This window comes from Phocoena phocoena, chromosome 14, assembly GCF_963924675.1.
Source record: "Phocoena phocoena chromosome 14, mPhoPho1.1, whole genome shotgun sequence".
Lineage (NCBI taxonomy): Eukaryota > Metazoa > Chordata > Mammalia > Artiodactyla > Phocoenidae > Phocoena > Phocoena phocoena.
In genome coordinates, this window is record NC_089232.1 from 69,271,618 (window position 1) to 69,330,833 (window position 59,216).

The 59,216-nt window shown below is 49.7% G+C and overlaps 2 protein-coding genes across 3 annotated transcripts; both read right to left on the minus strand.

Moving 5' to 3' along the window:
* Positions 1 to 27,135: 27,135 nt before the first annotated feature.
* Positions 27,136 to 33,039, minus strand: CENPA (centromere protein A). Of its 2 annotated transcripts, XM_065891652.1 has the most exons (4): positions 32,946 to 33,039; positions 28,146 to 28,255; positions 27,554 to 27,631; positions 27,136 to 27,270 (listed from the first exon to the last, which is right to left on the minus strand). In XM_065891652.1, exons 1-4 carry the CDS (start codon positions 33,037 to 33,039, stop codon positions 27,136 to 27,138), a joined length of 417 nt encoding a protein of 138 aa, XP_065747724.1. The 2 variants fall into 2 exon arrangements, with proteins under 2 accessions (XP_065747724.1, XP_065747725.1); XM_065891653.1 differs by lacking the exon at positions 27,554 to 27,631.
* Positions 33,040 to 39,817: 6,778 nt separating this feature from the next.
* Positions 39,818 to 52,464, minus strand: SLC35F6 (solute carrier family 35 member F6). Its single transcript, XM_065891485.1, has 6 exons — positions 52,388 to 52,464; positions 43,955 to 44,027; positions 42,886 to 43,057; positions 42,425 to 42,637; positions 41,597 to 41,707; positions 39,818 to 40,287 (listed from the first exon to the last, which is right to left on the minus strand). Exons 1-6 carry the CDS (start codon positions 52,462 to 52,464, stop codon positions 39,818 to 39,820), a joined length of 1,116 nt encoding a protein of 371 aa, XP_065747557.1.
* Between the last annotated feature and the right edge of the window lie 6,752 nt (positions 52,465 to 59,216).

The following is a 59,216-nucleotide window of genomic DNA, read 5'->3' on the forward strand; positions in this document are numbered from 1 at the left end:
CCAAATAAGAAATATGAACTTTGCAATTACAAGCTGACACTTTTTTTTTTTTGGGTGGGGGGTACGCGGGCCGCTCACTGCTGTGGACTCTCCCGTTGTGGAGCACAGGCTCTGGACGCGCAGGCTCAGTGGCCATGGCTCATGGGCCCAGCCGCTCCGCGGCATGTGGGATCTTCCCGGACCGGGGCACGAACCTGTGTCCCCTGCATCGGCAGGCAGACTCTCAACCACTGCGCCACCAGGGAAACCCTACAAGCTGACACTTTTGAGGCGTTTTTTAAGCCACAGATTCACAACTGCTATCTGACTCAATACAAGAAATCCAAAATAGTTAACCGAAAAAATCTCACTTGTTAATCTTGTTCAAGGCTGACAGGACATCTCTGGAATGATCTCTGGACCCATGTTGCAATTATAATCTGATTCTCAGCTTTTCCTTAAGAAACAGGAGTAAGGAAATTGCTGTAGCAAGACCAAGGCTGAAGCACATCCTTGGTCTTTAGTTTAGAAATGTTCACCTCAGCTACTGTAGAGTCAGACACAGCTAAAGTTCTATTTTGCTGAAGAATAAGAGTTGAAAACCAACCTCTGATCAAGCTGCTAAATTATGCCAGCATTTAGGGCTTCTAAAAACAGTTTAATCACAGCATTGCATGCCTTGGGATTGACTTTTTTCAAACAAATTTCACCATTCATCTTACTATTTGGTGTGGTCTACTAAAACACAACATATGCATATCCTTGACCTGAATTCTACTCCTAACTATATACCCAAGAGAAACACACATTTGTTCACAAGAGACAGGTACTAGAATGGTCACAACAGCACTATTCATGATAGCACCAAACTAGAAACTAGCCAAATACCCATTAACAACATAATGGATAAATAAACTGTGGTACATTTACACAATGGAATGCTATATAGCAATGAAAATGAGCATATAAAATGCAACAAACGTAACATTGAGCAAAAGAAGCCCCTTTTTGAAAGAGTACCCACTATATGATTCCATCTATAAAAAGTTCAAAAATAGGCAAAGCTGATCCATGCTGATAGGGCTTAGAGAACTTGGAGGAAGAGTAGTGACTGGGAGGGGGCTTAAGGGGGGTTTTGGGATACGCACTTATAATCTGTTTCTTCATCAGGTGCTGATTTACATGGCCATGTTTAGTTTGTGAAAATTCAGTAAGCTATACACTTACGATTTGTATACTTTTCCGTATATCTGTTATACTTTACTAAAAAGTTTAAAAAATAAAAATATTTTTAAAATACACTCTCAATCCCCAATGTTACTGTTTTATGTATGTGTGGCCCAAATATTTGGCAATATGCCAAACTTAAAACATTCCGAGTAACTTTCTTAAAATTGAGTTTCATGTCTGTTGGAAACAGGAGCAAAAAGGCATTAGATGAAAAAATTGGGGGCTACATTTGAATTTTTTTTTTTTTTTTTTCACTATGCGGGCCTCTCACTGTTGTGGCCTCTCCCCTTGCGGAGCATAGGCTCCGGACGCGCAGGCTCAGCGGCCATGGCTCACGGGCCCAGCCGCTCCTTGGCATGTGGGATCTTCCCGGACCGGGGCACGATCCTGTGTCCCCTGCATTGGCAGGCGGACTCTCAACCATTGCGCCATCAGGGAAGCCCTACACTTGAATTTTATAACAGAATGAATATATTGATCTACAAAGATGAAAATCTGGTTGAAGCACTAAAAATGGGAAAGGAGGCGACTTCTCCATAAATAGTGGTCATGCTCTGGGGAAGGACAAAGGGAAGGACAGGACCAGACAAAAGCAGGGAGAATAAAGACCGAAGGCCTGAGAAATTAGAGGGAGCCCATGGCGGATTTGAAATCAACAAAGGGAATGCTTGTCAGTGGACAACAAAGGGACACAAATATGGTGTGACTGAGTCCTGGGCACTGCTACTGGGTACAGGACACATTCACAAGGAGTTGAGGCAGTGACAGATCCAAAGATCTTTGCTAAAGCCAATGAAAATGGGTAGATGTTGGCAGGTGGGGAGGTCAATTCAGAATGCAGATATTCTCCTGTCTTATTTTTTTTTTTGGCTGCACTGAATGGCACACAAGACCAGGGATTGAACATGTGCCCCCTGCCGTGGAGGCGTGGAGTCTTATCCACTGGGCCACCAGGGAAGTACCTCTCTTGTTTTGATTCAAGAGAGTCTAGTCATTCATAAAACCTCAACCTCACTTGGGCCAAATGATTTTAAATTTAAGTGGGGAGTTAGAGGTCTCAATGGCTGGAAAATCCTGCAAAGTATCATCTCAATCTTTCGGTTGGTCATTCTTTCAATATTATCTATTGAATGCTTGCTCTGAGCATTATTTTGTGCTAGAAGCTACATGGATGAAAAAAGAGGTCCAAATTCTATTTTCAACAAGGTAAGGCGCACCATTTTGTAGTGGGATAAATAGCCCATTGCTAAATTCTTTAGTTTATTGTAAATCTTATACCCAACAAGTAAGCTTCTGATCCTGGGGTAGTGTTTAAAAGCACGGACCTGGGGCTTCCCTGGTGGCGCAGTGGTTGAGAGTCTGCCTGCCAATGCAGCGGACACGGGTTCGAGCCCTAGTCCGGGAAGATCCCACATGCCGCGCAGCAACTGGGCCCATGAGCCACAACTACTGAGCCTGCGCGTCTGGAGCCTGTGCTCCGCAGCAAGAGAGGCCGCGACAGTGAGAGGCCTGCGCACCGTGATGAAGAGTGGCCCCCACTTGCCACAACTAGAGAAAGCCCTCGCACAGAAATGAAGACCCAACACAGCCAAAAATAAATAAATAAATAAATAATAATAAAAAAAAAAGCACGGACCCTGTGATAGTTTTTTGTGTCAAATTGGCTAGGTTTTAGTAGCCAGTTATTCAATCAAACACACATCTATATGTGTTGCTGGGAAGGTATTTTATAGATGTGGTTAACATCCACAGTCAGTTGACTAAGATTTTCCCCAATAATGTGGGTGGGTCTCATACAATCAGTTGAAAGACCTTAAGAGAAAAACTAAGGTTTCCCAGAGGAAGAAGAAATTCTGCCGTAAGACTAACCATTATGGGGCCCACGCAACCTCAGCTCCCACATGAAAGCTTCCAGCCCGCTGGCCTGCCCTACACACATCAGACTCGCCAGCCCCCACAACCACATAAGCCAATCCTTATTGGTTCTGTTTCTCTGGAGAACCTCGACTTATACAGACTCTGAGCAGGCCTTTTGGGTTCGAAGCTTGGCTCTACCATTTCTCTAGCTGGCTGGTTTCTGTACCTCCGTTGCTTCATCTGTAAAGTGGGAATAATGACAGTACCGTACTTAACTCACAGGAACTAGAACAACCCCTAACACAGAGTTAAGTGTTTTGAAAATGTTTGTTAAATAAGTAATTCTGTGCTGCCAAATTTATTTCTTAGCTGGAAAACTTGAGCTAAGAAATAAAGTCAACAATTTTTATTCCCAACAACTTGCCACCAACCAAACATGATCGCTCTTTCCCACACCAAGAACAGAACATCCCCGGAACAACAGCATCTCACCAGTTATGGATGCCTGATTGTTCTTTAGATGGTGTAGGAGCAGGGTGAGTTGCCAGGCCAAATCTATACACAGGGACAATTTGGCAAAGCTGGGGTCAGAGCACTTCTGGAACATTCTTAACTCTGCAAGTTCTCAGCTGCTCAAAACAGCTGTGTTTAAAGAGGCTCAGACTCAGCACAGAGCTATTCCTACTATTTATAAGGGTGGGAGCTTCAGAAAGGTGTCCTAATCGTTCTTTCTGTTCCCACTATCGATACCCTACAGCAGCTTGCCCCAGACCCTGGTGATATCCACACCAGCTTGCCCCGGATGAAAGATTAAATGGGGAATCAAAATGTTTTTATGGGCACACATTCTGGGGTAAGGGTATGACGATGGTGCTGATGGTGATAGCTAACATGTATTGAGCACTTACTAGGTGCCAGACTCTGGTCTCAGTGCTATACATATATTAACTCATACAAACCTCATTGTACAGAAGAAGAAACTGAGTCCCTGAGAGAAAAATAACTCATCTAAGGAGAGACGGACAGAAAGTGGCAGGGCTCGGATTTGACCCCAGGCTTCCTGGCTCAGACCAAGGCTCTCCCTCCTGTGTACATTGTCTCTGAGTCTGGATTGTGAGGAGGGAGTCGAGGTGGGAGGAGACAAGGGAACGAGCACAAAACTGGGCTGTGATTGATGGGAGGGTATGAGACGGTCAGGGATGCTATGGTTAAGTCCATTTATTTTAAATGGAAGGAATTTCGAAGACTGAAACAGAACAAATCATATACGATATTCTTTCACAAATTTTTTTGTTAAAGTATATAATGTGTCTGCTTTTATACATATATATCAAAGTTCATTAAAGATTCATACCACAGAATTTGAACCTTTCATCTTCATATAAAAAATTTAAGACAAAGTGATTTTGAAATTATGTCTTATTTATTCACTAGCAGTGCAAGAAAATCAAACACCTTCTTGTTATTCTCATTTGACTTTATTTTATACCAACTTCTCCCTACAGGTTCTCACACTGACAAAGATTTCCTATATTATTATTCTTCTATAAGCTCCTGTCAACTAAGTCTTAGAAGACTTTTCTGAAAAAATTTTCTTATAGCTCAGAAAACAAAAATATATGAACAGGGTCAGATTCTATCAGAATTTGTTTAGTTTTGACACCAGAAGGATATCTTACATACTCTTTTCTAATAATACCAACTTCTCTGGCTCTCAATATTTATCTAAATCCTAATTTACCCCAGAGATTTATCCACAGTTGTGATGGCCTTTGGCCTACAGTTCCCTGGAGCTGAATTCTGTGTCAGAGGAGCTATTATTATTAAGGAGGGAGAATTCTTAGATATCCATGGCAGGACAAGGAGAGGTGGAGGTACCACAGATGAAGCCAAACCAAGTCCTCAAACCAAATTTTGGCCAGTTGTGCAGACTTGCCTTGCTGAGTAACTGCTTCCAGAGGTGGAAACGTGCAGTGCATTGAGAATACTGAAACTACTCTGGCTTACATCTACATCTTGGAGAGGCTATGCTGAAAACAGCCGGTTGTTCATGTCCCATGAAAATCTTTTCTATACCTAGCTGAACTCCCCAAGGGCACCCTGGAATTCTGGGTACATAAAGTCCTTCTCTGGAGCCACTTGTCTCTCCCCTCCGTCTCCCAGGCATTTTCACAGGAGGTGGGAGGGGGGCGTGCTGATTTCTCTCTATCTTCCCCATAGAAATGGGCTGGTCATACCGGCATCCCTCATCTATGAACTGACTCCCCATGGGGAAAAAATTGGGTTGGATATTCACACAGTGCTTTCACAGGATTACACCCTTAAACAAATCCATAAGTTCCTTCAAGAAGAATAAACCAACAAAACATTCCCTCCTGAAACTTTTCCTTTGGGAAATGACATGAAAACACACTTCCCATTTGAGCTTTTTCATAAGAAAAAACTTTCAGCATCAGATTTTGGGTGTTCTAATACTGAGATTCCTGGTTTTCACTCACTCTGGAGATAGATAGGTCTATTAATTTAATTAAACACATCCAGTGAACAACATTCCAGCTAGTCCTTTGTAAATTCTGAGAGGCACCTCCTCAAAGTACCATCCTTTAAAAGCAGCAGGACACTGGGTACAGCCCAGATAGGAGGACCTCACGTTGGCAGCAACCATACGTTTTGGGCAAGAGCCAACAGTCACATCACAGTCCCTCACCTTCTGCATCAACCTGAGTAAAACCTAGAGGTTTCAAGGCTAGGCTAAGAGAGCTGAAAGGCTCATCGGTCAACTTCATGCCAAATATGTCACACCGATTTGTCCTATGATGCTCTGTCATTTAGCCAAGCTTCCTCCACTCCTGGAACAAAAATGTTTCTGCCTTGCTTTTTTTGTTGTTGTTGTTTTCTTTTTTTTAAATGAATGACCATTTAAAAGTATAAATCTATGCTAAAGAGTCACCTTTAATATCAGCTAAACAATCATCAAAGAAAACCTATCAAACAGAATGCTACTTTCTGGCTGTCATTTCACATGTCAAGACGCTGCGCGCGGTGTGAAAGATGCTTAGACAGCAAGCAAGACTGTGAGTGCATGGAAAGCTCTGTTGAACCCCTTTTTGTGTTTGCATTTCTGTCCATCTGCTTTCCCATGGGTAAGGAGATGCCTCTTATCACAGAGCCATCCCTGTCTTAGGTCATCAGACAATACCAGTGAAAACTGCAGGATGGATAAGCTGGCTTGGGTGTGGTCACTGGCAAAGGGAAGCACTGGTCCCCTGGCTGCCGGCTCTAAGGCCAGGAGTGGCACCCGTGGCGGGTAATCTCCACGACAGCTTCTCCCCATTTTACCACAGTCCGCACCGGCCCTAACTACTCCCTCTAGGAACACACAGTAGACCTTCGAGGTGGGCCGCCTCGCCAGACAAAGCCGGCTACTCCGGGAGCCTTGCTCAATACCGAGGCAACCTCCACAGGTCGCCACAGATCGTCTTGGTGGTTGGTCAACAGCAAGGGGCAGGGGGCGGTGCCGCAGCCAGAAGGTACCAAACCCTGGGGCGGCGTCTGTCTGCCGGTGCCACAGTCTAGGGGGACGCGCGACTCACACCAGGGAATTAACGGCGGGGCTCGGTTCCCCAACACAAACCCCAAGAGACGAGCACGTGCCCTGTGATTTCTCCGGGAGCATTTTCTGCACCAGAAAACTGCGCACTTCATTTCTGGGGTCGGGGGGGCCCTAGTTCGCTGTCGGGCGGATACCAGTGTCGGCTATTGTTCTCCGGGTCTCCCGGGCGGGAGGCGTCCCTCATTCCGCCTCCCTGGCAGCATCTGCCACTGGACCAAGCCTTTCAGCTCTGCGAAGAAAAGGGTGTGCCTGCGGCGCCGCGGATTATCACAAAACCCTAAACGAGTCCCTACGGGCTGCTGTCAAGCCGGGAGACAAAGCTCCTCGCGGGGACAGCCAGTTCGGTCCCGGATCCGCCATCCTGGGTCCGTCGCCCGGTGCAAGAGCCACGCCCAGCCAGCCACAGGACAGCCAGGCCCATCGCCAGAGCTGAGGGTCTTCAGGCCCGAGACCCGCGACCCCAGCTGCCTGCCCCTCCCTTCCCCGGAGACCTCCCTCCCCAGGGAGACCCCTCCTCCTCACCGCGCTGGTCTCCTCCTCCCCAGTGTCTACCCGCCTCAAACCCAGGCAGTCTCCACCCTCCAGCATCCCTCCTCCCCTCCACATTCTTCGTCAGCCCCAGCCTCGCCTCGCGCCACCTGCTCCAAGCTCCGTCCCTCCCTCCTCAGACCCTTCTCTTTCCTCCTCAAACCCTAGTCTCCAGTTTACCCCTCTTCCCAGATCCAGTCACCTGTCCTCACCCAGCTTCCCTATCTCGCATTTCCCCCATCTATGCTCAAACGCAGGCCTCTCCTCCGCCTCTCTCCATCCCAGCTTCTCTCCAGCTCGGACACTCCTGCCTCCTCCCCGGGCCTGGGGCGTCGACGTCTCTCGCTCGCCAAGATCGATGCAGCCAGAAGGGCTCCCGCGCTGGGCTCAAGCGAAGGGACCCAGCTTGGCGCCCGCCGAGAGGGCCGGGCCGCAAAAAAGCGGCCTTTGTCGTTCAGACAGGTGCCTCGGAGGCGGCTGGCGAATCGTCCTCAGGCGTCCGCTCCGTTAGCCGGACGGGTGGACTGGCCGCCGGGTCCGGTTCAGGCTGGGCAAACCCCAGCTCGGAGGGGAGAGGGACAGAGGGTGTCTGCGGATGGGGGTGGGGGCAGAGGACGGCGCCGATCTAAGACTGGGGCCGGACGGGCCCACGGCCAGCAAGCCCCCACCCAGCCTTCCAGCTATTCACTGCGCCTCGACGAGTGAGGCTGGGCGTCTACTGTGTGCTAGGAGTGAACCCCCTTCAACCAAGCTGCCTCCTCACCCCAGTTCTTTGCAATCCCACGAGCACCTATTAAACGCCTACTATGAGCAAGGCACCGCTCGGCGCTCTGGGAGCTCTGTGGGCTTACAAAGAGGAACCGATTCGGGCCCCAGTTTAGCCCGGGGAGGCTGCCGCCATTCCCAAACCACACTTCCCGCCGCGTCCCCCGCAGCCGGGCCCCTAGGTGCACCCGGACCCCGGCCCTATTGTGCGCCTCCCAGAGAAACAGGGACTGTGTGAGATGGATGTCCCAGCCCGGGGAAAATAAGCCCACCGCCCACCCCGCCATCACCCACTCCTCCGGGATGCCGCGGCTGCGAGGGTCCGTCGGTCGGTGGGTTCTCCTCCGGTCTCGCCGCGGCGCCGGAGCTGCGGGTGCTCGGGGCGGCGGCGGCTGCACGCTCGCTCGCTCGCTCGATCGCCGCCTTGGCGCGCCGGGCGCTGGAGTCAGAAGCCGCGAGCAGGGGAGGGGTCTTGGGTGGAGGCTGGAGGCGCCCTCGGCCAATCACTGAAGCGACGGCTCCTCCCCAGAGCTCCCCACCTCTCGCTAGCAGGTTAGGGAGAGGCGGGGACCGGCGGCGCCTGGCATCCTCGGCGCCTCTCGCGGCTGCCGCTTTGGGACTACAACTCCCGACAGGCCCTGCCGCAGGGCCAGGGTCCGAGAGGGGACGGAGGACGCAGTCCGAGAACCCGCCGACCTCCTGGCGCCCTTCTCCGCGTTCCTTTGGATTTCCATGGTGACTCAAGACACTTCACAAAGACCGGGCGCTTGGACGCGCTGATGCAAGGGTCCCCTGGGACGGCTACCGCCTCCCCTCCCCCTGCAGGACCCCACCCGAGGGACTGAAACAATGCCCCAGTCGCCTTTCCCGGGCTGCTGCCGGGCTTCCCCTTCCCTGCAGGCCGGGCTAAGGCCGCCTGGTTCCCGCCAAGACCCAGTCCGACGCCTTCGAAATGGGCGCCCGGCTGAATTGCAGGATGGAGGGGGCGGGGGTGTAGTTGTAAGAAAATGTTCTCACGTACAACGTGGACGGCCACTCGGGGCCGCCTAAGTTCGCATCTGCACCCTCTGGGGCCTGGAACCCGGAGTTCATAATCTCGGCCAGCGCTTCTCCATCCAGAGCTCTCAGGTCTAGCTGCCTGTCCTATTTCTGACACCTCCTTTCAGGGCGTGGTGAAGACTCTGTAAGTGTTTTATAATTCAATTTACATTAGCGTCACCTTTTTTCTTCACGTTTTGAATACACACAGAATTTAACAAAATCAACAAGTCTAAAAAAGAGAGAGGATCACCATGCCTTTACAACCTTCCTGATTCCCTCTCAGTCCTTCACCGTTTATCTGTTATTTCAGTAGTTGTAATAATAGCTTAGATATGGTTTAGTAATTTGCCTCTTTTCACTTATTGTCACTCCAAAAGCGTTGCTATTGATACGGTGTTAAAATGCAGCATTGAGTCCTCACTCCAACCCCATACCGGGGTCCCTGGGGAACCCCAAGGGGCTGCTGTAGAAGCCCCTCCCCTGCCGGGCTTCTGGGAAGGGGTGAAGAGGAGGGAGTTCCCTGGCTGTAGCCGCACAACCATGGCCCTGAGAGATGTTTCTCTCTGCAGGATATATTCAAACAAAACGATGCTTCACTACTCTGGAGGGTCCCTCCTCCCCATCTCAGCAAAATCGACCCGGGCCCCGGGCCCCCGCAGAGCCCACCGAAGTGAGGTCGCCTTAGGCCACTTGCTCAGTACTCCTCTGCGGTGGGCTCAGGGCCTGGAGCAGGCCAGGCTGGCATTTGGGCCTCACTTCTGGATTACCACCATAGAATCTCCACTTCTCCTGGGAGGAAGGTTTACTTCTTTGCCCCCTCTCACATCCTAAGCTTATGCAGGGAGCCCCCAGATGAGCCTAGGGACTACCTCAAAGCATCCCCAACCCAGAGGAGCATGGGCTTTTGCCTGTGAAAACCAGGGGGGCGTGGCTTCTCCTTCCCCCACTGCTCCAGCTTGGGGCACTGCCGTAAGGATTCCCCCAGGCTGGCCAACTTCTGCGCTGACCCAGGGATTTAGGTAAAATGGGTTGAGCTGGAGGGAGGTGGAATGGAGCCCAGAGGCGGCTCACCGCAGCTGGGTCTGCTGGAAAGTTCCAGGCCGCACATTTTGCCTAAAGGGAGAGGAAGCCCTCTAGTGGCAGTAAGCTTTTTCTGCAGCATTTAGTGAACTTCATGTTTGGATTCCTGCTTCCTTGCTTTACTGGGCCTACCTCCCTTGGTCAGAAAAGAAATGCCTGGAGGTTATTTTCAGGCTTGGGACATTGCTGAAAGTCGCACCCAGACCTGAGGTTGTAAATAGCCCCGGTAGTTGATTTTAGTTGTATTTATTTATTTTTAATTTAGGCTCTCTTTTGGGAAGTAGAAGGAACGCAGGGCTTGAGGGGTCACACATCCCTAGGTTGGAATCCTTGCTCTTCTTTCTGGACATTTGACCTTGGGAAAGTTACTTAGTCCATCTGAACCTTAGCTCTCCACAGAGCGTGGGGACCATAACATATTCTTTTAACCTTGCTGAGATAATTACATAAGGAAATGCGTATAAAAAGGCATAGCACTCTACCTGACATATAGCATGTACTCAACAAATGTGGCTATTATTGTTCATTTATTCAGCAATAGTTGTTGAGCAGTGTGAGGGATATAAGAATATGACACTCCCATTATAACAGCCGCAAAAGGCAGTATGCTGTCACTTTTATTGTAAAGCTCCTATGACCAACTGAGGTGAAGTGGAATGTCAATTCAGACAAAAGAAAAATCAGTTCTGAACAGCTCATCAGAGAATGGAGGCACTGAATTTGGATTTCACCTGGATATTGATTTCCTGAAGGGTTCTAAGCAGAGGTCTGAGATTCCAGGATGAAGGAGTGAAAGTTTGTGGACAGAGAAGCTGAGGGGTGTTTGGAAGACAGCTGAAGATCCCACCATGGCTTGAAAGTCCAGACCATGAATGGGAGTGGTGGGAAGAGAAGGAGGACGGCAAGGTAGACTGGAGTCGGGGCCAGGCTTCACACAGCTCAGGGCTACTGGTTTTTATGAGAAAATGTGTTTGAGGTTCCAAATTGCCTTAACAGCAAGCTTCTGAATAATGGGCAAGTGAAGGGCTACCATAAAAGGGGTAGGAGGAAAGAGTAGTAGGTGTTTTTAGAACACATTTACCCTTCCCCCTGCACATGGCAGGTAGCACTGCTCATCTCTTGCAGATGAGGAGATCCAGGTCCGGAGAGTCACGCCCTCTAAGTAGCGGAACTATGGTTCCCAGCCCCATCTGCCCGATGCAAAGCTGAACCCTTCCTGCTCCAGCACGCCCTCCCCTAAAACCCACCAGAAGGTGACAGGCTGTGGTGACCATGAATGACCAGCTCTCAAGGGGAGGCAAGCCAAGTCATCGGCACCCAGATATTCCTCCTGCAGTTTCAACCTGTTCCTCCTCGAGGTGCTCTCTGAGAAGGGGTGTTCTCCAACATTCCTGAGGACCTTTGTGTTAAATTTCTTCCTTGGCCTTCTCTTTTCACCTCTTTTCCCCCTCACCTCTATGTTCAGGTCAGGGCCACAGGGCAGGGGCCAAAAAGGAGTCAGGAAGATAGACAAGTGGACACTGAGAGGGAGAGAGAGAGAGCGAACAGAGGAAGCATGAAGATGATTAGATACACAAACAGGAGCAAAGGGGAATGAGACTGGGAGAGTTTCAGACCCCAGAGCTGTGGCCACCCAGCCTGACACGGAGACACAGGAGAGGAGAACTGGGGAGGCTGGGGGTGGCGGTGCTTGAGCTGAAAACAGCAAAGTAAATTCCAGTGGCTTATCACTACCCTTGAAATGCTGATGAGCTCTTCAAAACTTTAAATCTTTCCTTCTGGCCTTGGAAACCTTTTATTTTCCTCTTTTATTTTTCAGTTTCAAAGTTTAGTTTTGAAATCAAAGTTTATCTTCTCTTGGAACCAGAAGGAATCACTGGATGATTCCAGCTGCCCTGGCCCCATTGTGGAAACCTACAATTTTAAACTTGCATTTTTTTCACACACATGTAGAGATTCTTCAAGCCTAAAGGAACCTAGAAATTGCATAGTCTCACAATGTCAACATTATACAGATAAGGATAAGGAGACTTTGTTTTAAGCCACTTTCTCCCTTAACAAATAAAATTCATCTGGGTATTAGCAAGAATAATAGGACAAGAAACACAACTCAGATATACACAATCACCTTCAGAGAACAAAAGAGTTACTCTAAGAGCCAGATCTTTAATCATCTTTTTGTTTCCCACCCATCACCCTCTACAACACAATGCTTGAACCCTTGACCAGGGCTGAGAAGCTGAGACTATTGGAAAGAATCCCCTCACTCAGGCCACCAAGTTGGGTTTTCATTTATAAAACGAGTCCAAAGAAATACAACAATAAAAAAATATACCCATTACTGCCTTTATCTGATTTTTTTCTGCAACTCTTTTATGAAGCCAGCCCTTCTGTTGAGCTGTTTTTTTCCTCTGTAGTTGCATTAATCAGAACCTATCTCAATAGGAATTAAAGCAAATATTTATCTAGCATTTCCTGCATATTTTATGTATGTTATTCCCTTAATCCCCACAGCAGACCTGTGAGAAAGGTATCATGACACCCACTTTACGAAAGAGGGAAACAGGATCTCAAAGACAAGTAACTAGCCCAAGGTCAAACAACTCAAAAGGGTAGAGCCGAGATCAAGAGCCAGGTCTGACTGCAGAATCCCTATTTGTCCCTTTAGACCCCACTGCCTGTTATTGAACATTATTCTGTTCACATTTGCCCTTTTATCAAACCTATAATGGTCATTTGGAATTCACATTGTAATTTTCAGGGTGGCAGCCATCCCATCCAGCTTGGAGGTTTTATTGAATTCGATTCGTTTCTTCTCCCCACTTTCAGGATAAGACTCCCCGGATAGGAGGATTAGAACGACAGCCATCAGCCCACCAGTGGGTTCTTTACCCCCTGGGTACCAGAACCAGAAGGTAGACAAACACATGATCCCCTTTAACGCACGCCAACCTTTTTCTCTTAGGTAGGAGCCTGTGCTCAGGCTGGCTACAGTTTAGGTATTCTTTGAGACATGTTAGCAAACCTTTGTTTGTGCTGGGAATGGGGCTCATCTGAATCCAGGTAAAGTGCCTGAGGATCAGACAATATGTTAGGACACTGATCGAGTGTATCTTTGTATAATTATTTCATTAAGGAAAACCTCATGGCTACACTGTTGGTTACTCATAAGTTAAAGAGTTTTAAAAGAAAATACTTGATTTTGTAGGGGAGGAAAAACTCTCCTCTATCTTGTTTGGGTCTTTGATTGGGCCTGAGAATCAAACTGACATAAGACAGGTTAATAGGAGAGAAGCATACAAATTTGATTGAATCCTTACATGTCCATGCGACCCTTCACGAGAGATGGAAGACCTGAAGAAATGACCAGAGAAGGAGGTTTTTATACTTTTTAGACGAAGAAACAATACACTTGTGAAGAATTGACAAGACAAAAGAGTCTGGGCTATGGGTAGTAAACAGGGAAGAAGTAAGTAGGAGGATATGGGTTACTTTAACCAGTTTTTTTGTTACAGGCTTCTCAGCCCTAAATTCCCTGTCCCTGGTGATAAGGATGTCTTCTATCCTCCTGGTACAGGGAGGGTCCCTTCCTCATGGGAGATTGATCTCTTGCTTTCAGGAGGACAAAGGAGGGTCAGAGTGTCCTTCTTGTACCAACTGTTTCTTAAAAGTACCTTTAATTCAAAACAATCAGTATGCCAAAGTGGCATATTTGGGGGTGACATATTCTGAACCCTTTCAATTGCATTCCCATCTGCAGTCTGCAAATGTGCCTGTCTCCCTACAGCATCTTTATTAGCCCAGACTGTGTCTTAATAAGGCTTATTTCTCTGTGTGTGTGTGTGTAGCTGGATGCCACCTCCAAGCCATCGTTCCTAGACCTGCAAATCAACTGTTGTTGAAGTAGAGTATTCTTCATTGTGTAGTTTTGAGCTACTCCTGACTCAGATCCACTAAATCAACATAATTAAAGTGGAGCATGAAATGAACAAAATGAACAAAAATGAATAAAACCTCTGTAGGTCCCTGACCCAGAGGTGAGTCCTGTCCTGCTCTCAAGTCCAGAGAAGAGCTTTATTGATTGACCACAGTTACCAATAATGAATTCAGGTAAGCCCCCACTTCATTTTTATGTGACTTCAATTTCTGTGTGACTTCTGAATCCCTGGGAGTGTAGAAAAGAAAAAAAAACTTCAGGAAGCCTGATTCTCCATGAGTTAGGGCGGAGGGTTGGAGCCCCGGGAGCAGCATTGGGCTTGAGGAGGGGACTGATGCTGCTGTGGCTGGAGCTTGGACCTGGCACCAGGGCTGGAAGGTGGGGAGGGAAGGGAGCCGCAGGCCTGGCCAGTCCCTGAAAGCACCAGGGTGGAAAAGCATCAAGTTCCTCCTGTGGGAGGGGCTGCAGGGCTCATCCTGTGTATAAAGGGAGACGAAAGCCTGGGTTTGGCCCACTGTCATGTCCCTAGGGAGGAAGCAGCCCTTCTCTGCTGCTAGGATGAAGGCTTTGCTCCTTGTGCTGGTCCTGGCTGTCACCTGGGGGTGGTACAGCTGCTCAGGCGAGTAATTCTCCATCTCCCCTTGGCAGTCAATGTGCTTTCACTGTTGTCAAATGTTCTCCCCTCACAGATGACTCCTGAGGGGGCATGTCCTTCCTGCGGCAGAGAGGTTTCCAAGGTGGCGTGGGGTGTGAGGAGGTGGGCGGATGTGGGTCTGGGGTGTAATTTGGTCTCCAGTAAAGAAATCAGTCACCACTTGTCGAGTAAGGTGCCAGGGGTATGCTGAGTGCTTTACAGACAGAACCCCATTTAGTCTTTCCAACAACTTGATTCAATTTCAGATGAGAGAATTGAAGCTCAGAGAGGTTAAGTTACCAACCTAACGGGCACAGCGCAAGTGAGTGGGAGAGCTAGGTTTCAGGCTGAGGTCTGTCTGACTTTGAACCCTGTGCCTCCTCTGCAGAGGGATTCAGTGGGGCATCACTGGGTGTGGTGTCCAGGTTGTGGAAGGGGAGTTATTTCAGGAGGTCAGGACTTAGGAGTGGAGTCCTTAACGACCCTCCACCCCAAGGAAGGCCCATCCCAGGGCACGTGCAGGAGACTTGAGGGGTCCAGGGCTGGGGTCTTACGGCGACAGGAAAGGCCAGCGGGAAGGTGGCAGTAGATCAGCCGTAAGGAGATGAGGTGAGGAAGGAGGCAATGAGTTTGAGAGGACCAGGGAGAAAGGATTGTGTGTTGGTGACTGGCTGGGAGGTGGAAAGGCCCGGTTTACAGAAAAGCCCAGGGTGACTGAGAATTGGAGCATGGTGGGCAGAAGCCCAGCCCCTGCAAGATGGAGATTGCTTTGTGGAGTCTGGCTTTAGAAACTTCTGTTGCAAGCCCCCAGGATGTTGGGCAGCCAAGGGGATTTGGAGATATAGAACCCAAATCCGGAGAAGGCTGCAGCCAGAGTGTGGATCTGGGGGCCATCTGGAGAGAAGTCCCAGCTGAAGCCTGGGGAGAGTGCAGGAATGCCATGCAGAGGGACAGAGGAAGGACCTTGGGAAACTCATGGCCAGGAGGGCAGAAGAAGGGGAGCTGCTGGGGGGTTGGGTGGGTGATGAGGGCCTGCCCTGCACCAGGTACGTAAAGCAGCACAGCAAGAGGGATTGTGGAGAAGCAGGAGAGGCACTGGCTTTAGCATCAGGCTGCTATAAACTTGAACCAGATGCTGTGAGCCTCTGTTACCGCGTCTGTAACCTGAGCTAACAGTACCCATCTCTCGAGGTCATTTAAGGATGGATGGCGCAGCACCTGCAGCAGTAGACCCTCAATGTATGGTGGTTATTATTATTCAGGATATTGAGAACAGTGCCTGGTGAGCAGTTGCAATGTAAGGGGTGAAGGTGAAAGGCCGCCTGTGGGCTCAGGAGTATGTGGTAAAAAACAGAAGCAACCACGGTTGTTGGTCAGGGGAAACTTGCCAGGGAGAGGGAGGGCCAGAGCTGGGATGGCTAAGAGGAGGGGCAGCAGGGTACGGGGGAAGGTTTTTCCAGCTGCAGGTACCTAGCCATATGAAGCTCTGCACGGGAGATAGAGGTGTAGAAGGGTCGAAGAAGGTGAGTCCTGGGACAAAGAGAGAGGGGAAGGGATTGAGAACATAGGAGGAATTTGGGGGAGCCCTGGGAAGGAGAAAATAGCAAACATGACAATGCATGGAGGTACCAATGTGCAGCAGTGCATGATGGGAAAGTCCTCCGTTGGGAAAGGGACTCAGGCTCCCAGGGCTCCCATTTACCCATCTGTAAAATGGGGTCAACCCCACCTGTCAGTCTACTTCCCAGAGTGCCACTGAGGATAGGTGCAAAAACCTTTTGCTAGAACATACAGAATTATAAAGTCTCAGAGACTGACTGATGTCAAGCAGAGCTCATAGGTGAGATGTGCTTCTCCCCCACTGGCTTCTTGCTCGGAAAAGTTTAGAGGAAATTATTTTCAAGTGCTTTGATCTCCTTGGCAGAAAGACACCAAATAAATTCGAGATGTTATGGTACATTTCGTCCCTCTGCTTGGGAACTGAGGGTGACCAATTTTATTCAATAGCTAATGACAACCTTTCAGAATTGCTTAAAGCACTTAAGCCCCCCACCAAGTCCTAGCGCCTGAGACCGCTGCCCTCTGAGCCCTCGTCATGCAACAGTCCTGAAATAGGGCTCCTGTGAAGGCGATTTGAGGGCCGACAGCCGGTTTATGTGGCCGTACTCCTTGCTGGGTACCAGGCTGTCCAAGCCTGTGAATTTGGCCCAAAGACTGTGTTCAAGCTTCTGCCTCATGGATGCTCAGCCCCTGAAGCCACTGCTATGGAACCGTGATAACAGCTGCTTCCGCTTATGGGGAGGCAGGCGCTGCCAGAGCCCGCAACGGGGCTGATGGGGGATGAGCAGCTTGCCCGGGTTACAGAGCCACAGTCAGAGTCGGGCTTCAGACATGATGCTGCCCGTGCCAGGCCCAGATTCCTTGCGACTCTCTGCTTGTTTCACTACCTCGTGTGGAAGGTGAGGTCCCAACAGTCCCCTCAGAGTTGTCAGGAAGGACAGGTGAGTCTCAGCCACGTGAAAGCCTCTGGAACAGGAAGGTTCTTTACCAATGTGTTCCATCTCTCTTTTTACAGTTATTTTCTAATTTAAATACCTGCACAGATGTTATGATCTAATCGGGTTTCTTTTCCTTCAGGTTTCTCCCTGGGCCTGTGGCCTGTGGTTCTTGCCCCATTGGAGGTTAGAGGTGAGCCTGGGGCCTGCAGAGCTCTCTTTCCACCGTGAGTTCTACAGTTCTCCTTCTGACTCAACATCCTCTGCCTCGGGGTGCCGGTGGAAAAGGCCCAGTGAGTCTGGGACTCCCTCCCAAGCACATAGGGACCGGCCTCTTCTGCTGGGCATGTTCACTTGCACAGACCCGAGCCCTGCTGCCCTGAACAGCCCACGCCCTGTGTCTACCAGGGTGACGTTTCACCTCCTCTTTCACCACCACACCCCGCTCTCTGTGATGGGCCCAGTGTCCACTTCCACCATCACACAGCCTGTCGTCTTGTGGATGCCGCAGTAACAGTGAGATCTGGGTGATAGACAGCGGCTGTATTCATTTGCAGAAATAGAAAGTACCACGTGGGGCGGGGGAGGGGCTTAAACAACAGACACTTATTTTCTCATAGTTCTGGAGGCTGGAAGTCCAAGTTCAAGGTGCCAGTGGGGTTGTTTCTTCTGAGGTCTCTCTCCGTGGCTGATAGACGGCCATCTTCTCCCTGTTTCTCCACACGGTCTGCCCTTAATACACATCTGTGTCCAAATTTCCTCTTCTTATAAGGAGACCAGTCACACTGGATTGGGACCCACCCTAATGACCTTGTTCTACCCTAATTACTTCTCCAAAGACTCTCTTTCCAAGTACAGGCACATTCTGAGGTACTGGGCGTTAGGACTTCAACAAAGGAATTTGCAGGGGACACAATTCAGCCCATAACAAGGGCCAAGGGGATATTTTAGAGGGGTCTCCAAAGTCAGAATCCTGTACCAGTGAGGGCAGTGGCAGCAGGGAGGGAGGGGGACAGGAAGTGTCCCTGATGTCCTGCCACGTCTGTCGTACCTGGCCCTGGTGGTCACTAGGGCTCCCACCTTTTCTCTCCTGATGGAAAGGTGAGGGCTGGGGAGTTCCCTGGGGCCCCAGAGGAGCTGGACTCTGCTTTTTGTAGGAATGGGTCTGGGGAGAACAGAGATCCTGGGGCCCCTTGGGATCCTGGGGGGGACTCAGCTGACTGCTGTCACAGTCTAGTGCTGTGTCTCTTTTCTTTGTCCCTTCTCTCCCCATGGTGGTCTCCCTGGCTGATCGTCCGTCCCCATCTCTGCAGCAGGACTAAGAACCACCCTCCACTTCATGCCTGCAAAGTCCCCTCGACCTCAGTCAGGGGAGCTTCTTTGCTCAAGAATTCACTCAACCTCTCTGGGTTTCCATTTCCTTGGCTGTGGAAGGGGGAGGCTGGGAGGGACCCCAGGGAGAGAGCCCCGTGGGGCCCCAGGCCTATGCGAGCCCCTGGAAATATATATATTTTTTTGCGGTACGTGGGCCTCTCGCTGTTGTGGCCTCTCCCGTTGCGGAGCACAGGCTCCGGATGCGCAGGCTCAGTGGCCATGGCTCACGGGCCCAGCCGCTCCGCGGCATGTGGGATCTTCCCGGACCGGGGCACGAACCCGTGTCCCCTGCATCGGCAGGCGGACTCTCAACCACTGCATCACCAGGGAAGCCCTGGAAATCTTTTGAGTGGTATTGCAGGACTGTCCTATCCTGATCTCTCTAGGCTCCAGGAGAGGACGAGAGGCGCCTGGTTACTGCTAATCCCTCGGGCTGAGTGTGCAGACCTGTCATCATAGCTGCTCCACTTCCCCCCAACACAGCTTCAGGGGTGGTGACCTTGGATTTGGTGTGCCATGATCTTGGTCCCAGTGACTATCGGTTAGCACGTACGGCCTTCTAATCACCACACCTAACTACCAGGCCATCTCCTTGCTGTCGTTCATATAGTAACGTGCCTGGTAAGTTTTAGTTGAATTGTTTTTCTATACTCAGTCTACCGAGTTTGTAGTTTACAGAGTACATTTATCTACTCAACTTTTTAAATTTTTGTAAAAAATACTGCTTCAGTTGCAGGAGAGAAAGGAGGACATCAGGCAGGGGGAGAGAGCCTGGTGCCCAGCACGGGAGGGTCAGAGACAAGATGAAGACACAGCAGTGCAGGAAATGAAGACACCGCCTCTCGGCTGGCCCATGCCTCTTCCTCGAGACCGTAAGCAGCCTGGCTTTAGACATAGATTGTGAACAGATGGGTGCACGTAACACTCCTTAGAGAATCAGGAAGCCCAGGGTGGTCCTGGGAAGCCAGCCCCCTCCACCCCTACGATGCCCCTGTCCTACCTTCTCCCCCAGGAGACCTGAGAGTGAGCAACAAAGGCCTGGGGGCAAGAGGCTCCCCTAGGGGAGGGGGAGGTGCTCTGAGAGGGCCTTTGTCTGGGCCTGGAACCTTCCCTTTCCTCCTTGATTTGAATGGCAAAACCAAATTTTAATAACCTCCAAGCCAAGGAGCTGGAGTCTCTGATCTAATAGTCACGACAGTCAGCCCAGTGGTGACTTTGGAGCTGTCACTGGACTGGCTTATTGCAGGAAAGCCTGTCATGTTGGGGAGGAGTGAGGTATGACCTATATGGGCCCCAAGAAGGGGAACTGGAAATAGTAGGAGGAAATTACTGATTCTTCTGGAGTCAGAGTATCAGGGTATGGAATAGGCTGCCTAGGGAAGTAGTGAGCTCCCCGTCAGTAGAGGAGTCCAAGGAGAGAACAGCCAGCTGCTTTGCAGGGAGGTGTGGGGAGGACGTTGTTAGAGAGGAGATTCAGGCCTAAGTGTGTGTATACACTGGCTGGTTATTACCGTTATTCCCAAACCTACGAGTCTGATTCCACGAAAGTGCTTGAAAGAAACTAACTTTTTCTCATGTAGTAACTACGCTGTCTCTTGCGCCTTGTGGCGGAATCTGGGTCTAATCTGACGTTGGCTGCCTCCTGTTCTTTGCTGCTGTTTCTGTGGAAAAGCTGCAGGTGAGTCATGATTATTAACAGCAGAGTCAGGGTCTCAGCTCTCTGGGTGTCTGAGTGTGATCTGATAAAAGCGAGTAGAGCGAGCTTTGACCCTGTGTGCGCACTGGTAAGCCAAGGAAACCTAACACTGAAGAGGCTTGGAGAGACACTTGTTAGGCAAAGGGATGGTTTCATATTTTTTGGACAGAATGACAGTTCTCTTTCTCTCCACAGCCTTCGCTGGCATCTGGTATCTGGCCTTCTGCCATCTACTCTGAAGACCCTGTTCCGTGCAAGTTGATGGTCAGAGCAGAGAGGGCGTCCACACCGACTCGGTTGGCTGGGGTGGAGTGGGGACCATCCAGAACTTAGCAAGCGCCCAGAGAGACGCACCTTGCCAGTTCTCTTCAGCTCACTTAGAGACTCTGAAACGCGAGTCTCCTTTCTCTCCTGGACCAAGCTGCATTTGATATTCTCTGGGTGCCATTTCTTGGAATCCTCTACAAGCTGGGGATTTGGAACTAACTGTACATTCTCATCAGACAGTTTAGCCAATAATGAATATAGCTATTATCAACTGGGATTTAAACATAAACATTCAGGAATGAGTCTCATTTTTTTTTTCCCATTGGGAAGATACAATATTACAAAATTTGAAAAAAATGTTGTTGAATGTTTAGAGTTACAAAACTAACATTCTTGTTGCAACATATTCCTCTATTCAAGTCCTTTGCTCATTTTTTAAAAATAGACTTATTTATTTATTTTTGGCTGCGTTGGGTCTTTGCAGCTGCCCGCGGGCTTTCTCTAGTTGCAGAGAGCGGGGGCTGCTCTTCGTTGCGATGCGCGGGCTTCTCATTGCGGTGGCCTCTCTTGTTGCGGAAAACGGGCTCTAGGCGCACGGGCTTCAATAGTTGTGGTGTGTGGGCTCAGTAGTTGTGGCTTGTGGGCTCTAGAGAGCAGGTTAAGTAGTTGTGGCACACGGGCTTAGTTGCTCCGCGGCATGTGGGATCTTCCCGGACCAGGGCTCGAACCGATGTCCCCTGCATTGGCAGGCGGATTCTTAACCACTGTGCCACCAGGGAAGCCCCCTTTGCTCATTTTTGAATCAAGTTTTTGTTGTTTTTAGTTCTTTATATATTCTGATATTAACCCCTTAACAGATATGATATGCAAATTTTTCTCATTCTGTGATATGTGTCTCATTATCTCATTATACATCATTATATGTTATGTATACATTATCATATATCATATATACCTCATTATATATGTCACAAATATTTGTCTCATTCTGCCTTTTCACTCTGTGGATAGTGTCCTTTGATGCACAGAAATTCTTAATTTTCATGAACTCAGACTTGTCTGTTTTTTCTTTTATTGCCTGTGCTTTTGGTGTCACATCCAAGAAATCGTTGCCAAATCCAATGTTGTGAAGTATTTGCCTTATGTTTTCTTCTAAGAGTTTTATAATTGTCATTCTTACATTTAGGCTTTTGGTCCATTTTGAGTTGATTTTTCTATACTGTATTAGGTAAGGTTCCAACTTCATTCTTTTGCATGGGGATATCTGGTTTTCCCAGAAACATTTGTTGGAAAGACTGTCTTTTCCCCATTGAATGGCCTTGGCACCCTTGTCAAAAATCATTTGACCATATATGCGAGGGTTTATTTCTAGGCTCCTTATTTGTTCTCTTCTGTTCTATTCCATTGGTCTATCTGTCTTTATGCCAGTAGTCATTTGAACCATTCTCCTACTGAAGACAACTAAAAAAAGTTGGACAACTATATTTTTTCTTCCTTAAAAGTGTTAAACTGCTAACAAGATAGTGACTACTTATTAGTAATTACTGATCCAAGATCAAAGAGAGGACAGAAATCTAGAGATGGGTTTAACAGATTAGGCCTAACACTTTCTTATGGGGATGTTTGCCAGTCCTAAAAAAGTAGCTGAGGGATGAGGTATGCTTTTGGTAACATTGTGGGGTTAGGGAGACAAAGGTTGAAGTGCAGGCCTGCCAAGGTAAGCATGATAAGTTGACCTTGGAGGGCAGGTTATACCTTAGGAATAAAGTGAATGAGAGACAATTCCAACCTGACACTGTACCTTGGCTTTGAAACATCTGGGTGGCTCAGAAAATCTCAAGCTCTAAAACTGAATTAAGGTGGTTCTGAATGTTTAGTGCCTCCAAGTACATGGCAGAGAAAATGCCAGTCCTCTCTAGAGGAAGGTACCATTCTAGGCCTCAAATTATTTCCTCATATAGATGTGTCGGGCATACTATCAAATGTAATCAACACCAAAGAGAAAAAAACATGAGTGAGAATCAACAGAAACCACAAATAGAAACAGATCCAGAGGGAGTCTAAATATGAGTTATCACACACAGTCTGTAAAGCAACTATGCTTGCTTACTACGTTAAAGGATATAAAAGCCAAGCTTGACATCTTAAGCAGGGAACTAGAAACTATAAAAAGTGACAGGACAGGGCTTCCCTGGTGGCGCAGTAGTTGGGAGTCCACCTGCCGATGCAGGGGACACGGGTTCGTGCCCCGGTCCGGGAGGATCCCACATGCCGCGGAGCGGCTGGGCCCGTGAGCCATGGCCGCTGAGCCTGCGTGTCCGGAGCCTGTGCTCCGCAACGGGAGAGGCCACAACAGTGAGAGGCGTGCGTACTGCAAAAAAAAAAAAAGTGACAGGACAATTTTGAAAAGAATCAAAAATTCTAGAACTAAAAATACAATAACTGAAATGAAGAAAATGGTCTGGTTTAAAACTAGATTAGACATAGATGAAAGAAAATCAATTAATTACAGGGTAGAACAGAAGAAAGAAGATACACAGCACCGATAGAGAAAAGATGGAAAATAGAAGAGGGGAAGAAACATTAAGGATACTGTGAGAAGAAGGCCCAGCAAACAGATAATTGGCGTCCCAGAACGAGGGGAGAGAGAATGCAAAGGGGCAGTGTCTGAGGAGAGAATTTTCCAAAATTGATAAAAAGACATCAATCCATATCCAAGAAGCCCTATGAATGCCAAGCAAGACAAATAAAAAGAAATGCACACTTAGACACATCAGAATGACATTGCAGAACACCAAAAACAAAGAAAAATCTTCTAAGAAGAGAAAGTCAGAGGTAACATTAGCTTCCAAGGAGCATCTGTTGGACTGAGAGCTGACTTCTCAACAGCAAGAACAGAACCCAGAAAATAGTGGAACAGCTTTCTCATGTAAAGAGAGAAAATAACTGCCAATCTACAATCCTATAGAGGATAGGAAGCTCAACATAAATTCATAAGGATGGGGAAGACAGGACAGGAAAAAACAGTAACAAAAATCCTGAAACTTAGAAAGCAGATGGATGAGTAGAAACTGACTTCACAGACCCGAGAGTGGAATCCTAAACTAGCAGTGGGGGCAGCTAAGAACCATCACAAGCTACAAGGCAAAATCCTTATAAGGCTCAGGAACAAAAGAGCACCAATTACTTCTGCAACTGGGTGTGAGTGAGGGTTGGCTAAAATAGAGGACTGGTTAGATGCTGCTTAGGAAACAAGTCCCTAAATGTTCCTCTCCTACCACTCAATCACTGGTGACTCTCTTTCCCCCATCCCAGGAGAAGCTTGGAGGCTTATTCTCAAGAGAAGAGAAAATCGAGTCTCTGGACTTCAGGAGGCCAAAGCCAGGGAGATTAAGGAAGCTTATGCACGGTGAACTTTGCATAGGGATATCCTCAGCACTCTGCCACTCAGCTCCTAGAACCAGCTGGGCCTTTGCTGTCCAAGTGGTAAGGGTTGGATGACCCTCCCCTGGGGATCTGGCTGGCCTAAGAGAGCAGGGTGTCCCCAAGAAAATACCCACCTGACCATTCTACAGTAAAGCTCCAAGTCAACAAGCCCCACCAACATGCTCAGAACTACCTATTAGCTTTTCTGTCTCCCGCTTTTTTTTTTTTTTTTTTTTTTTTTTTGCGGTACGCGGGCCTCTCACTGCTGTGGCCTCTCCCGTTGCGGAGCACAGGCTCCGGACGCGCAGGCTCAGTGGCCATGGCTCACGGGCCCAGCCGCTCCGCGGCATGTGGGATCTTCCCGGACCGGGGCACGAACCCGAGTCCCCTACATCGGCAGGCGGACTCTCAACCACTGCGCCACCAGGGAAGCCCCTGTCTCCCGCTTTTAAACGTAAAGACTGTTAAACATTAAAGGAAAACCTTATAAGTGAAAGGGAAACTAGAACTAACAGGAAAAACAAAAACAACTTAGAGGAAACAGGATGATGCAGCAGAAAGAATTCAAAAACCAGTAGCAAAGTTATGATAAATATCCTTAAAATGGTACTGCATCCATGAAACAAGATTGGGATTGCATGCTGAGAGCACACATCCTGCAGATCGTGTCTGTTGGCCCTCAAAGCTCCATTCTCACCCTTTCAAGGTCTCGTCCCTAACACAAGGGGGTTAGAAGGCAACAGTTGGGTTCTCAGTCTCCCTTGCAGCTGCTCTGGCTAGGTTCTGCCAATGGAAAATGCTGGTGGGGCCTGGCAGGTGGGAGTTGAGACATTTCTCTGTTGTTTGGTAGTGCCTTTGGCAGCAGAAGCAGCAGCGGATGACAGGAGCTTCCTCGGTGTCAGTGGTGGCTGCAGCAGCATTGGCTGGAGCAGGGGCTCCTTATTCCTGCTCAGTAGCATTGGTGTGGTTCTAACGCAGTAACGGCAGGGGCCATGCTTCCAGCCGAGCAGCAGTGAGTGTGGGCTTTGAGCATTGGAAGCTTCCTGACCCTGGAGTAGCGTCCTCTCTTCCCTTTAGCTCTTCCGGCCCTCTTGATATCATTTAACCAATCCCTTCCATTAAATTCCGCTTGGCTTGAAATATCTAGATTGGTTTTTTTTGTTTTTTTTTTTTGAGTAAATACTGATTGGGATGCTATAAAAAAGAAACATTCAAAAAATAAGAGAGTTCTTGGATATTAAAAAATGTGAAAGCAGAAATAAAAACTTAATGGAAAGGTTAGAACATAATGTTGGTGAAATCACCCAGAAAGTAGAGAAAAACAAAAACAAAACTCCAACAACATCAGCAGTGTAAGTGCTCAAAGTTTACAGTAAATTGTAATGATATCATATAACATTATCATGGTGTAAGTTACTTATTCTCACGTTACTGTACAAATACTCCGTGGTGCTGGGCACACATCCTGCCTGGCATCTGCATGTGACGTGTGACCATGTGTTACAGTGGGGTCCTGGTTAGTACAATTTTAAGAGAGCAGAGAAGTGTCAATTTAAAGAAAACTAGAGGAAGAGTATAATCTTCTGATTAGTAACATACTGACAAGAATTTTAAATATAGTCATAGGTAAGCTTTATTCCAATGTCTACATAAAAATGAGTTGATGTCGAACAGGAAACGGTTTTTCCAAAGGGTTAAAATCTATCACACAACAGAACTTGGTCCTTTTCCCTTTAGTTTGTCTCTCAGTTCAGTTGGCTGACACATCGTTATTAGTGTCCGCCCCACTAATCATTTTCACCACACACAATATCTAAAAGTCTTCGGGTGGCACTTCCCGTTTCTTTGGAAATCTCTTAAGCTGCTTTCAGTTACAAGAGATGGGCAAGGTTTTTATCTGCTCACGCTCTACTCCACTGGAGACAAAAACACATCCCTGAATTCTCTTGTTTAAATTGTGGCTGTTGGCCAAGTGTCCAAATGAAGAACTTAACGCTAACACACAAAGGACACAGTATAATCTCTGTACAATAGTGACTTCGCTTCAACTTTTTCTCATTAAAGAATTATTTTTATTATCTCTCCACAAGGGAGTTATAAAAAATACCTGTAAAAACATTGAAAAGGCTCTTAAAAGTCCTGGAATGAAAAATTCTGCAGTATAAATTACGATACATCTTCTATGACTTGCAAATAAGAATAAAATAAATTCTACAAGCTAGAATTTCTGAATGATTTTGATAGGAATTTACCAGAAGGAGCCAGGAGCCATCAAACCTTAACGATTTCCTGTTTTCATCCCAATTGAGTTTTTGAAAAGCTATATAATCTGTTGACAGGCACAGTCCACACAGGAACTTGCTGTAACCACTGATGATGAAATCAATCTGAAGGACAGAGATTTGTATGCTGGACGCGTCAGCCTCTTCCATGCAACTGGCTGAAGTGGTCTTCTCTTATTTTTTTCCCTTATGCTTTAAATAAAAGTAAATATACATATGGTAAAAAATTTAAATGGTACAGAAAGATCTAAAATAATCAGTAAATATCCTTTTCTCTCACAACCTAGAAAATCTGATGTCTTCCAAATCATCAGGTGTGTGAATAATTTGCAAAGTGAAGTCAAACTTGGAGTCTCTTCATCTGAAAATTATTGTCAGGACTTTTGGAATGTGTTGATTCTGTCATGTATTACCTCTGTTACAGAGGACAGCCATGCAGTCTTCTCCTTCTTAAAAAAACCTAATTACAAAAGCAACACACACGCTCTGCTCAGAGACAGCAAGTCCAGGCACCACCTTGTACTCCGTGATCTGGTCCTAGTTACGGGCAGAGTCCCTGGTATCATCCCTGAAATACAGGAATCACAATTACTAACAAGGCATTTTCAAAAATAAGAACTTTGTTTTAATCAAAATGAGGTCATCTGGTCCTTGTAAACTGGAGAGGATTCACTCTGTCAGAGATTCAGGTTGTCTGGTCATTACTTAAAGGGCATGAGCCACAGAATCCCAAACATTCAAGTCAAAACTAGGTCAAACCTTTCCTAGAGAATAAAGGGAAGGCGAGGCAGCAAAGGACTTAAGGATGGAGAAGGAACATTCCTTCGCAGAAACTCCCACCACAGTGATGAGAAGCTAGGTGTTTTTCCCCCAAAGTGCACTCACTCTCTGGTGAGCAGGAAAAGCTTACAGAGTCACGGGCGGCAGGAGCTCAGCCGAGCCCTTCCTGAATGCCTCGGATCCTCCTGGCCAGCTGCACATCCTTCGGGAAGAGAGTGACACGGCCGGCATGTAAGGAGAGGAGATAGGCATCCTCGAAGAGATGAACTAGAAACGCTTCTGCTGCCTGCGGACAGAAAGAAAAGCAGAAAGACTGACACAGATGAGGGGGCATGAGCTGCTTTCTGCTGAGAGACCTGCTAACCTCAGTCTCTAAGGGCTCAAAGGACTGCGGGGAAGGATTATTCACAGAATGAGACTGAACTTTGCCTGGGAATTCCACTACCACCAAATGAGAACCTAGCCTCCAAACCCTGGATGTTCCTTTTTTTTTTCAAGGAGGTGAGATGTAGCCTTGCCTTTCTCCCATACTCACCCCTCACCCAACTGGACCTTGGTCCCCATCTTACCTCTTGTAGGGCCAACAGGGCCTGGGCTTGCCAATTGAAGTCCACACCACGAGTGAATACAGCACATATTTCTCTTGCCTGCGAAGGAGTGGGGATGGGGAGCAAGGGAGAAGGGGAGTGGGGAGGAGTAGAGAGTAAAAGGAGGTTCAAGAGAAGACAGACTCTCTCCTTGAGTCTCCATGAATCTTCATTTCCGTTATTCCTTCCTGGCCCTTAATCATAGAACCTAACTAGTAGCTGGTGTCAACTCCAGGGAGCTTAGAGATTGGCCCGTCTCTCCTCATTGGTGGTGGGGAGAGGAGGAGACAATCTCTCAGGGCAAGACAAGGGAGAGAAAGGGTGGTTGGATGACAGAGTTCCTTGTACGTAATCAAAGAACACAGTTCGAAGGTGGTAGGGGTTAGAAATTAATTCCATAAAGAATTAGAAGGTGCCCTTTGTGGGCCCATGTTTTCAGAAGATGAAGAGTCCCCGACCAGGCTAGGGAAGAGGTCCCTTGCCATTTGGGCAAGAGGCGATAGGGGCCCAATACCTGGGAAATTTAAAGAAAGGAGGCGGCATGGGGGTTGGCGGGAAGCTCCCTGGAGCTCACCAGGCGGCAGAAGGGGGTCTTCCTTAACAACAGGTTTGTGCTCTTCTGAAGAGTTCGGATCTCCTTCAGAACCCGGTATCTCCGGCGAGCAAGTGGACGGGAGGGAGCGCCTGAGCAAAAGAGTTGGGTCATGGAGCAAAATGCAGTGGAAAACGGGTGGTGCATTGCAACCTGGCTGTCAAACTACCAAATCGTAGACTGTATATAACAGGCTCCCCAAAAGCAGGGCTTTTTGTCTATTGTAGTCATTGTGGTTATCTTCAGCAACTGGAGAACAGTGGTTGGTGCTAAATAAATTTTTGTTAAATGAATGAATAAGTGATCCTTTGAGGGTCCTATTGACCCTCAGTGATGATCCTCTGAGGGTCTTATTTTAAATGCCGACTCTTCCATGCAGCCTTTCCTGACTCCCAATCCCTTCCAAACCAATGGGTCACTTCCCTCCTCTGGGCCCACAGTACTCTGTGCATCTCCTCTGTCTTTCCCACCTGGATTGGAAACCCAGTTTCCAATTTTGTTTTTAGGGTTTTTTTGGCCCCGCCGCGCAGCACGTGGGATCTTAGTTCACCAACCAGGGATCGAACAGGCGCCCCCTGCATTGGAAGCACGGAGTCTTAACCACTGGACCACCAGGGAAGTCCAATTTTTAGGTATTTTTTAAGAGCTGGAAGGAATCTGAGAGATTATCTAGTACAATTCCCTTGTCTCTGTTATCCTGAGGCCCAGAGAGGTTAAGACAATTGGCCAGAGCACGTTAGCAGCCAAGGTGGGAGCTCAGAAGTGGCATAACTCAGTGCCAGTGTCGGGCCTTTCGGCTACGAAGTCAGAGCCTTTGGCTCAAAGCCTAGTTTCAACAACAACAAAAAAAGACAAAAAAATCTTAAAATCATTCCTAAAAGTAGAAATCAAAAAAGTCAAACTCTGATCAGAAATTAAAAACACAAGAATATAAAAAATAAAAATTCTTCTAACTCTCTTGTTAAAGAGGACAATTCACTGAAATTAGACTATTTAGAAGTGAATAAAAAGAAAAAGTCTACACCTTAAAACTTAAGCAATATAGCCAAATAGTCCTAAAGGAAAATGTACAGCCTCAAGATCTATCTACGAGAAAACAAGAACATTAAAAGATAATTCCGCTAAGTGTTCAACTCACGCATTAGGAAGAGAATTATTAAAGTAAATCAAAAGAAGGTAGAGTAAAAGAAATATTAAAGATAATAAACTAACTTAATGAAAAAGAGTGTAAAACAAAAACAGTACAGCTGGCTCCATAAATTAAACCAAGGACCAATAAAAACAAATGAACCTCTGAGAAGTTGAACAAATAAAAAACAGAAAAAAAAACCCCCACGAAAACTAACATTTTGAAGAAATGTTATTCATGGTCTAGCCAAGAAGAGACAATCCACACCAAGTAGTTGCATAGAAGGGATTTAATATGGTGAACTATTTGCCAAGTGTTAGACAAGCTGCCGAGAGCAAATGGGGACAGAGGGGCAATGCAGAGATGTGCTGGCAGTGGAGACTTTATCCCAGGGGCCAAAGAAACAGGGGACTTTTTAGAAAGAGGGAGGCCCTACACCCAGGAGATGAGCTACTGGCACCTGCCTCCCTCCTCACCACCAGTCCCCAATCCAGTTGCCGGAAGCAGCCTTTAATAATCAGACATGGCAGTCACAGAATGGAAAGATGAACACAACTAAAGATCACCAAGCAATGTAAAAAGGCCAACACCATGAAAAGAAGGGACCAAACTCAGCAAACAAAATAACCAATACCAGAGGGACTTGAGTTATTACAGAAAAGAGAGGAAGAAAAATACACATAATAACCTCCGAGGGGTAAGAGAAGATGTGAAGTCTATGACTCAGGAACAAGTGCTTGTGAAAAGTAACCAATTAGAGAGATCATGGGAAAGAACTGGGATTAAACATTCAATAGTTGGGTCTTAAAATCCGACATAAGGAGTCGGGATTTAATCCTAAGGTAATGGGAAGCCACGGAAGAGCTTTAAGCAGGACGGAGAGATGATCCACTTACATTTAAAGATCATTCCAGTTGCTGTGTAAGGAAAGAACCGAAAAGGGACAAGAGTGGAAGGGAAGTCGTAGCCAGGTTAGGGTGCTGGGGGCTTGGACTAGGCTGGTGGGAGTGGAGAAGGCAACGACTGGCATGATTAGGATGCGACGTGGAGGTGGAAGTGCCTGAGCTTACATTTGGATTGGATGGACATGGGGGCAAGATGAAAAATCTCTCCCGGGTTTCTGGCTTAAACAATCCTGTGAGTGGCTATGCCATCTCCTGAAATGGGGGAAACCGGGGATGAAGCGGCAGGAGGGGAGTAACCAAAAGTGTGCTTTTAGATGTGTTTAGTGTGACATACCCCAGAGTCTTCGAGTAGAAAGGCCGTTGGATGTAGGTGTGCGGGGTCAGAGGAGAGATGTGGGCTGGAGCTATAAATGTGAGAGCTGTCAGTGTATGAATGGTACTGGAGCCACGGGGAGGGATGAGCCCACCTGGGGAAAGGGAAAGAAAGGAAAAGTAGACCATGGAAGTCCAACATCAACATGCTGAAGAGAGGTGGCACAGGCAGTAAAAACCACTGAGCAGAAACTGCAGAGCGTGTGTATCACGGAGCCAGGGGGGTGGAGTGTTTCGAAGAAGAAATGACCCACTGTGTTGAATGCTTCTGAGAGGATAAGAGAAGGACACAGGCATGTCTAATAAAGTTGGCAACATGAAAGTAGCTGGTGACCTTCACAACAGCAGTTCAAGGGTACTGGAAGTAAGGGTAGCGGTTGTGGGGAGTCAGATTGGAGTGGGTTGAAGGGTGTCTGGGTAGAGGGGAAACAGACACGTGGGTAGACTTAAGTCCGGCTGTTTTAAAAAGGGTAGCTGTGGGGCTTCCCTGGTGGTGCAGTGGTTGGGAGTCCACCTGCCAATGCAGGGGACAGGGGTTCGGGCCCTGGTCTGGGAGGTTCCTACACGCCGCGGAGCAATGGAGCCCATGCGCCACAACTACTGAGCCTGCGCTCTAGAGTCCGCGAACCACAACTACTGAGCCCGCGTGCCTGGAGCCCAAGCTCCGCAACGGGAGAGGCCGCTGTGATGAGAAGCCCGCGCACCGCAACGAGGAGTAGCCCCCGCTCTCCGCGACTAGAGAGAGCACGCATGCAGCGGGGAAGACCCAACACAGCCAAAAATAAATAAATAAAATAAATAAATAAATTAAATAAATAAATTAAAAAATAATAATAAAATAAAAAGGGTAGCTGTGAAGGGCAGAAGTGAGAAACAGGGAGTATGAGGGAGCCGGGGATGTGGGGTGCCCTTTTCTTTAGAACAGAAATAGCAGAGCACATTTGCCAAATGCCAATGTAAGGAGCATGAATTTACTTCCAAGTGCAGGTGGTAAGGATAACAGAAAGCCCCTGGGATGGTGACAGAAGAATATGACCAAGAGCTCATGTAGGAGGAGGAGTGGCTTTTGATGGAAAGGGGTCACCTAGGTTCTCCGTTGTGAGAAGATAAAGGGGAATCCAGTCTGGAGGCTTCTATTTCCTCAGTGAAGCATGAGGCAAGGTCATCCTGAGCTGAGTGAATCGGGGGACTGGAGTTGTAAGGATGCTTCTACACCCGGAAGCAATAGCGAACCTCATACGTAACAATATTCCTGTTAAAATTACAAATGAGACAAAGATGACCAAAACATTGCTCTTATTTCAACACTAGTCTCAGGGCCTCACTAACAATAAAATAAGAAATAAAATGTATAAAAACGAAAAGAAGACTCAAAAGTCATTATTTGCAAACAGTATAATGGTCCACTTAAAAATTTCAATTAAAGCAGCTGAAAGGCTATTAGGATTAACAAGAGAATTCAGCAAGTTAGCTAGATGCAAAGGTTATTTATGTTAAGGAAAGAAAAATAAAAAACAACCCATTCACAACAGCAACATCTATAAATAACCAATAATACTTTCTTCACCCTGCTCTTAGCTATGGAGCAGAAGACAAGTAAAGCAGTTGCTGCCACAGTTCTTGTTTGTGGGTATCCCATCCACCAGACCACAGCACAGAAACTAAGGACCACAGACCAGCCTTCTTTCCGGGCATGCTACCTCTGGAAGGGAACAAGGTGAGAGCACCGGCTAAGTTAGGGCACTTTGGTTAAGGACAGCCACTCACTGAAGGGAAAAAACGAAACAAAACAAAAAAACCCCAAAAAACCTGGAACAGCACCTTCTAAAATTAGAACTGTTGTTTGAAATTGTCACAAAAAGCAGCCAATACTTTTGCATTTGAAAAAAGCACAAACACCGATTTTTTAGAATCCCGTGTCTGCGGGAACAAGCTGGGTGATCTTGTTCAAATTATCAGGTTTGTCTGCGCTTCAGTTGTCCCATCTGTAAAATGGGCACAATATAAAATTGAGTTAATTCATATAAAGAGTTTAACATAATGCCTAGTTAGTGGTAAGCACTCAATACACGTTAGTAGAATTAGAAATACTGTCTGGGCCAGTCCTTTCTCCTCCTCAGAACTGCCTTCCCCAGTCCCTCCCCGGTCTTGGACCTTGGGCCGTCCCGGAACGGATACTGGACGGCAGAACCGCTTTGCCCCCCTGCAAAGGAAGGCCAGCGGACCAGGGGTCGGGAGACTGGGCTGGACCCCAGGCTCGGCAAGCGAGCATAGATTTTTTCGTCTGTGAAATGGGCACGCGGACCCGGCCGTACCCACCTCACAGACAGGCTGCAGGGAGGCCGGCTCGGAGGAAAAGGGATCACGGCGGGTTACCTAAGGGTGGGCCCGGCCGTGGGGGGGCGGGAGCCGGGCTCGCGGGGCGCCTCCTTGGGGCTTCGGGCTTGCGGATCCGGCGGCGCGGGCCCATGGTTGGCGCTCAGGGTTGCGGACCGCGGCTCCTTCTCGGCCTTCCGGGTCCGGAGGCAGAGGCTGGGGTTCAGGGGAGGGCCAGCAGCGCCCCGGCCTCGTGCCCCGGCTGGGTGGCGTTCAAATTGCCCGCTCCGCCGCGGATTCACCGCCGGCGTTTTTTAAAAACCGAATCCAGCGACTCCCAGTGGCTGCCTCTGGAACGCTCCTGGCGCAGAGCGATTGCGGGGAGGACCAATGAGAGCACAGGATGAGAGGCTAACGGCGGCGGTGATAGGAGAAGACAGCGGGGACAAGGCGGATCGATGGTGGGAATCAGCCAATGGGGACTTGGAAAAGTGAAATGAGGCGGGAACTGCTCCAGTCCTCCGCTCCCTGGGGCAGGACCGTATCTTTGATGGATCAGACCCAGGTCCTCCGATGCTCTCTGGTCGACAAATGAAAGCTCGATTATGAAGATGTAGCTGGTGCGTGTGTAGAACGCGTTTCTCCAGACGAATCACCTTGCGCATTTTATGTTTTGCTCTATCAATCTTGAAGTGGATTTTAAAGATGAGGAGACGGGCCCACGGAGAATGTGACCATCCCATGTCTCGCCTGAGACCAGGAGCAGCCCATGAACATGACTCAGAAGTCAGCTTCACTGCATGAACCGTATTGATGATTAGGGTCCTGGGACAGCCAGGATGGGGCCTCTCACCATGAGGTCAAGCAGGGCAGGCCTCAGCTCTATTTTTGGATCATGCTCTCCAGCATTTTCGTAACAGGGAAATGACCCCTTCCCTTCCTGTTGGGGATAATATGTATTGAGGTCAAATGTAGAACTAGGTAGTTAGAATAAAGGGGATTTTATATTCTACACTTTTGTTTTTTTACACTATCTAGATGTTCTACAGTTAACATGCACTGTAATCAGGAAATATGTTACAAAATCAGTGATTTTATGGAACCCTTGTTCGCTGCTGGTGGGAACGCAAAATGGTGCGGCTACAGTGGAAAACAGTATGGCAACTGGTCAAAAAATTAAACACAGAATTACCATATGATCCAGCAAGTCCACTTCTGGGTGTATTTAATTAAAAGCAGGGGCTTGAACAGGTATTTGTACCCTAAGGCTCATAGCAGTGTTATTCACAATAGTCAAAAATGTCCAAGTGAATGAATAGATAAATAAAATGTAATATATACATACAATGGAATATTATTCAGCCTTATGAAGAAAGTAAATTTTGATACATATTACAACATGGATGAGTCTTGAAGATATTATGTTAAGCAAAATAAATGAGATACAAAAGGACCAACATTGTATGATTCCACTTACATGAGGTACCTAGAGTAGTCAAATTCATAGAGACAGAAAGGTAGGATGGTGGTTGCTAGGGGCTGGGGGAAGGGAGGAAAGGGGAATTATTGTTTAATGGGTACAGAGTTTCAGTTTGGGAAGATGAAAAAGTTCTGGAGATGGGTGATGATTGCACAACAAATGTGAACGTTCTTAATGCCACTGAATTGTGCACTTAATAATGGTCAATACGGTGAGTGTTATGTTGTGTATATTTCACCACAATAAGAAAGAAAGAGAAAGAAAGAAAGGGAGAAAGAAAGAGTAGAGGAGGGGGGAAGGGAAGGGGGGGGAAGGAAGGGAAAGGAATGTTTGGTTGAACCCATTGAGATGCAGTCAAATCACAGGATAGTTGTTTTTCAGTGACACAGAGGCAAGAAGTCCTACTACACCAGTCCTCAGGACCCATTAATCAGACATAGCAAATCTTCACTCATTAATTCTGCTTTAGACCTAGAGTGCCTTCTTTGCTCCATTAGAAATAAGTAGAAAACAAGGGTAGAAAATAGAGGGGTGGTTTTTTGTTTTTTTTTTTAAGATTCCACATGTAAGTGAGATCATACAGTATTGTCTTTCTCTGACTGACTTATTTCACTTAGCATAATGCCCTTGAGGTTCATCCATGTTGTTGCAGATGGCAACATTTCTTTCTTTTTATGCCCAAATAATCTTGGTTATTGTAAATAATGCTGCAATGAACACAAAGGTGCATATATCTTTTCAGCTTAGTGTTTTTGTTTCCTCTGAATACCCAGAAGTAGAATTGCTGAATCACATGGTCGTTTTATTTTTAATTTTTCCGGGAACCTCCATACGATTTTCCACAGTGGCTGCACTAATTTACTCGCACCAATGGCGCACAAGTCGTCCCTTTTCTCCACATCCTCCCCAAAACTTATTTCTTGTCTTTTTGATAATAGCCATTCTAACAGATGTGAGGGATATCTCACTGTGGTTTTGATTTGCACTTTCCTGATTAATGATGTTTAGCATGTTTTCATGTCCCTGTTGGGCATCTGTATGTCTTCTTCGGAACAATGTCTATTCAGATCATTTGACCATTTTTATTTTATTTTTGGCTGTGCCGCAGGACATGTGGGATCTTAGTTTCCTGACCAGGGATCGAACCCGTGCCCTCTGAACGGAAGTGCGGAGTCTTAACCACTGGACCGCCAGGGAAGTCCCCATTTGCCCATTTATAAATCGAATTCTTTGTTCTCACCATTGAGTTGTATGCATTCTTTATATATTTTGGATATTAATCCATGATCAGATATATAATTTGCAAATGTTTTCTCCCATTCAGTAGGTTGCCTTTTTATTTTGTTGATGGCTCCCTTTGCTGTGCTGAAGCTTTTTAGTTTGAAGTGGTCCTACTTATTTATTTTTGCTTTTGCTTTTGGTGTCAGATTAAAAAAAAAACATTGTCAAGACCTATGTCAAGGAACTTGTTTTCCTCTAGCAGTTATATGCTTTCAGGCCTTATGTTCAAGTCTTTAGTCCATTTTGAGTTAATTTTTGTGTATAGTGTAAGACAGTGGTCCAGTCTTCCCAACACCATTTACTAAAGAGACGGTTCTTTTCCCCATTGTATAGTCTTGGCTCCTTTGTCATAAATTAATTGACCATGTATGTGCAGGTTTATTTCTGGGCTCTCTATTCCGTTCCATTAATCTATGTGTCTGTTTTTAGGCCAATACCATACTGTTTTAATTATTATAGCTTTGTAGTCTAGTTTGAAATCAGGGAATGTGATGCCTTCAGTGTTGTTCTTCTCTCTCAAGATTGCATTGGCTATTTGGGGTCTTTTGTGGTTCCTTACAAATTTTGGATTTTTTGTTCTATTTCTGTGAAGAATGCCATTGGAGTTTTGTAGAATTGAATCTGATAGGCATTGAATCTGTAGATTGCTTTGGATGGTATGAACATTTTAACAATATTAATTCTTCCAATCCATGAATGTGGAATATCTTTCATTTGTGTCTTCAATTTCTTTCATTAATGTCTTGTAGTTTTCAGTATACAGGTCTTTCGCCTCCTTGGTTAAATTCATTCCTGGGTATTTTATCTTTTTGATGCAATTGTAAATGGGATTGTTTTCTTAATTTCTCTTTCTGATAGTTTGTTAGTGTATATAAATGCAACGGGTTTTTGTGTATTGATTTTGTATCCTGCAACTTTACTGAATTTGTTTTTTAGTTCTAACAGTTTTTTGATGGTGTCTTTAAGGTTTTCTATATATAATATGTCATTTGCAAATCGTGACAGTTTTTCTTCCTCCTTTCCAACTTGGATCCTTTCCTTCCTTTCTCTTGCCTAATTGCTTTATCTAGGGCTTCCAATACTATGTTGAATAAAAGTGGCAAGAGTGGGAAAAACTGTCTCATTCCCAATCTTAAAGCTCTCAGCTTTTTTTCATCATTCAGTGTGATGTTAGCTGTGGGCTTGTAATATATGGCCTTTATTATGTTGAGATACATTCCCTCTATACCCACTTTGTTGAGAGTTCTTTAACATAAATGGATGTTGAATTTTGTCAAATGCTTTTTCTGCATCTATGAGATGATCATATGATTTTTATCCTTTATTTTGTAAATGTGGTGTATCATACTGACTGATTTGCAGATGTGGAAACATCCTTGCATCTCTGGAATAAATCCCACTTGATCATGGTGAGAGGTAACATCACTTGTCCAAAGCCACCCAGTGAAGGGAGAAATGGAGCTGAGGACACATATCTCTGCCTCCCCCTAAACCACATGGCTGTTTGCTCCAATCCTCCTACCATCCTCTGATCTCCTTGAGTGCTGTTTGCTTGTTAAAGTACAGAGACCTTTGGACAGAACAAAGGCAAATGGAACCACCTGGCATGGCCCTAAACCTCTTGTGGCCAGCAAGCCTTGTGGCCAGCAAGCCTGGATGGCAGTCCTGGAGGACACCCCAGCCCCAGGGTCCCCCAGGACCACTATGAATGGGGCAGGAACTGGTCAGTTCACTACACTGCAGATGGTCTGAATTACACTGTATTTGAACTGATGTTTACAGAAGTCTGTTATCAGTCAATTCTAATTTGGGGTCCAGGGCCCCATTATTGCACTCAGGGCAGCAGGCCACAGCTAGACATTCCTCACAACCCTCTAGACTCAGCAGGAGTGGAGATTCTTTCCCCCTCCACCCCCATTACCAGCATGACACAGCATGGCCTCTCAAACTCATCCTCCGAAGCACCCCAGACACTAGGATAGAGAGGACACAACTCCAGGGTCTGGAAGGGTACTTAGGGTCAACATAAAAATTTTATGAGGCATCCTGTTTTATCTTATAATCGATGCGAAGTTTACACTCTACTCCACAATGGTATGTTCTAACAGAACATTTCCCCCCTCCGAGCAAAACCAATGCTGCACACCATGGCTCTGCTGGGACTTCAGTGCCTGACAGACCACCCTAGTGGGCAGTGCCGCCTTACAAGACACCCCACTGTACGTTGGCATTTACAGCCACCTTCCATTTATATCGTAGGTAATACTCACAGCCATCCTGTGAGATGCAGGCTTCCCCATTTTAGAGATGTGAAGACCCAAAGCTCCAGGAGATGAAGCAAGTTGCCTGAGTGGGTGGCAGGCCTGACCATAAGTGCCCTCCCCATCCTCTGCCACCTCTCACCACTGAAGTCCCATTATAATCCCCCCCAACCCTTCAATGCTAAAATCCACATGTGATTTCTATGCTTTGGTACTTTACAGCTTTTCCATCCAACGTTCTAGACGTTACCTCCAGGAATGTCCTAACCCTTGTGCTCCTTCCCTCTCATTAAAGAAAAAAGTCCACACTGCCAACTCCCCTCTTCTTTTTAAAAATAAAAAGCCTGAAACAACACTGTAAGGCCCCAGTTTTTTGGACCCACCACCCCCGATCTCCATTTCCTTCTTCCTGTGACACACACCGCGGCCCAGAGGAGGTCAGGGCCCCCGAGATTCGGAGCTGGTGGGATGGAGAGGCCTTTCTCTCCCGACGGTAAGAACCTGCTGGATTCCCACAGCCCGAGGGCTTTGCTTGTCAGAGATCCCTTCTCCCAGGATCTATTTTAAGGAAGGCATTCGGTATTTGTTTCACGATTGAGCTGCCCAGGAAAGTGATCTGCCACAGAGTGAGGACCACTGGAATAAAGGGCCGCTCAGCAACCTGGGGTCCCTGCTGCCAGCCCCCTCTCTTCAGGGTGGGGTTACTGGGAGGATAACGCACAGGATGCCTCTCTCCCAGCCACAGGAAGTACCCCCAAAGATCTCGGAGACTCTTATGGTAAGTGGGCCCACAGGTTTGGAATCAGGCAAACCCAGCTTGAAATACCGGCTCCAAGAGGAAGTCACTTGACCTTCTCTGGGCCACACTTTTCTCACCTGCATCCACCTGTGCAGGCTGTTAGCAAGAGAATGAAAGCTAAGCACTTAACCTAACGCCTGGGATTCCAGCATCACTCTCCACGGTAGACTCCCGGTAAACCCATCACCTTGGAGGGTTCTCCATGGTGTCTGTCGGGTTGCTGGGGCTGAGGCAGAACCCCAGACGTGGTCTACAACCCAGCCGACTGCCTGGTCGTGTGGCTGCACGGCCAGAGCCCGCGGCAGGAGAGCCCTTTTGCCAAACAACTTATAACTCTGGGACTCAAGTTTGCTCATCTTTAAAATGGAAGGTGAAGAGTTCATAAAAGCTATTATCCAGGGCTGCCCTGAAATCCCCCTGTAACTTCTCCCAGGTGGGGAGGACTTCAAGGTGTGAGCAAGGACGCCAGAGCAGGCGTGGGGAGGAGCTCCGTGGGCAGGGGGCATCTTCAATAAACGGGCTGTCACTCCTTCCCCAGGTTGGTCAAAACCACAGGCCTGCAGAATGGGCCCAGTTGGGCCCGAAGGCACGGAAGCCACACCGTGGACACCTTCTGCAGAGCAGGACGCCAAGGCCCGGAGTGACCAGGTACAGGGCTGGGGAGCACACACTGAGTTTGCGGCAAGGCCCTGGCTGAAACCTCCATTCCCAGACAGGGTTAGGGAGTACCTTACAAGTTTTAGAAACTGTGGTGCTTAGTTCTATTAGAATTTGCTCAGTGACCTCTCTTCTTGGGAGAACCGTATTTAGCCTATGATTTAGGAGGAAACCCTAGGGCTGTTGGTTCCTGCAATTCTACTCCATGATTTAGCTCTAGTGTTGCAGGAGGGGCTGGGGAAGCCTGCTGGGGGTCGGGCGCTGCACTCAGGCCTGAATGGGGTGGTGACAAAGGAAGACCTGGGTGTTGTGTCATCTTCTGTGGCAGCAGCTGCCCTGGGTGGGTGGGGGCGGGGTCTGTGGGGAGGGGGCAGGGCACTTGAGGTTCACCAGCCCACGTGGCCTCAGCCTCGGGGAGAACGAGGAGCGTCCAGGTGGCAGTAGAGCAGGAGGCTCAGCTGGCATCGTTGATGGCAGTCCGAGGGCCCCCCAGCAGTCTCTCATGCTCACCCTCCTCTGCTGGGGGCCGGCCCCTGGACAGGCGGCTCAGTAGCAGGCGGTGCAGCCCATTGTACAGGGCTGTGCCCGTCAGGAGGATGAGGAAGCCAAGGATCTGCAGCGGGTGGAAGGCCTCCCAGCCCAGCGTCAGGCTCAGTGCCCAGATGACAATGGTACGCAGGCTGTCCAGCACCATTCGGGTGGTGGCGCTCAGTTCCTTGGTGACACTGATGCCTGCAAAGTTGAAGAAGGCGATGCTGCTGATGTTGCCCAGCAGCGCCAGCGCGATGAGTGGCTGTCGGCCCACCTGGCAGAAGGCGTCCAGCGCGTCCTCCAGCGTCCCGCGAGGGTTTCCACTGAAGGAACCGGCGGGGATGTAGTACATGGGCACCAGCAGCAGGAAGAGGATCACGAAGCCAAAGAGGCCTGCGGGAGTGGAGGGAGCACGTCACGCTCTCCGCTGGGCCCCCAGCCCCGGCAGCGTGCCCCGGCCCACCCAGCCGGGCTCCGCTGACCTCCCAGCCACCCCTCCGAGTCGCCCTCGCACCAGCTCCTTCCTTCCAGCTCCTGGAGCTCATTAGGAGCTACAACGGCCTACTGAATGGGCTCTGACGGCCCCATTTCCACTTAAATCCGCGTCTCCTGACCGGACCAAGAATAGGAAATACATTTTATATTGTGACCAGTCACAGACATGTACACACTTTCACAAAACGACAGCTACCCTTACAACGTACGATGCTCTCTGACACTTTTTAAACTCAATTCTACTCATTGACAAGAGGATTGCTGGCTGCGAGCACGACACTGCTCTCTCAAGTGTGGAAAAACAGCTCTCTAACTCAGCGCTGCTGGTGTGTGACAAGGAGCTGGGCCAGAATGTAAATCAAGGCACTGCTTCACTCAGAAAGTCCTTCTAGGAAAAAAAAGTGAGTGGAAGCAATCAGTACACTTGATGACATAGTTGATTTAGGTGGGTAACGTTCTGCCGTAAGCCCTCAGCTCACGGTGGAACAGGCGCCAACAGCTCCCCGACAAGCCCGTAGGTCACACTTCGGTAGCACTGCTCTAATCCGCCCTGCTAGTTCCATAATTTTAAAGCATCATTTTGACTTACTTCCCTGCTCAAAAACCTTTGGTGGCTCTTCCCTGCCTGTCATTTAAAGTCTAAATCTACTTGCCTGATGTTCCAAGGTTCTCCAAGATATGACCCTGACATATTCAATTCCTGATCATTTCCCCTACATCAAACCTGTACCTCCTCCAACTATTCCTCACTGGTTTCCAAACTCACATCCAGCTCCCCATGTATCCACTCTGCCTGGAGTTCCCTCCTGTCCATTCTTGCTTCCTGAAATCCGTAGCGCAAATGCCACCTTCCCTGGGCCACGACACTCAGATATGCTTGGCAAGTGAAGCGTCACTTGAGTAAAAGCGGGCCGAGCTAAAACGCACTGCCTGCTCCTTTCTTGCTGGTCGGTTCCTCTAGAGCGGGGCTTGCGTCTCATTCATCTTCGTCCCTGCCCTCCCTTAGCTCCTGGCCGAGTGCACGGCAGCTGTCAGGGTATTTATCAACACGAACATGGTGAGGGGAGCGAGGAAGGAGGGCGGGAGGCTCGCCCTTCCCAGAGGCCCCCAGCACCTCGCCAGGAGCCCTCACTGCATCCCCTCGATGTGCCGCCCCGCAGGGCGCACTCCACCCGGCGCCCTCCTGCCAGCCTGTGTTCACACGCACCCTCAGTGCCGACTGCCCGCAGTGGGTGCACGCTGTGCTTGTAGACAAACTTCTCCTCCAGCACCATCTGGATGGAGATGATGATCTGGGCCATGATGATCAGCAGGTCCCCTGTGGGAAAGGAGGGGCCCAGAGTGAGGCCAGGCTGAGGCAGACATCTCAGCCCACGGAAACCTAAGAGCCCCTGCAGCCCCTGACTCCGCAGGGCACTGTACAGTCCACGAGGTCCGGCCACGACAGGCCCCGCGCCTGACCTCCTGGCCCCTGAGGGGTGAGGCAGGCCACCAGGGAAGGCACTGTCAGCCCCTCTGGGCTAAGGCTCCGGAAAGTCCAGGGGTCCACCTGGGCCTGAGGGCTGCACAACTGGGGTAAGCAGGTCTTTCGAGAAGCAACAGGCCCCGAGATGGACATTTCTGGTTTAATCCTGCCGTGCGTGAGCAGGGTGGCCACTTCACTGTAAAATGGGCTGCAGTGTGTCCTCTCCGGGGCTGTGAGGATGAGTGATGACGAGCACAGTGCGAAGCGCCGGCTGCGCGCTCGGTAAGTGCTCAGTCAACATTCATTCCTTTCCTCTTCTGGATCCTGCAGTCTGTGTGGCTGTAGGTACGTCACAGAACTAGCCCTCTCCTTCCTCGGACCTCCCTCACGCTGCTTGTGCCCTGCTGGTCTTCCCTACACTCTTCCCATCACCTGGGAAGCAGGTGCATGTCCACATCAGCTGGTGGCCCACGTGCCCTCCCCCAGGGCTTGGCGGACAGCAGAGCTTGTAAAATGCTTTGTCGAGTGGCTCTGTGCTGGGCAGCCCCGGGATGCCCACCCCGGCCACACCTGTGATCACTTCGCTGAGCTTGTGCTGACTGTCGTGCTTGCTCAGGAGGTCAGCCAGGCCCACGACCACCAGCCCTGCGATGGTCACGAGGATACCCAGCCACTGGCTCAGTGCCAGCCTCCGTCCCAGGAAGGTCACCGAGAACAGGCCTGTGAATATGATCACTGCTCCCCGCAGCATCTGGAAGCTGGAAGCACTGGTCATGTTCAGGGCTAGGAGAGGAGAGACACATGACGTTAGCTCCTAAGGGCCCAGCCTGTCTGTTCACTGAGGTGTCCTCAGGGCTGACAGGGCTGGCACGTGGTAAGTACTCAGTAAACCTTGGTTGGGGGCGTGTGTGTAAAGGTCGGTGGGAGAGGGGCGGGGGGAGCTGAAGATGAGTTGGGGGTGGCTCTTTCCCAGCAGCTCCCTTGGGCCACAGGCTTCGCTGAGCCCTCGGCAGCCTGGCTTGGCTACTCACCCACATACATGATGCTGGTCCCGGTCATGTCGCAGAGGGCTGGGGGCAGGAAAAGAAGGGGGTTGAAGGGCTGCTGGGGATCCATGCTGGTGTCTGGGTGCCCTGCAGCTCTGCACCGGAGTAGGTAGAAGGCAGCCAGGCAGAAGCACTCCCCCAGGAACATGCCCACTGCCTGTAGGGACAGAAACAGGACTTCAGAGCTGGAAGGAAGACCACCTATAACAAGGTTTTTTTTTTTTTTTTTTTTATTTTGGCCATGCTGCACAGCTTGTGGGATCTTAGTTTCCCGACCAGGGATGAAACCTGTGCCCTCGGCAGTGAAAGCCTGGAGTTCTAACCACTGGACTGCCGGGGGATTCTCTGTAACAAAATTTTTTAAACATAACCTTTCTTCACACAAGAGTTTACCTATAACCCCAACATGTAAAAGAGACAAAAGCAGAACTGCTCTGTGCGGGAGGCCAGAGCCTGCCTCCTAGGTCTACCCCTAAGCTCTTCAAACACCTCGATGGAAACTCTAAGGCCATGTAGAGCCTGATCTGAAAACCCACCAATCTAGACCGATCCCTGGTCATGTTCCAGATGGAGAAACTGAGGCCCCGAGAGGCTTGAGAACTTATATAAGGTCACAAAGCAAGTTGCTGGCAGAGCTGGACTAAACTTTAAGTCTCCTGCTTCCCAGTCTAGCAATAAGGTACCTTCCATTGATGGTGTCTGCCCTGGCCCAGTGGGGTCTGGGCTCCCCGTGGTTGGGGAGCAGGTTTTACGACAGGGCTGGATTGTTCCAAATGTGTCCTGACTTGGCCATGGTGAGGGCTGGCCTCAAGGAGTCCGGGGCATGAGTGCTCACCAGGACTTGTGCAGGCTTCCTACAGGGGACTGTGCCTTCTGCCCGCTTCCAGGGGCACCTCACGCCCTGGCCTCTGTTCTGGGAGGGAGAGAGAAGCAACTGGCTCTCCTGAGAGGAAGGGAGGACTCCCCCAACCCAGGTTAGCAAACAGCATGGCCGCGTGGGGGCCCCTGACCTGAGGCCTGGGAGACGGAGATGGGCGAGGACAGGCACAGATACCTGGAGGAAGGGATGCTGGAAGCTGTGCTCCTGGCTCCCTCCGCAGCCTGGGGCCACGAAGTTGTCCGCCCACCTGCAGCAGACAGAGAGAAGGTCAAACCCTGCAGTGTGGCAGCGCGCTCTCCCACCCGGTCCTGGGGCCTGCAGAGAGCTCACGCCTCCTGAAGCCAAGAGACCAGCCTTAGCAGACTCGGCCCAGAGCGGGGCTCCCTCTCGAAGGGACCAGTCTCCAAGGCAAGGAGTCTTCCTCTGGGATGGCAGACAGAACGCGGGGGCCTGGAACCCTTTAGCTGAAGTTTCATGAACCTCTACCAGAAATTTAGCATTTCCTCCATTTATGAGTGCAGTACTGCAGTACCTGCGACTTTGCCACACACGGAAATCACAGCTCTTCTCATTATCACATTCGAGCCACTGCAGAGATTGTGAAGTATTATTTACACTCATCACTGCTCCAAAATTACAGTAATCAGACGCACTGCTTACTATTTCATGTGTTAAGAAGTGCATGCACACATGTACGTTACTATTTCACAAACTGGCTTGTTTAATGTCTTGATAACTTTATTTCAATACAATTAGCTTTTTCTGTAATCCTTGGTCTTTTATTTGCACATTTTAAAACACTACTCTAGGCTTCACCAGACTATCAAAGGGACCCATATCAAGAGTCCCTGGTCTACAAGGTCACGTGGGCCCTGGGAAATGGCCACCTGACACAGACCACCCGGTCACCTTCCCATAACCTGAAGGATCTGGAAGGTTTTCTCTAGCACTGGCTCGGAAGCCGGTGGCAGGTACATGGCGCTTGTGGAGTGGGTGCCAGCCGGCACCCCGGCAGATGGGCCTCACTGATTATGGCATGCTCCCCGCCGAGCCCAGAGTCCGTCATGGCACAACGCTCTGGGCAGCTACCGCCAACCATTTTGCACTGACCAACATCTGTCGCTAAAACTTCCGCCTCTGAATTTCACTTTCGCTGGCCTTAGTTATGTCCCTGGGAATCTAATCTCTCTTTCATTGGAAAGCCCTTCATACATGTGGAGCCTTCCCCACCTTCAGAATCTTCTCCCGGTCAAGCAGCCCCGGCCCTCGCTAACCTTTCACCGCCCTGGCTGCTGACTTCAGGAAGCACTCTGGTGGGCCCAGGCCCAGAGCCAAGGGCACGTGATCTGGCCCAGACCGAGTCGGGCAACAGGGCGGCCCCGCCCACGTGCTGGACACCCTGGTTAGCTGACCTGGCTAGGACTGCATGCGCCACATCACGCTGCTGACGCAAGTCAACGCAGACCCAGGGCCGCTTGCAGTGGGCCACCGACCTGCCCCCGCTGCAGCAACCCCACTCGTAGGCGGTGGCGGTCCCTAAAGGGTAAGACTCGGGACTTCTTCTTAAATGTCCTTCCTTACAATGTTTGTCCAGAGCAGCTACATGGTGGTCCCCACCCCATCTGCTGGCTCCTCTGTGTACAAGCCTCAGCTCCCGGAGCGCAGGGAAGCCTTCCGCTTCCTGTGCCCCAAGCAGGGGCCACTGGTCATGCCACGCGGTGCAGGTCTGGGTTTGACAAAGATCCTGTGCAGGCGGGGCTTCTCTGTGCCTGAGTCTGAGGAGGGGAACAGGGAGCTCTTTCCCACAGCCCGGGGCAAGTGGGCAGGCGGTGGGAAGGGCGGGCTGAGCGCTGGTGGGAGAGATCACGTCTACAAAGAGATCTGAACACATCCCAGGGCAAGTGAACAAAACAGGACTATGGCAAACTTATCTCAAGGTAGGAGACCCCACCCACTCCCACAGTGAGGAGGGAAGGTAGGAGGGCGTCTGGTGCTTGGGAATGGTGGAGGTCAAATGAGAGCTGATGGGCAGCTAGAAGTTCTGATATGCCTGGTTGGGAAGGCAGAGGAAATCTGGGTCAGGGGATCAGGCTGGAACCAGACCCAGCAGCAAAGGGGCAAAGATAATCCCCATCATCGACAGAAACCACCTGTTCTCTGGGGTCTCATTTCTGCCCGATCTGCTGTAGATTGCGACTCTGGGATCCCCAGGCAGGGCGGGACAGGACAGGACGTGGGATGTGGGTGTGGGACACATACCACCTGTATGGCTCACCCAGCTTGGCCTGCTCTCCAGCCAGACTCACTTTCACAGACAGAGCCCTCTGGGAGGGGCTGGGTGAGGCAGCCGAGCAAAAGAGAGAAGCGAAGGAGAGCAGAGAGGTCAAGCTTTACCAAGGGCGCAGAAACACCTGCCCTGGAGCGAGTGAGCAGGTCAAAGAGAGAGTTCCCAGGGCTCCTCCAGGAGGGACAAGGGAGGTCCTGCCAAGTTCATGGTCAACCAGAAGCCTAGGGCAAGGGCTGGTATGGAAGCCCCTTCCCCATCCTGGGGCCACATCCAGAGCACAGACTGGCAGGCTCAAGACCCCCGATGCGGCAGTGCGGCCACCTCCTGAACTCCCCCTGGGCTACTGCCTGTGCACCTTACAGTCACGACAACTCATATCTGCATCACTTTCTGGTTCCATAGTCCTTGTCACTTGAGAGGCTGTGAGCTCAGCATCCAGCAACTTGCACAGCTTTCAATCCCCTGCTCCTCGCACGTTATTATACAGAAGTGCAAACATTTTTTGTTGTTGTTGAATGAGTGGGACTTCCAGACACCGCTAGACAAATAGGCAGGTACTATATAGTCCAAAGGCAATTATCCATGACTGCTAATTTGCCATCCAGTCTGAGGTGTCCCCTGCTGGGGGCACCAGCTGGGCCTGCCCTTCCCCAGGGAGGGGCACTGCACGGGGAGCAGGCTGTAGGGCTGGTGCTAAGCTTCCTCCTCTCCCCCTGCGCTGTCTGCTTCCTCCAAGGGGTGGGTCTGCCTGAACAGGCAGGGCTGGCAGGTTCCCAGCAGGGGAAATGGAATCTTTTTGTATCTGAGTGCCTGGGGCAGGTTTACATCCCAAGGGTTTGGGTGTCGGGACAGGCTGCCTGCCCTGCCCAGACTCTTGGCCAGGCAGTTCAGGCCTGCAGTCACCTTGGGATAGAGTCAGGTTTCTCATCTTGGCCCTGGGAAAGGTCTGCCTCACTGTGCAGTCACAGCAGGACCCCAGGTAGCACAGGACAAGAGCCAAAAGCCAGACCTGGTTCATCTGGGGGTGAAAGCAATCACTCCCCAGTGGGATAGCACTTATCTCTTTGCAAGCACTTATCTCTTTGCAACGCTTCACTAACATGTGTTTATGAATGCACCACTCACTGTGTACCGACCTTGTACCAGGCCTGTGCTTCTCCCTGAGGAGCCTGAACACTTCATGTGGGCTGTGTGGTTTAGGCCTCACAACAAGGGTCCTCATTTTACAGACAGGGACTTCAGACCTTGGGGTGGAGAGAGCCGTGTTCAGGCTCACACAGTTAACAATGGGCGGATCTAGGGCCGAACCCATCTGCTTGAACTTATTTTCAGAAAAGGCAGCAGGATACACGGAAAGCCCAGACTTCTGACTCTCACAGGTTGGATGAGTTATAGATTTCTCACCTGTAAGTCGGGGATAATAATGCCAACACTGATGAATTGGCAAAAGTAATAAGACATATAAGACCTGGCATATGGCAGGGGGTCACTAAAAGTCCTTTACTGCCCCTCTTCTCCCTCTCTCTCCTCTGCTCTCCTCTTCCCCTTGTGTCGGGTGGGTGTGGCCCCAGCTCTGCTCCAGCCTGAAAGCTTCCGGGGAGAGTATCCATCCTCTGGGACCCAGCCTGCAGGCTGACACAGAGGCACCTGGAGGGCCACAAAGTGCTGAAAGAGGAGAACCAACTCAGCCATCTCTCGGGAAGCTCCTTGTTTGAGAGATGAGGAAACCCAGGGACCAGACAGGGCTTGAGGGACACAGGGAAGCGCTAGTACCCAGGAGCACCACCCCCTGTTCTGTGCTCCTTCCTCAACACCGATCACTTTCTTACTCAGGATTCTTCCCACCCCCCTGGCTGAGGCGGGGAAAAGGTCAGCCCTGCAGATGGGCCCTCCATTCTCTCTGGACACTATATCCTGGGGAAAGCTGTGGTCCCTAGGGCAGGAGGCCTTGGGGACCCACACGAGGAAGTGCCCTCCACTGGCAGAGGCAGGCTACCTTTAGAGTTCCCTGGGCCTTGGAGGGCTCCGGGTGGGCTACCCTTACTAGGGGCGAGTCACTCTGGCATGGCCTTGCTCAGTAAGCTCAAAGCTCAGCGTCCCAAGGGGTGTGCGCGTCTGTGTGGGACCAGGGGTGGCGGTCAGAAGCTGAGGAAGTGGTTGATGCAGCTGGCCGCCTCGGGCCGATTAGCTGTGTATCCATATTCCCCACAGAATCTATGCCATTTCCGCTCTCCTCCTGGGCCTGTTAAGCCCAGTGAGTCAGCTTCTTTCTCTGGCTTGGGATCTTCAGAAGGGCCCCAGGGCTCCTCCACTCTCTGGGGTGTCATAGCAGGTGGCCCCGGCTCACGTGGTGATAAATGATGACAGCCCTCCCTCTCTTAAGTATTAGATAACTCTCCTCAGTAGATCTCACAAGGAGTCTGGGAAGAAGGTGGGGCAGGGATTATCAGGCCCACTTTATAGATGAAACTGAGGCTTGGAGAGGCCCAGTGACTTATCTAATCTCATAGCTTCCAAGCCTCACCATGCTCTTTTCACTGCTACACTGCCCTGCTAATTTAAGGCTTTCTCCACCTGGCCTGAACCCCTCTGAAGCAATTATCCCGTGCCCACTTTTGGAACCTATGGGTGGGGGAGGGGCAGCTGCCAAGGCAAAAGTTAGAGCTGGCGCAGGAAGGACAGTGAGAGTCCTCCCCTAAAAGAGGCCCAGTGATCTCAGGCCTCCTGCCACCTTCCTGCAGGCTCCCCGGACCCAGTGGGCCTGACTGTTGGAGAAATGACCCCCATGGCCCCTTCGTGGCTGGGTGGGCTTCACAGCCTGCAGAAGTTTAGGAGGGGATGTGAGCCTTCCTGAGTGAGCGTCTACTTGACCCTGGCTCTTTACATGCAGAACCCCAGCTGCATTCAGGAGGGTGGGGCTCCGAAACATGCACCGGTTCAGGCAGACAGCCCCATGCGGTGCCAGAGGAAGGCAAATGTTTGGTCCCAGGAAGTGCATCAGCAGAAGCCTGGTGAGGGGGAGAAAGCAGCCACAGAAAGGAGAAGGGAGGGACCTTCTGCCCACACCCAGGGACGAGGCTACAGGGCCAGCCTGATCGGCGACTTTCCCTCCGGGGGGTAGGCAATCCCCAGCCCCAGCCCAGGCCAGCCTGGCCAGGCCGGCTCCCTGCAGCACACCCAGTCCTGCTGAGTGGGCAGTGACCTCCTGCCGCGGACAGCTGACCTGTGATCCCAGTACAGGAGCAGCACGTGCTCCGCCCACTTCCTCATCCACTGTCTTCAGTCCTCCCAAGCAGCCGGGGAGGGAAACACTACGCTCACTTTACAGGCCAAGAAACTGCAAGAGCTACTAGAGACTCTAACCCTGAACCCTGAGTGATCTCTGGGATGGAGGCTTCAGACGCTTGTCACCCAGTCCCAGAGGGAAGGCACCCCGATGGCAGGGAGAGGAGATGCCACTTATAGGATTACAACTTCCATGGGCACACGCTTGTCTGTTCTTGCCTGCAGAGGTATAAGAGGAAACCCCCAAGGAAGAGGGAGTTTCGGGTACTGTAGCTGTAGAAGACCAGCACTGGACCAAAATCCTGAGACCTAGGTTCTAGACACCAACCAGCTGGGTCACACACACACGAAACTTTTCTTGGGACCTTGACTGTAAACTGTGGGGATGAGAATGGATAATTTCTATGTTTCTAACAACTTTAAATGCCCCTAAGGATGACTAGAGAAGTCCCCAGCCTCATCCATAGTGGAGGTTAAGAGCATGGATTCTAGAGCCAGACTACTTAGGCTCAAATATAAACTTTGCCACTTAATAGCTGAGTTGAACTTGGGTAAGCAAGCCCCTCTTTCCAGAACCTCAGTTTCCTTATCCAGGGACAAGGAATTTATCTACCTCGTAGGGTGGTTATGAGAATTCATTAACTTAACTCATGAAAGGCAGCCAGCGCAGGACGTGGCACGCGGAGCTCTCTGTGTATTAACTGGTTAGCACTTGCTGTGGTCGCATTCTCGTCTGTCTGTCCCTGCCAGAAACTTCAGGTCAGAGTGTGATTTCAAATCAGTAATCTCTATCAGGATGTACATGGCTGCTCTCCCACGTTCTTCCTCTGAGAGCGTCCTTCTCACAGTCTGGTCTTAGAACACTGTTTAGGGTCCAATACTGGGGCCCATCACAGGTAGGGAGGCTCCTAAGAGGCCCCACATCAGGCCACAGGGCAGGGGACAGGACCAAAGGTTGGGATCACACGTGGGAACCTCTTTCTGGCCTCTCAGGCAGCCTCCCAGGGCAAGGCGTCCTGGGGCTGAGAATTCCCTGGCTTCCTACCTGACCGGTCTGGAGCTTTTTCTGGAAGGAGCTGAGTCAGCACAGTTTACCTCAGTAGGTAACTCAGCTCTCCTTGTGGACAGCGGCCCTGGCAGGCCACAGCCACCCTATAAGCACCAGACTGAGGCCTTGGCTTGTGGGACGGATGGACAGATGACCTGCTCTGCTGCAGTCAGATCCTGAGATGGGAGCCCTCAGGTTGAGTTTCCTTTATAGCTAAGGGCTCAGCAAAAGGAGTACCCTTCAGGAGGCCTCAGGGCCCAGGAGCCCAGCACAAGACACAGACACAGCCGGCCAGAGCCCAACCAGAGAGACAGGTGGGCCTTACCCAGAGGTCACCTCCTGTGGAGAAGGGAGGACACTGTGATTGCCAAGCGTGTACACATCTGTCTCCTCTGCGGCAGTTTCTAAGCATCTCAAAGCCTGGGACCTTCTCTCGGTCACTTCTGTCTCCTTCCCTAGGCTTCACTCACACACTGTAAGGACCTTATATATGCCTGATGAATCGAACAGGGTACTTCTCTCCCAGACCTCCCTTCTGGGGCATATCTCACGTCACTGATGGAGTACGCTGGCAAGAAACACCCTCAAAAACGAATAAGAGGGCTTCCCTGGTGGCGCAGTGGTTGGGAGTCCGCCTGCCGATGCAGGGGACACGGGTTCGGACCTTGGACCGGGAAGATCCCACATGCCGCGGAGCGGCTGGGCCCGTGAGCCATGGCCGCTGAGCCTGTGCGTCCGGAGCCAGGCTCCGCAACCGGAGAGGCCACAAACAGTGAGAGGCCCATGTATGCAAAAAAAAAAAAAAGGAAATACCCCATTCCCACTACAAAGCTGTTTTGCAAGATGCTTTGTCATTTTCCCAGATCTTTGAGCCTTATCTCAAGTGATTAACAAAGTCTCAGCAGGGGACCAGATTGGTTGCAATACAAAAAAAAAAAAAAACAAAAAACGAATAAGATACAACTATCCCCACCACCCTCAGGGGGCCTGGAGTACAGCCCAGAGGGTGACTGGGGTGACTCCCCTTTGCTCTGGAGCCTGGCAGGGCTCAGGTGGAAGGGAGGTCTGACTGGGAGAGGGTCACTGTCTACTGTCCTCCACGTGCACCACACCCTCTTACATCAGAGCTGAACTGGCCCCCTGCCCACCCTGCCTGGGTTAATGCCACTTCTGTTCCCCCAGGCAGAAGCCCAGGAGTGATTATTGGATCCTGTGGGTCAGGCCCTGTGGCTTCACTCTGCACCTGGTCTCTCCCACCTGACCCTTCCCTTCCCACCTCACTGCCACCTCCCAGTTCCCCTTATCTGCCACGCAGCAGCCTTGGCGTGGTCTTCCCTGCAGCCAACTACTTTGCACCTTGACCACCAGGTTCATCGTATCACTTTTAACATGTCACTCCCCATCTCAAAAGCCCCTCTTTGATTATGGGATAAAATCCAGCCTGGGCATTTGGTGCTAGTTACAATCCACCTGGATCTGGCCTTGCTGTTCCTGCCTCGATGTCCCCACCACATGTAGAAATCCTACCAAAGCTTCGAGGCCCAGCTATAACCCTTCCTCCAAGAGGGGCCCGTGGTGCATCCCCTTCTCTGTCGTCGCAGCCCTCCACGCTCACTGGTCACTCGGTCCGCATGACGTTTATGGTAGCCCTCCCTGGCCCACAGCTCCTGGAGGGCGGGGCCCCCGATGCCAGCTTGGAAGGGGCAGGGGAGAGAAACTCCCTCCCGTTTAAAGATGAGGAAACTGAGGCGCTGAGTTAGAAAGTGACTCGCTGGGATCAAGCACACAGCGAATCAAAGCCGGGGCTCGGATCCTCCAGCCGGCGACACGGCCCTGCCCCGCATTTCCCTGGGCCTCGTCCCCCTTGGGTGGTCCATAAACCGCATGAACGGATCAGAGCAACTGAGCTGGCTGGTGAAGTCAGGAAAGGAGAGCCCCAAAGGGAGGGCGCGGAGTCCCCTCCCCTCCCGGCCAGGCCCGGACTCACTTTGCCGAGAGCGTGTTGATGGAGCCGGTGACGAGCATGAGCCCGGTCAGGAACAGCTGGTACTTGGTCCAGGCCATGGCGGCGGGCGCCGGGAGCGCGAAACAGGAGCGCGACCTCCGCGCTCGCTGGAGGTAGTAGCCCCCAATTTGGTCACCCCGGGGTCTGGGGGCGAGTGCTTCCGGGCCGGGAGTCACATGACCTGAAAGATCCCGCCCCGTGCCTGCTCACTCCGCCCCCAGGGAGGGCACGGGAGGCGGGGGTGCCGCACGTCTGCGCTCTCCAGAGCCGGAGCTGGGGGCGCTGGTCCTCACAGAGTGACAGTGTCAAGTCACGGGCCCAGGTCTCCCCACCTGCAAAAGGGGCTGATGGGACGAGGAAGTGAGAATGCATCGTGGATATTAGAGCGTTCTGTAAACCCTTTAGAGAGATTGAGCTGAACAATGTCAGAGGCAAACCACGAAGTAGAAACGTCCAGCGTGGGAATCTCCTCTCTACTGGATACCCAGGGAACTCCCAGGAGGCCTGAGACGTGTCCCTAGAGATCCCAACCCGCGGTGTTGCTCACATCTTACAGAAAAGTGGCATAAGAATCTAGTTCCTGCTCCTTGGGAGATTGTTTTATAGCAAAAGAAACTAAATTAAGAAAAGCCAGGCTTCCCTGGTGGCGCAGTGGTTAAGAATCCGCCCGCCAATGCAGGAGACACGGGTTCGAGCCCTGGTCCGGGAAGATCCCACATGCCACGGAGCAACCAAGCTTGTGCACCACAACTACTGAGCCTGCCCTCTAGAGCCTGCGAGCCACAACTACTGAGCCAGTGTGCCACAACTACTGAAGCCCACGTGGCTAGAGCCCGTGCTCTGCAACAAGAGAAGCCACTACAGTGAGAAGCCTGTGCACCACAACAAAGAGTAGCCCCTGCTCGCCGCATCCAGAGGAAAGCCCGCGTGCAGCAACGAAGACACAACACAGCCAAAAAAAAAAAAAAAAAAAAAAAAAAGCCAAGTGATTTGCTTGTGATCAACGCTGGTGAGTGACGGAGTGGGGGTTTGCTTGCACATTCTTCAGTCTCCGCCAAATCCGTGCCTTCCCCTCAGCGCCTCCACCAATCTCACCCCGTTGCTCCTTTCTGCATTCCCCGGATGCTGCTCAGAGGAAGGCAGGAAGACCTCAGTTTATGCGCAGAGGCTTCCAGCTTTTAAAATCCTGCTCCTAGTTTTCAGCCCCCAGCTGCCCTCTGTCCTCATCTCCAGGCCTGTGTCTGCACGCCGTGCCATGCGCGGTCACACCACAGGCTGGAGCACAAGGCCTTCAAGGACCTGCTTCAGACCCAGTGAGCACATTTCCCCGTTATTGCAGATCTTGCTGCTGGAGGTGCAGGGGGTAGGGCCTGCCTGCCACCTCCTCCTGCTTGCCCTAAGACCGCCTTGACCTTATGAAAATGACCAGTGTTGAATCACAAAAACTCTCAAGGGGCTGGACCAGGAAGACCTGACAGAGAAGGTGTAGAAGGGAGGTTCTGGACAAAAGTAAGATAGAAGGGGAAGGGCTATCCCAGAAGAGGCAATGGCAGTGCAATGGCACCGAGGTATGAGTGGGTGTGGAGTGCGTCTGGGAGCCGCAGACCATCCGGGAACTTTCCTACACTGTAGTCTGTTCTTTTCAGTCAGTGGGGGAGTTGAGAGACGCAGAAAGGTTTCTTCTGAGCTTCTTGTCTTCAACACCACTAGTTTCATGTAAAGGAATTACTTCAGTTATCCAAAAATATTGACTTAGACGTTGAGGCCTGTAGAGATGAATGAAACACAGCTTCTGTCCCAAGGGGTAGACCAGCTCGGTCCGCAGCAGCTGCATAGCCCCATCCCTGTCGGAGCCAGTTCCTACAGCACAGTGACACACCCAGCGGGGCTCTGAACTGTTTTCCCCACGTGTCCAAGCCAAGGACACTGTCTTGAAATAAACGTTACTAATGATTAGTGGTGTCACCTGCCTGACATGATGTCACAGTCTTTGTGTGTCTCCATAGCCACATCATAAAATGAATTTTAGTTTATCATGATGTTCTGACCATTCATGCAACTGCTATCTTTGGAGCCCAGGAGACAGAAGGATTTATTGGCAAATACACATGGAGTCCACTAAGTGCCAGGCCTGGAGCCAGGTATGGACCCCCAAAGCCAAGCAGGACAAGGTCTCTGCCCTCAAGGAGTTCGGGATTTTATGGAGGAGAGGAGTGAGCTCACCGGTAACCATGCGGCAGCGTGAGGGTGTGTAAGAGGCAGAGGGAGTTGGGAAAGGGACAGATTCCTCAAGAGGGGTGGGAGTAAGGGCATGACAGTGACAATCAGAGCTGTCCTGGATCAGCCACCCCGTCTGTGCCCGCCTGGGGAGAGGGCGGTTGCTCCAGACAGAGGCAACCCTGCTGGACGCACGGGAGGTGGTGGCAGCCCCCGCATTGGGGAGTGACCTACACCGAGGTTCCAGATGTCTGCCAGCCTGGCTAGATTACACTTTCCAGGTGAAAAGTAAGGTTGACATTAGTGTCCCCAGGTAGCAGCAAGGCATGGGGCCTCAGGAGATTGGAATTCTGAGAAAAGTCGAGAGGAATCAGGGTGGATATTGTAGACAAAGAATGTCACTTGCCATTTCAGTAAACAAAGGATGATGGTCATAAAGCCCTCAGCCACTGCAGCCCCCCAAACGGTGCGCCCTGAGGGGATTCAGGATGGAGAAAGCAGGATAGGTAGTTAAGGTGCATATCAAAGGAATAATTTTAATAAGTCCAGATTCTTGCATTGCCCCATACAAAGTAAAGCGCTGAAATCATTACCTTGAGATGTCGTGTGTGTGTGTGTGTGTGTGTGTGTGTGTGTGTGTGTGTGTGTGTGTGATTAGCAGTAATCTTTTGATGTTCAACCACAGGGTTTTTTTTCCAGCAAAAACTCCTCTATATCCTGGCCCCTCCCGTACCTCTTCGGAACAATTCCTCAGAGCTATCTGAGAAGCTGATTCCCGGGCTATAGTCCTCAGATCATCGAATAAAACATAACTCAGTTTTTAGGTTTTGTGTGTTTTTTTTTTCAGTCGACAGTATGTTCATACGCTGGCTTTGCTTTTATTTTTGAAATTGTTATTTGATGAAATTCAGGGGTAGAGCTTAAGGTGTATTTTGGATACAAATTTGCCTCATAATTTTGGAAGTGCTGATTTCCTGGGCTAAATAACATGTTCCCAAACATATGTTGTTAATACGTTGTACTTGGCCTGGATCTCTGCCCTTCTAAATTTCTGGGGAGATCTGGTGTCGTTGAGGATGCTGCCCAGGGAAGCCACTGAAGACTTTGGTGGCTGGGGACAGCAGAGACAACGGGTAAGGTGAAGTGGGGCAGGGAGACTTGGGGGCCTCCGGGGCCTCCTCTCTTCCTCTCCGAACCTTTATGAAGTCAAAGGTGGGCCAGCCTTCTTTGGGTGGTGATCTTGTCCATCAGAGGAGCAGTTGTCTTCTAACTGCTCAGTTTTTATTGTCCTGACTAAAGCCTATAGCTTGCCCAAAGATCACTTGGAGTTATATGAAAGGGAGCAAATTTTCAGCAAAGGGAGGAAATTTACTGACCCTTAGGGGTGCCAGAGCCACAGAATCCTCATGTGTGGAGGGGGCGGTAGGTGGAGATAGGAATTTTTTCATGTACCCCTAAGAGGGCAGAATGTCCAGAAGTGGAATGACATCTGTGCAAGTTGTCCCAGGCTAGGGAGGAGAGGGAGGCTGGGTCTGCCACTTAGAGCAAAGTGACCGGGTTCAGTCACTCAACCATTCAGAGCCCTACTTTCCTATCTATAAAATGGGAACAATACAGTCTCAGCTTTTTGTGCAGAGGGAAGGATGGCAGGTGTGAAGTGCAGTGGAGGTGTGGGGGAAGTTAGTACAGCTGCTCTGAGGTCAGGGCAGGTCTAGCTAAGCAGTGCCAAGAAGGATCTCAGGCTGTGTGTTAAAAAGCACTTCTCAGGATTTTCATAAAAGCATGATACGGGCTTTGGGTCTTTTCTCTCAAAGTCTGGGACACTTTGAACAAAATTGTGTGCTACCTTCAAAGAGCCTCTAATTTCCAGAATCAAATAAAATGCGTCCCTGCAAACTCCTGCATTTGTACTCAAAGATTACTGCCTGCCTGTGGCTTGTCTGAAAATTCTCCTAATCAATTTAATCACCTTTTGGATCAGAAGAGTTATTCTACCCTGGGAAGGACAGTGATTCATTGAGAGACAGGCCAGGTCAGACATGTTTTGGTTTGAACAAGCTTTTTGCTATACGTCCTTGGGCCATTTCCCTCCTGTGTAGACTGCTCCCCTGCTAGAAGGTGCCCTCCTGATGGGCAGGTAACCAAACCTTAGTCAGGCTCCTGAACCTTCTCCTAGGCCCATCTGTGCACTTTCTTATAAAATCCAGTTTTATCAAGAACCCTGCTAAGTTAGTTTAACCAGAACCTGCCCCTCCCCCTGCCCCACCCGGCCCCCCCCCTCCATATCTGAACATCGTTGTTATCTGATAGAGTTCCTCACCCTCCACCATCCCCCAGGGGATGTCTGATTACCCTGGCCTGTCTTCAGCAAGAATCCTATTATGTCGGTTTAGCCAAATGCCCCTTTACCCTGATGTGTCCTCTTAGTAACTTTCTATCCTCTGACTGCCTCCCACCCCCACCCCCACCCCTGACCTGTTACTAGGCTGTAAATTCCCACTTGCCCATGCTGTATTTGGAATTGAGCCTTGTTCTAGGCTGAGGTGCCTTTCCCCCTATTGTAATTCTCCTGAATGAAATCTGTTTTTATCACTCTAACTAGTGTCCGGCTCTGTTTTTTCTTTGACACAGGACTGGGTATCTAGTTGCCCATCTCTCTCGACAGGGTGGGCATTGCAGGGCAGCCATCTGAGACTGTGGCTGGAAAGAGGAGGGAGGGGTTTGGGAGGAGGAGGGCAGGGTCAAGATCCGGCTCCCTCCTGGGGGACACCCTGGAGACGACAGAACCGGGCCTGACAGGACCTAACAGGGAAGGGAATGTGAATGGTCCATGCCGGTGCAGATGGGGTAGATGTTGTTCATGAGCTCTTTCCGGCTGACTTTATGGCTGGTTTCTATGGCGACCAGAGATGATTAGATTAGGCAGCACCTGCTCCTTCCAGCTTCAGGCCCTCATAAGGTCATTCTCAAATCTTTCCTCTTTGCCTTTATTTTATAACATCATCTTTGGCCTGAAGTATTTAAGCTCTTATTATATTGGGTTTGCTGGTGTATGAGACCAAAATGAATCACAGCTGATAATTCCAGCAATGCCACTTCCAGGAATTTATTCTAAAGGATTTTCCGTATGAGTTTGTTAAAGCAGTGGATTGGGAGCCACCTAAATGTCTATCGAAAGTATAGTAGTTAAATGGTACCTCCATATACCCCCACAGGGAGTGTAGGGTGGTTTTACAAAGGGACAAGGATGCTCTTTATATGCTGATGTACAGTGATCTCCAAGATGCCTTTTGTTTGTTTGTTTTGTCTTTGTTTTTTTAAATATTTATTTATTTGGCTGTGCCGGGTTAGTTACGGCACACAGGATGTTCGTTGCTGCCTGTGGGATCTTTGTTGTGGTGTGCAGATCTTTAGTTGCGGCATGGGGAATCTTTTAGTTGCTGCATGCAGGTTCTTAGTTGCGGCATGTGTGATCTAGTTCCCTGACCAGGGATTGAACCCCCGGCCCCCTGCATTGGGAGTGCCGTGTCTTAACCGCTGGACCACCAGGGAAGTCCCCAAGATGCCTTGTTAAGTGCCCTGTGCAGGAAAAGTTATCATTTGTGTAAAAAAGTTTAAAAAAATCTTTGTAAATTACAAAGATTACTCTGGACAGACATGTAGAAACTGATAATCCCAGAATTTGGCAGTAGAGGGCTAAAAGACTCACTTTTCATCACATACCCTTTTGCTACCTTTTGGATTTCATACCGTATGTACCTTTACCTATTCAAAAATGATAAACAGAATAAACGATGCATTGCCAGGAAGATGGTGCACCTATGAACGGGACACTTCATTTTCACAACTACCAGAATTGAGACCTTCTCCCAGACACACAGCTTCCCTGAAACTGTGTGGGAAGTTTGGGAAGCACCGTCTTGCTGCCCAAGAGCTGGGTCATGGTCCTGAGGACTGGATACTGACTTGCTGTGTGCTTGCAGGCTGGTCACTTCCCCTCTCTGAACTTCAGTTGGACCGCTGACAACCTAAGGGCCTCCCAGATCCTGGGCTCTGCCCCTGCGGGTTGGCCAATACGAGGTTCACCACACAGCCACTAGGTGGTGTGCTGCCCCTACTGCTAAAGGAGAGATGCTGAGGCTGGGGCCCACCCAGCGTTTTAAAATGTTTGTGAGTCAACGTGAGGAAACTTTAACATCAAAAAGCATCTGCCCCAGAAGTATCCTGGGCATTGTAAGGTAAGTGATTCAGAGAGATGCAGAATAACAAAAAGAGGGGCTGAGGACTCAGCTTCTCTTGGGGTCAAGTGGTGGAGGCTGCAGTCAAGTGTCCTCGATCATGATGAGAGAGTGGACTGCTTAAGAGGTTGGCAGGACCCCAGGCCTGGCACAAGGTTTCAGACTCCCTGTCAGTTTAGGGATTCCTTGGCTGGGGCAGACAGCCTTGAAGGGCATGGGCTGTGGAATCAATGGTGGGCAGGTCTGTTGACCTCCCTGAGCCTCTGTTTCCCATTTGCAAAGCAGGTATAATAGTCATAGTTACCCTGTAGGGTTGATCTGGCAAATAAACAATTATATGTAGTTCCCTTAGTAGT

Excerpts from the sequence above, each read along its gene's own strand:
- SLC35F6 (XM_065891485.1), bottom strand. The coding sequence starts at position 52,464 with ATGGCCTGGACCAAGTACCAGCTGTTCCTGACCGGGCTCATGCTCGTC. Across the intron at positions 43,058-43,954 it reads TCCAGCATCCCTTCCTCCAG|GCAGTGGGCATGTTCCTGGG; the intron begins GTATCTGTGCCT and ends CTGTCCCTACAG. Across the intron at positions 42,638-42,885 it reads GACCAGCATCATGTATGTGG|CCCTGAACATGACCAGTGCT; the intron begins GTGAGTAGCCAA and ends CTCCTCTCCTAG.
- CENPA (XM_065891652.1), bottom strand. The coding sequence starts at position 33,039 with ATGGGCCCGCGCCGCCGGATCCGCAAGCCCGAAGCCCCAAGGAGGCGC. Across the intron at positions 28,256-32,945 it reads ACGGCCGGGCCCACCCTTAG|GCGCTCCCTCCCGTCCACTT; the intron begins GTAACCCGCCGT and ends TCTTTTGCTCAG. Across the intron at positions 27,632-28,145 it reads AGACCCCCTTCTGCCGCCTG|GCAAGAGAAATATGTGCTGT; the intron begins GTGAGCTCCAGG and ends ACTCCTTCGCAG.